Below are 71,348 nucleotides of genomic sequence, written 5' to 3'. Positions count from 1 at the left end.
GTCAGGGCAGGGGGCTGGGGGCATGTGAGGGGGCTGCAGGAGTCAGGGCATGGGGTGTGGGGGGCTGGGTATGGGTGGGGGTACTGGAGTCAGGGCTGGGGTAGTGGGGGGGTGCAGGGCTCAGGGCAGGGGGCTGGGGCATCAGGGGGGTGCAGGGCTCAGGGCAGGGGTGTGTGTGGGGGTGTGTGTAGGGGGGGTGCAGGGCTCAGGGCAGAGGGCTGGGGGTGTGGTCTAGGCTCCTGGGGGTGCTCCCAGCCCCCTGCCCAGAGCAGCCAGGCAGGGGGCTGGAGGGGATATGCCCTGATTCCACCCCCCTTCCCCAAAGCCCTGTCCCCACCTCTTCTCCGCCTCCTCCCCGGAGGAGCAAGCGCTCTGTGGCTCTGCTTCTCCCCCTCCCTCGCAAGGGCCATCAGCTGATCGGTGGCAGGGAGGGAGAGGAGGCGGGGCAGGAACGCAGCACTGCTGGGGGAAGAGGCTGGGGAGGGGGAAGCTTGCCTGCCCTGCAGCAGCAGCTGGCGCAGGGTGATGTGGGGGGGGGGGGCGCAGAGAAGAGCGGGCCGGGGGGGGGCCAGGATTTTTAATGGCACGCTGCTGCCTGCGGGGTCCCGGCCTGGGTTCGGCAGTGGGCTGAGCAGGGCCGGTGGCTGGGACCTGGCAGGCAGCAGCGTGCCATTAGAAATCGGCTCGCGTGCCGTCTTTGGCACCCATGGGAGAGCTCTGGCAAGCTCAGGATCAGTCCTTAGTTTATTGCAGGTTGGAATGAGGTGAGCGGGCAGACGGGGGGAAGGAGTGGGTCTATCCCCACTCCCTTGAAGTTCCTGTAGCTTAATTTGGTGCAGTGCATGTGTATGATTGCCATGGGACATTCCTGATCATTCTCCCTACCCCCACCACTCCCTATTTAGGATAAAGAGCGAGCCTATTAACCAGGAGGAATCACTCTATTGACAGCAGATTAGGTCAATGACTGCCTATGTGTAACCCTTCTGCCTGTCAGAGTTGGCAGCAACAAGGGCCGGGTTCAATATCTAGGGGATTCATTCCAATAACACAATGCAAACCGGCTCGAGCCCCCACCCAGTGACCTGGGACAAATATATACACCACCCCCGCTGGGCGCCTCCAAGAGGCAATACTTCCCCTCTCGCAAGCACCTAGTCTGAGTGTAGCAAAAAGCCTTTTAATAACAGAGAGAAACAATGTGGCATTATGTTGGGGAAACACCACCAACAGGATTCATAACACAACCCATGAGCAAAAAAAATACCACCCCAAGCAAACTGGGGCATGTCCTTTCCCTTTGGTTCTTGAGTCCAGCAACCCCAAATCACCCAACGTCCCAAAAGTCCAATGACCCAAAAGTCTCTGTCCCTGGTCAGGGCAGCCCCAGAGTTCGAAAGTTTATCTGCAGAGCTTTACCTTCCAACCTGGGTGGAGATGGGGTGGGGGGGGGGGGAAAGGTAAGGGGCACCTTACATGATCTGAAGCTGACCGCCCCACAGCTCCATAGGCCTTCGCTCCGCCAGCCGCCCCATGAACTGCTTCGCTCCGCTGCTCCACCAGCCGGTCCACAAGAAGCTCCCACCGTCCTATGAACTGCTCTACCAGCCTGTCCACAAGGCACTCCAGCTGTCCCACAAACTGCTCCACAATATAGCTTCAGGCTCCCCCACTACTTAACACAACGCTCAGTGATTTCAGCTTTTAGTCAGTTCAGCTCTTTGGAGAGTTCAGCTTGTAGCAGGGGAGCCTCAGTGCTGGTGCACCATTAGCCCAAAGTGAGCTCAGCAGCCTGTAACTAGACTTCTAATGGAATCAAAATTAGCTCTGATATTCCACAGTGGAGAGAGGAGGATGAAGTGCCATTAGCATATAAGGCCCTCACCCAGGAGCCCATGCCACCAAGTATTAATACTTGTCCCCAGCCTCTCTCCATTCACAGAGTTTTGGAACCCATGACCCTTGCCTAGCGAGTGCTACTTAGTTGATGGTGAGTCCCTCCATCATAACAAAAGGCCAAGTACAGTTCCAAGCACAGTTCCCATAATCAGGGTAATAACAATTTATTCTTCCTGCCCCAATAACAGAGACACTGGGGATCCCACAGCAGCCAAAGTGACCATTTGGGCAGCTATGGCCTCATTCTAGGCGGGGTGGGTATGCCTATGCAAATGAGATCAGCCCTTGAAGTTCTTTTCCACAACTTGCCACACCTCACCACCAGATGTCAGGGTGGAGCTCATCCTGACACTGCTGACATCTGTAACCACATAGAGCAGTGGTTCTCAACCAGGGGTCCGGGGCAGGTTTCAGGGGGGCTGCCAAGCATGGCTGGCATTAGACTCACTCGGGCCCAGGGCAGAAATCCGAAGTCCAGCCATGCAGGACTGCAACCCAGGGCCCCAAGCCCCACCACAGAGGGCTGAAGCCAAAGCCTGAGCAACTTAGCTTCGCAGTGCCCCTATGGCGTGGGGCCCCAGACAACTGTCCTCCTTGCTGCCCCCTAACACCGGCCTGGCTTTCATATGCAGAAGAACTGTTGTTGTGGCACAGGTGGACCGTGGAGTTTTTATAGCATGTTGGGGGGGCTTCAGAAACAGAAAGGTTGAGAACCCCTGACACGGAGGGTACGTCTACACTGGAGCTGGGAGTGTGCTTCCCAGCGTGGGTAGACAGCCAGGCACTAGCTTTGCTTACGCTAGCTTGTTAACAATAGCAGGGTAGCCAGGGTAGCAAAGGCAGCAGCTCAGGCTACTTGCTTGAGGCTCTGAGCAGAAACCCATCTAGGGCCCCTTTAGGTACAACCTTGGGCAGCTAGCCCAAGCCCCTGTCCGGGCTACCCCTGGCTACACTGCTGTCTTTAGCAAGCTGGCTTGAGCAGAGCTCACGCACGTCTGCGTACCCATGCTGCGAAGCATGCTCCCAGTTGCAGTGTAGACGTACCCTGAGATGCAACGGGATCACTTCTGTTGATATAAATAGAAGATTACTCAGGAGGTGGGTGGGTCAGGAGAACTCAAACAGATTCCAATAGTGAATCTATTTCCCTAAGTTAAGTATCCTCACACCTTCTTGTCAACTGTCCAAATGGGCCATCTTGATTATCACTACAAAAGTTTTTTTCTCCTGCTCATAATCGCTCATCTTAGTTAATTAGCCTCTTACAGTTTGTATGGCAACTTCCACCTTCTCTGTGTGTATATATATCTTCTTACGATATGTTCCATTCTAGGCATCCGATGAAGTGGGTTGTAGCTCTCAAAAGCTTATGTGCTAATAAATTGGTTAGTCTCTAAGGTGCCACAAGTCCTCCTGTTCTTTTTGCAGATACAGACTAACACGGCTGTTACTCTGAACCCTTATTAACTGGCAGCCTTTTCCTTTTCTGTGCGTAATTGGCTGCCCTGCGTTCTCAGGGTAACTTGCAGCTGGTGCTGAGTGCTTGGGAGAAGAGGAGATCCCAGAGTCAGATATCTTTAGTGAGGCTGATAAATGATGCCTGTCTGGTCCCAGTCTGTGCCTGGCTTTAAAGCATTATCATTAACCCACTGAGAGCTGGGAGCTCAGCCCATTAGTGTGTGACTGGAACCCAGGGGCAGGTCCAAGGGTAGGTAACATGCTCAATGTCTCATTTGTGTGTGGGGGGGTGGGGAATGTGGTGCTGGGGAAAGGGACTCAGCCCTGAAGACCAAGGGCTCCTGCGTCTCCACAGATGAGATGGACAGCAGCAGTACAAGATTCTCCGCTCACCCCACACACAATGCCTCAACCCTGGCCAGCTCTAGGGGTAAGTGGGGCCCATTCAGTCCTTGCCTCTCCAAAGAGACCACTAACGAGGGGCCGGTTCTGGGAGTGGGGAGATTGGTGGCCACTTGCAGGGCAAAGCGCCATTAAATGGTAGCCATTTTCAGTCCACCCTCAGCAGGGCTGGATTTGAGTTTCTTGGTCCTCCATCTTCTCCCAAGCCCCAGCATTTCACAGTGCAATGGCTTGTTGGAGGGTTTGTACCCTGTTCCAGGGGGTCACTCCGCACAACACCCATAGCATCCTTGAGGAGCTGTGCCTTTGCCCACAACACAGTCACTGACACTGCAGAAGAAACGGGTAGACACCTGACAACAGGGTGCTAAGGGAAGGCCTGGGAGGGACAACCTCTCTGGGCCTCAGTTTCTTGCCGGTCACTGTTCCCACAGGAAGTGAGACACTGCGTGCTCTGGTTTCCTGCTGCGTGCTCATCGGTCACCTCCAGCAATGCCTGACCTGGCACCTGGACATCAGCCCCTCCAGCTCCCCGTGACAGCAGGTGCCAACACCCCCTGAGGTCACACATCCAGGCCTGGCTCTCCTCTGCCTTGCACCACATCAGAACGGTAGCAGTTAAGACCATGTTCCACAAATGTAAATGATGGCACAAGGGGCAAAGCCAAGGGGACTCAGGCCCTCAGACTCCAGAAATGCAGGCTTCTCCTGGCATACATTGTGTGAGTCCTGCTGCTGGGAGCTCTTTTCTATGCCGCAGCTGCAAATCACCCCCCCCCGCCCCCGGACATGGATCCACCCCAGCTTGATCAGCTGATGAACCGAACACCTGTGCACTAAATGCAAACAGCTGTGTGGTTGCATTTATTGAGCCAGTTCCAGCCACAATGGAAACAGATTCCCTTATAGAGAGATAGGCCCAGCTTCTCAAAGGTATTTAGGCACCTAACTTCCATCACAGTGAGTGGAAGTTAGGAGCCTAAATACCTTTGAGGATTTGGGCCACAGTAACCCAGAAAGAGACCTTGGCAAACCTGAGACCCAGCCTCTGCCGTTTCCTGTCTCGTGGCTCTCCTTGATCTTGCTTCAGTTTTTCTTTTCCCTGTAGCTCCATCTGCTCTGCCTCCTCTGACATGGTTAATTTGATGCTGCCTTCGTGTGTGAGCTTGGGCAAGGCACAGCCCCTCTTTGTGCCTCAGTTTCCCCATTGTTAAAATGGGAACGCTGGCCCTATGAAGCTCCTTGCCTCATTCAGAGGAAAGCACTGTAAGTGCAAAGTATTAGGGGGAACCGAGGCACAATGTGGAGTCAGATCACGACGGCCATGCCCTTCAGCACCGTCAGATCTGGAACCTGAATCTTAGTTACACCCAGGATGCCCTATGCTGCTCCAGCCGTGCAAAGGGGACGGAGAGGCCCCCCCTGAGAATATTCCTGCATGTGGGACCTCTCGCCCTAGCATGTCAGGACAGGAGAGGAACAAGGCAGGCTACACATTGACTGCGGGGCGTGGCTGGATCACATTATGCTAGGCCTATTCTCAGTGTCCCCAAGCCCAAAGAGAGTCGTGGGAGGCAGTAGCCCTGAGTTTGCTGTAACTTGCACCAGTGACCCAGCTGGCCCCCATATGCCCCCGCTGTGAGAAGTGCAATGGTGGATTATAGCATCCTTTTCCCCACGCCCTCAATTTTTGCCCCAAGTGTTGGGAGGAAGTAACTGAGAATTAGGCTCCTGGTGTTTTGATTTGGCCCACTACAGAGAAAGGGACCAAGGAGTGGATCCTCAAAGGTGCCTAACTCCTATAGAAATCAATGGGAGCTAAGTCACCTAAATCACTTTGAAGATCTGATTGCAAATGGGGAAATTCTGCTCCTATTCTGGATTCCCAAGCTCCTCTCCAGAGCCTGGGTGCCTCTGGGCTTGGCATTGGGCCTGTCTCTGATTGAGTTTAGTATTATTTTGTCACTAACTAGCACAGAGCTCCTCCAGCCAGGGATGCGGACTTGGCTGCTTGCAGTGAAGGAAGAGGAATAAAAACAAAGAGGGAAATGAATTCACAGTCCCTGACAGCGCACCCATGAGCCAGCGCCGTGTGCAGCTTGCATCTCTGCAGCTGTGCGCACAGCCTCGCTTATTAAAGACTAAGCAGAAAGCACCACCGTGGTTTAGCAGAGCTGAGTTCAAGCCACAACACCGGGAGCCGGCTCTCAAACATCTTTTACATCTGCAGGGAAGTGTTGGGTCAGTTGAAAGAAGAGGGGAATCAGGTGCAAAACTCATCATCTCCAGATTCTACATTTCCTCCCCTAGGCTCAGGCTTCAGATTTCAGGTGTCCCCCAACATTTGTGGGCATTTGGATCCTGGGGGGTTGGGCTGGGTTCATCTTGAGCTCAGGGGCTTCATCTCAATTTTAGGCTGCAGTGGCCAACCACTGTACCCTTAATATAGTCAGGGTAAGTGGCCATAAGTCATGATTTGCCCCCATGAACCTTACTGCGGTTTCAAGCACGGTTAAGCTGCACCACTGCAAATGGCTTTGCCTGTCTACTCTAGTGGTTGGACTGGGTGCAGTTACACTAGTACCAGGCCACTGCTGGCTGAACCAGGGTAAGTCCTCCGTGCAGAGAAGGCCTAACTGGTGAGATAGTTGCCATTGCATCTGTCCAGGAGCTGGAGAGCCAGAGCATAATTAGATCATTGAGGGGAAGAGTGTCTCCGCCCCAGAAAATGAAAGAGAAGCCAGCCCAGCCCACACGTCTCCTTCCAAGAGTGGCACACACCCCTCTGTGTCACGGGATGTTTACAGAGCTCCAAGGGGGAAGAGGTTTGCAGAAAATGACTGTCCTTTTCTGTGCGTGTTAATGCAGAAGCGGTGTGTGGGCGACGGACAATTATGCTGACTGAGGAAAATGTTCTACTCGTGAAGTCTAATCAGGCTGTGAGATAGTCTCCTAAGCGAGGGGGCCTTCACCACTTGATGTAAGACAGTTAAATAGGATGGGACACTCCTGAAGCTGAGAGGTCTGAACTAGATGGACTATCCAGTGGCTTCCTGTGTGACCCGAGACACATTGCCCATTTCCAATGGCACTTGGGTGTAAAAATACCCTTGGGTAGCATTGCAAATCTCAGTCCTAATCTCTCTGTGCCTCAGTCCCCTATCTGCAAAACAGGGCTACTGCAACTTCCTTTCTCCCCCACTCTGCCTGTCCGTGCAGATGGCCAGCTCCTTGGGGCAGGGATTGTCTCTGACTGTATGCACGCACAGCACCCAGCGCAAGGAGGCCATGAGCTCAGCCAAGGCTTTTAAGCACGGCCATGCTCCAAGCTAAAGAATGATAAGAGGCACAAAGAAAGGTGCCCCCGGTGCCTGTCTTGCTGTTATCTTCTCTGTGAATGTTGGTTTATGCTTTTCTGAGGGTTCTTCTCAAGGGGGATACCGGGCGTATGAAGAGTGAGCACTGAGCAGGCAGATGCAATAGAGGGCTGTTCTGTGCAGCCGGGTGGCACGGAGGGGAAAGCAGCAAAATACGAAGGTAGCCAGGACGCGGTGGGCAAGCTTAACATTCATCATTTTGGCCATCACCAGGAACGGCAGAGCTAACACACGAGTCATTCCACTTTGAGCTAAAGGACTAACCCCCAGAGCCAGCAAGCAACCGAGAGGCCTAACTTGCACTGAAATCAATGGCAGTGAGGCGCCTAGATTAGGGTGACCAGACAGCAAATGTGAAAAACTGGAACAGGGGGTGAGAGGGGAGTGTGTGCGTGTGTGTGGGGGGGGTGGGGGGGTAAGAGGAGCCTATATAAGAAAAAGACCCCAAAATTGGGACTGTCCCTATAAAATCGGGACATCTGGTCACCTTAGCCTAGATGCCTTTGTGGTTCCAAGCCAAGTCCATTAGCTGGGGGGTGTAGCAAACTCCCATCTGCTGCAGCTCTGACTCAGCACACACTGAACAGTAATGAAACTTGTGATGCAGGACTGGAGAGGATAAGTCCACCACACGTGTCCCAACAGCATGGAAGCAAGTACAAAGCAATAGCTCAGCCAGCCTGCCCCCAGCTGGCCCCCTTGCCTGCCCGACTCCAGCCAACCTCCTCCCCTTCACCTGGCCCCTCCTCCCCACTCCAGCCAGCCTGCCCCCAGCCAGGCCCCTTGCACCCAGCTCTGGCCAGACCCCCAGCTAGGCCTCCATGTGCACCCACAGCTTGGCCTACATGAGTAAACTCACAGATTGTCGGGACCTGTGCTATGCCCCGGCCTTTAAACAGTCCCTTGGGAGGATCCTTTCAGTGTGCCAGACACCCCAGAGGTCACAGCCTGCTCCAGGAGGTAGCCACCCTGCCTTAGCACCTCCGAGACTGAGCCATGGGACCAGCACTCCTGTTTCTCACTGGGAGCTCTGCCCAGTGAGTCCAACTTCTATTTGGACACCTTTGCTCCCTTCAGGGATCAATGCACATCAGTAAGTATCTGCAGCGACCCCCTGCAGCCCTTTCAGACCACAGCAGGGTTTATGAGTCAGCTGGAACCCAGCAACAGGGAGCCCTTCGGTTCAGCCTGCCCAAGGCCAGCAAGGGCTTCCTTGAGCCACGCTCTTGGAGGAACCCTCTTTGCTTCCTTTCTCTGTCTCAGTCCCTTTTTTCTTCTCCCGGGCAAGAGACCATGTCTGAGCTCAGTTCTTATCACCGCCTCCTGTCACCTCTTCCCATTGTCCTCCTGTTGCATGCTGGTTTCACAGGTCCAGCCTGCTTGGGTCCCCCCATCCCCACATTTAAAGGGTTTCTATTGTCTCTGTGGGGTCTTTCACTAAGATAGGCTGGCTCCAGCCAATCCTTACTGGCCCATTCATAGCACCCCAGACAGCTAGGTGACAAAACACCTCCTGTCTCCTGCTTTGCCCCAGGAGCCGCATTTTAACCCTTCCACACCCATTGGGTAGCAATACCAACGGGATAGGTACAGAGTCATAAAGAGAGTTCATAAAAATAGCACAGCCATTTCCCACTAACAAGATGTGCAACCCTCTAGTCCCCCACCCCGTGTACTGTTGGAGGGAGCCAGATTCTGAATCCCCAGGGCAGCGTCTGATCTGGCCAAAAGACCTTGGCTCTCCCTTGTGCTTGGAGAAGGCCTATTGGTATTCAGAAACCAACGAGTCTTCTCTCCCCAGGTATCCCATAAGCCAGCTGGGAACTGAACAATGAGACGGCTGCATTAAAAGAAAACGAGCAGCCTCACCCATAAAGACATTCTGCGTTGCTGTTACATCCAGCAGCTCCCAGGTGAGCAACCTGCGTGCTAATCTACAGTCTTACCTTCCTGCTGCGCTGTATGCAAATCTCGTGGTGACTGTAACGCTCCAGAAAAGTTCCGGATTCACAGCCCTGCACACAAGCTCTTGGTTTAATCTACAGCACACCTACAGTCTGTGCCAGCTTCCCTGCTCTGCCAAGGTGCCTCATCTCCGGCCTGGAAGGAGCACTCAAAGGGAGACAGCACGACCCAGCTGTTGGGTTCCAAGGCATGCAGTCAACTCCAGCTCTGGTTTTGAGTCACACACACTCTGGGCAAGTGACTTTGCCTCTCTTTGACTCGGTTTCCCTGATCTGTAAAATGGGATTAATGAGGCTTGCCCATCTTTGGCAAGTGCCTGGGAAATACAGCTGAAAAACAGCAGCCATTATTAAGAGAGAGTGTATTCCAGGTCTCCAGCCCAGCCCAGCCATGGCCTCCTGCTTTGACAACAAAGACATCACTTGGGGTGGTGATGGCTCTTGTGATATAGACGTTTGTCCACTGGGAACTATCTATCAAAAGTAACAGCTCCTTGTGTCCGTAATGCCTGAACCCCTCACAATCGTCAACCTCCTCACAACACCCCTGTAGGCAGGGCCGTGATAGTATCCCCATTCACCAGCTAGCGCACAGGGAGGCTAAGGGACTTAACCAAGGCCACACAGGAAGTCTGGAATAGGGAACTGGACCCAAGGTTCTCAGGTTCTAGGTCAGTGCCCCAACAACTAGACCAGTGGTTCTCAAAAGGAGGGGCCATGGAGGAATGTTTCGGGGGACATAGTGGTGCCCATGCCAGCCCCCACAGAGGGAGGAGAGAAGAAGTGACACCCAGCACTGCACCAGCCTGAGTCCTGGCCCCAGCTCTGCGCTCCCCCCCATACACAGCTGCGGCCCCAGCTCCTGGCTCCCAGCCCAGCTGTGGCTCTGGCCTCAGCCCTCCCTGTCTATGCCCCTCCTCCTTCCAGAGACATGGCCCTGCTTCTGGCCAGGCACCTGGGGGCGGGAGCACAGACAGGGGTAAGGGGGTGATGTGACAAGTTTGGGGACCACTGCACAAGACCATCCTTGACCTCTTAATGGGCCCAAACCCAGCTCTTTCAGGTTCTAGGCCAGTACCCCAAACACTGGGCCATTCTTGACCTCTTAATGGGGTCCATGCCCCAACCACTGGCTTATCTTTGCACGCTCAGTGGCCCAAGACCACCAACTCGTATTTCCCTGGGCAATGTACAGTGAGCAGCTAGTAAATACCACCAATCATGGCCACATCCAAACCAGTGACCTACGCCTGATGTGTGTCTCATTGCCAATTCCCTGAGCCTGTCTGGGCTACTCCTTGATTTACAGTCTTGTCCAAAGCTGACTGAAATCAATACGTGTCTTTCCATTGATTTCAATGGCCTTTGGATCAGACCCTTGGCAAGTGAAATGCTTCTTCCCAAGCCAGGTGGCAAGAAGAGGACATCATTCATGAAGCAGGCAGCATTTCTGTGTCATCTTTGTTACCCTGTACAGAGCCATCATCAGAAAGGGCTTTGGGAGGAAAAAGCAGCCACTCCACTCGTTTACTTTAACCTCCAATGAAGTGACACAGTTCAAAGCCAGGAGGAAAATGAGGTTAATGATCTCTTAGAAATGTAGGTTAGAATTCCCAGCACAGCCCAACTCAATTACCAGAAAGTGCCTCGTCACACATCTACTGCTAACGAGGAAGCCACAGGGGGCCAGAGCTGGTGCTTTAGCAGGCCGAGGTAGCGGTCTGGGGCATTTAAGATCACAGTGGCGGGATGATTTCTGTAAGGAAATTTGTAATTCCGTCCCTTTGTTTGCTAAAGGCCAAATTAAGCTCCCAGAGCCCTAGAGCAAGGAAAGTTTGCAGGCAGTCCCTGGTGTGCAAATGCATGGGGCAGACATTGTCTGAACAGAGCACAAGGGATGGGAGGAGGCTGGCCAGTACCATCAGCAGCACTCTGAGCCCCAGAGGAGGCCTGTCTGAACAGGGAAGCAGCACAATCTAGTCCATAGAGCACTAGACTGGGACTCAGGAGACCTGGAAACTATTAGCTCTGCCACTGACCAAGTGTTTGATCTTGGGCAAATCAATTTGCCTCAACTTCCCTGCCCATCTTTTGTAATTTAGATTGAAAAGCAGGGACTCTATGTACGTACAGCATCTAGCACCGCAGGTTCCAGATTGCAGTTGAGGCCTCTAGGTGCTACTATAATGCAAATAAGTCATATTCTTGCTTGGAGTAGATGAGATATCAGCCTGTGGGAGGCTCAAAGTTATTTTGACTCATGCAAGACATGTGTGCAAGATGTACTGGGGTTTCAGAGGCAGAGGCGGTGCTTACGGGATGACTTCCATAGATTCTATGGCCAGAAGGGACCACTGTGATCAGCTAGTCTGACCTCCTGTGTGACACTCGCCACAGAACTTCCCCAGCATAATTCCTAGAGATTATTTAGAAAAAAAATCTAATTTTGATTTAAATATGGTCAGTGTTCAGCATGTACCACAACCCCAGGTAAATTTTTCCAATGGTTCATTACTCTAACCGTAAAAAAGTAGAATGTGTCTCGCTTCAATTTCCAGCTATTGGACCATGTTAGACCTTTCTCTGCTAGATTGAAGAGACCATTACTAAATATTTGTTCCCTCTGGAGGTACCTATAGACTGTAATCAAGTCACCCCTTAACCTGCTCTTTGCTAAGCTAAATAGACTCAAGGGGCTCAATTGCTATAAGGCAGGCTTTCTAATCTTTTAATCATTCTTGTGGCTCTTCTCTGAACTTTCTCCAATTTATCAACATCCTTCCTGAACCATGGACACCAGAACTGACACTGGAGTCCAGCAGCTGTTAAACCAGGGCCAAATACAGGGGTAAAATAACCTCTCTGCTCCGACTCGAGATTCCCCTGTTTAGGCATCCCAGGGTTGCTTAACCTCTTTTGGCCACAGCGTCCCAGGGGGAGCTCACGTTCAACTGATTATCCACCCTGACCCCCATATCTTTTCAGAGTCACTGCTTTCAAACAGAGGCCCCCAGGCCTGTGTGTTCCAGTTTATCATGTATATGCTGGTCCAACAGAAAGGTAGAATGGGATCAAATATTCTACCTTGGCTGCATTTAATGGCATTTCTAATTATTTATCCACTCTCCAATTGTACAGCACAGGCTGGGATGATTTCTGCCGCTCAAGTTTAGTAGATGATTGGTTCATAAGCAGAGAGTACTGCAGTGTAATATTTAGAAAGCGGCTCCTATGAATAGAAAAAATTAAAGCGGATGGGTATTTTGAGAAACCCATGGTCACCCAGGAACTTTAGCATAATCTTTCTGCCATATCCCATGGCCACTCGCACCCCGCAATAGAACTCCGATCTTTATGCTCGAAAAAGCGCAGACCCCTATTGAGAACGTGTGTACTGTTCCTTTAAACTTGCGGAAGGAAGAGTTTGGGGGAAGGTTCGAGGAAGAATCTGCACAGTGAAGCACAGAAAGTGAAACAGAGTGGCATTAGGGATGGTAGTTTTCACCTCTCTGCAATAGGGTTCCTTGTTCAGTGGCAGAAGAAAGCATCTCTCTCCACCTTTTCTCCACCATTGGCACAGGCCCCCTAGCCACTTGAATTGTTATAGCAGAGCAGAGGCTAAGATACAAACTTGAACTGTTCTGATTCAGTCCTGTAGAGGGCAGTGGTACACACACCTTCTGCAGAATTCAATAGATTTCATTCAAGCGAAGGGGAATACCATTTCTTCATTGAAGTTCTACTCTGTGTAATAGAATCCCCTTCACAAAATGTGGCTCCAAGAAAGCTGCTCCTTCTCCGAAAGACGACACAGCTGCTAAGTAGGAAAAGGCTTGAAAAAGCTTTCAGGAAAGGAACAGAAACCTTAAGTAAAGCCCACAGGGAGTGCCAGAAGGAACAGATCTGCCATGTGTCATTTGCAAAGGTAGAACGAATGGCCCGCTCCAAGGGGTTGCAGTGCTTTCTCAGCTCCCACTGGTTTCAACAAGACTCAGTCCCTGGGTCCAACAAACATCAGTGATCAACAACACAGCACAACTTTCTGCCCTGGACAGAGTGAGTCAGAGCTTTCCACTATGAGTGAACGACTGACTGTGAACAACTCAGCTGGAAACAAAATGCACAATGGAATGGAAATTACAGAGCAAAGCTTATTTTTTTAAAAGTCTAAATCATAATCTGATGTTTGCAGCAGAGCGTATGTGCCTGAGCATGCTTAGAGCTGACAACTGGGGAAAATGATCTCTGTTAACTGGTTACAGCAGCGGTGTCCAATACGTTCGCCACTAGCCACATGTGGCTAATAGGCTACTGAATTGTGGCTAATGCATGTGGCTTTTTTATAATGTGGCTAATAAGAAACATTCAAAACCACAAGTATGGCTATCAGTGTGGCTAGCATCAAATTTCTATTGGACACTGCTGGGTTAGAGGATGTAAGGGCTTTGGGGCACCGAAAGGGACATCCCTTAAAATAAGAGATGAATGGCTACGCTTTCAAGAAAGGTGATTGGGCCCCTTCTCATGGAGAATGTAAAAACTAGCTGAGCCCTGGGACCCAGGAGAACTGACACACTCACTATCTGCAGTGTGCTGTAGAGGGACAGGATGGCATGAGGAGATTGCCTACAATGCCTACATCTGTGACTGCTAGAAGCAAATATCTCCAACAGCCAGCGAGGAGGACCGAGTTACTACAGAGAATTATTTCCCAGGTGTCTGCCTGGGGAGGCGTTGCCCATATGCTCAGGGTCTAACTAATCACCATATTTGGAGTCAGGAACATTGCCCCCAGGTCAGATTGATAGAGACCCTGGGTTTTTTGCCTTCCTCTGCAACATTGGTCATTTGCTGGTATGAACTAGCAACTTGCTGGTGAATGGTGGATTTTCTGTAAAAAGAAATCTTTAAATCATGTCAGAAGTTCTGGGTCTATTGCAACAGTGGATGAGGGAGGTTCTGGGGCCTGAGATGTGCAGGAGGTCAGAGTAGATGATCACAGTAGTTCCTGCTGGCCTTAAATTCTAGGAGGATCCACTTGCTGCTGCAAGCTAGAAAAATGGCACTAAACTGAAAGCAGAGATTCCAAGCGGGCGTAACGAACGGTCAAGACAGTAGCAATGCTGCCACTTTTGCTAACCTCCCGCTAACCTAAATATCCTTGTGTCCCGGTTCCTCCCGCACGCTGAACTCTAGGGTACAGATGTGGGGACCTGCATGAAAAACCCCCCTAAGCTTATTTTTACCAGCTTAGGTTAAAACTTCCCCAAGGTACAAACTATTTTACCTTTTGCCCCTGGACTTTATTGCTGCCACCACCAAGCCTCTAACAAAATATAACCGGGAAAGAGCCCGCTTGGAAACGTGTTTCCCTCCCCAAATCCTCCCAAACCCTACACCCCCTTTCCTGGGGAAGGCTTGATAAAAATCCTCACCAATTTGCATAGGTGAACACAGACCCAAACCCTTGGATCTTAAGAACAAGGAAAAAGCAATCAGGTTCTTAAAAGAAGAATTTTAATTGAAGAAAAAGTAAAAGAATCACCTCTGTAAAATCAGGATGGTAAATACCTGACAGGGTAATCAGATTCAAAACATAGAGAATCCCTCTAGGCAAAACTTTAAGTTACAAAAAGACACAAAAACCAGAATATCCATTCCATTCAGCACAACATATTTTATCAGCCATTTAAACAAAACAGAATCTAACTCATATCTAACTAGATTGCTTATTAACCCTTTACAGGAGTTCTGACCTGCATTCCTGCTCTGGTCCCGGCAAAAGCATCGCACACAGACAGAGAGAACCTTTTGTTTCCTCCCCCTCCAGCTTTGAAAGTATCTTGTTTCCTCATTGGTCATTTTGGTCAGGTGCCAGCGAGGTTATCTTAGCTTCTTAACCCTTTACAGGTGAAAGGGTTTTTCCTCTGGCCAGGAGGGATTTAAAAGGTGTTTACCCTTCCCTTTATATTTATGACACCTTGCGTTGGAGTCAAAGTCGGAGGTTTTCCTGTTTCTAAAAATGCTTCCCTTCCTCTACGTAAAGCAGCCATCTTGTTGCCTCATGCAAGTCTACAGTTTAACTGGTCGTGATATATTGTTCAGATACCGGGGCACCCAACACACAGTCTTTATTAGAATAACTGCATCAGCTCCTATACTTTGTATCGTGTAGTTAGGTTGTAAGCTCTTCACGGCCGGATCTTTTCCCCACTATCTGCCTGTAATACACAGTATTAAAGTGGCAGCAGTTTCACGCACTGAATATTACTGCCTCTTAGTATTGTAAAAGATCTAAGTCAGCATAAGCTAGTTCCTTAAGCAGGAGTATTTGTAGCACAGTGAAGGTGTCAAGTTACAGTAGAGACAATCTATATTGGAGCGGGCAAACTCTTTGGCCAGAGGGCCACATCAGGTTTCCAAAATTGTAGGGAGGGGCGGGTAGGGGAGGCTGTGCCTCCCCAAACAGCCAGGTGTGGCCCAGCCCCTGACCTACTGCTTCTTGCCCGCTGATGGCCCTCCCAGGACTCCTGCCCCATCCAACCCCCCCCCTTCCCTGTCCCCTGATGGCCCCCCCCAGGACTCCTGCCCCATCCACCACCCCCTGACCGCCCCCGGACCCACCTGTGGCCACATCCAACCCTTCTTCTCATTCCTGACTGGCCCCCAGGACCCCTTCCCCCATTCAATCCCCCCATTCCCTGCCCTCTGACCGCTCTGACCCCTATCCACACCCCCGCCCCCTGACCACCCCCTCAAACTCCCCTGCCCTCTATCCAACCCCACCCCCCACTCCCTGCCCCCTTACTGCGCTGCCTGGAGCGCCGGTGGCTGGTGACGTTACAGCTCCACCGCCCGGCTGGAGCCGGCCATGCACCGTGCAGCGCAGAGCACCGGGTCAGGCCAGGCTCTGCAGCTGCGCTGCCCCAGGAGCTCGCAGCCCCCTGCCCAAAGAGCTGAAGCTGCAGGGGGAGGGGGAACAGCGGGGGAGAGGCCAGGGGACTAGCTTCCCGGGCCAGGAGCTCAGGGGCCGGGCAGGAGGGTCACGTGGGCCAGATGTGGCCCACGGGCCGTAGTTTGCCCACCTCTGGTCTCTATGATGTTCTTCAGGACACATCCATTCGTAACTGTGTGGGACACTGATATTTAAAGTGACACAGTGGCTCTCATTCAGATAGCCTTGCCCACACAGTGTTTACATAAAATAGCTCCACTGGCCCCATTCACAGGTGAAAACTAAGTTGGGTGCTGCTGCAAACACCAGAGAGGGCAGAAAAATGCAAAGGGAGAGAGGCCAGCCTGACGGGGAGGAAATAAAGCAATTTCAGTACGAGAAAATTGCAAGCTAATGCATCTAAGGTGGAAGTGGGATTAGGGAAGGGCCAAAATACCCCCAACCACCAGCAGTCAGCAAGAAGGAGAAACCCGTAACCATGAGACAAACACTAGGGGGCAAGACTGGATGGCAAGCAGGACTGAGTTTGTACTGTGATGTGGCCACTAAAAATATACAGCCAGTGTAATTCCGAGCTGCAGATACGACCCATCACAGAGAGGGGCATATTAGTCCCTCTTTTTAAGGCTCCCGTGTGACTGCTTTTGGAATGCTAAGTTCCTTTTCATGCAACTCATTAGCTGTTGACAAAGCTGGAGGTTGTTCAAAGAAAAGCTGCAAAAGTGGGGGGAGGGCAACAGAAACAACCAACAATGCCTAGAGGGTGCAAACACCACAAATGGCGAAGAGTTTAGGGTGATGCCAGTCAATAAATGGGACAAGATTAAGAAATGGAAACTTTAGGCTCAAAGTCAGGAAAGATTTCCCAATTTCCAGATCTGTTGAACTGTGGAATAACTTTCCCAAGAGACGTGGTAGAATCCCTGGCATGTGAACAGCATAAAAAAAACTGGACCGGGCACTGTGCATGTAACTGTTGATTTCAGTTGTTTCTGGGGGATGAGGGGGAGAGGGATCTTTGTAGATTCTCAGAGGCTAGTGTACTCATTGGATTTGTTTGCACTGCTTTAGATAGAATCTTCATTTTACTACCATACCACTGTATAGGGCTCAAAGTAAACAATAGGAAACTTTCTCTGCAGGACTCAGCAAAGCACTAAGGAAAAAATCAACCGAGCTAGGTTCCTAATTTTTTTACTTATAGTGCAGAAAAGCCTATAGTGTCAGAGGACCACACACAGTTGCATTTACCTCCCAGGGCGATGCTGATAAGGTAACAATCACCTGTATTTTACAGCTGGGGACCTGGGCTGTGGAGAATAAGATCTTGCTTCTACTAGAACCATTTGATCCCCCTTGCGCTCTTGTAGAGCAGCTCATGGGCACGCCCAACATTGCTCCGTGTGGTTTGCACACATGCCAGATAGTGTTTAGATTTGCTGAAAACAGGTCTAATCCAAAGTGTAGCCGAGTCTCCACCGTTGCTGGGCTACAGGGGACTGAGGTCCTTGGCATAAGAGTACTAACGGTTCAAGGATCTGGCCGGTCATTAAACACTGCTCTTTCTCACCCCACCTCCACATTTCCAATTTGCTCATCGTCTTAATAGAGTCCTGATCCAAAGCCCATTGAAGTCAAGGAGAGTCTGTTCCAGGAGTTTTGGAGCAGGAAAGTCACTCTGCAAGAATCCCCCGTTGCTGCATGTCCAAAGCCTCTTTCAAGTATTCCTTGCAGTGAGCTGCTCTGGTGCAGCCCTGCCATACCAGAGGGAACTCGTGGTCACTAACCCCTTTCCAGCAAGACAGCCAAGTCAAATACAGCGGGCTGGGTTCTGCACCTACAAGCCCACTGCAATACCACGGACGTGGGCATGGTTATATAGAGCATGAGAATAATGCAGCTACAGCTGGGGTGGAGGTAGGCGGAAGCTTGTGCTTTGTAACCAGTGACCGGTTTTCACTCTCCAAGCAGTTTGCCGCATCTGAGAAATAAACCCAGGAGCTGTTTTTGTCTCCACAAAATTACTTTATTATATTGTGAATAGTCACAAAGCATTACAATGTCTTAAAGAAAAAAAAAAAGACACAGAAGGTATTTACCAGCCCTTCATAAGACTCATTTAGCTAGCGGCTACCATGAGATTACAAGAGTAAATCTTGCAGTCTTCAATTGGATTGTCACATTGGGTATTAAATTTCCCACAGTGGTGCAAAGGCAGTAACTTCTACAGCCTGTATATTATCCCCCTAACATTTCATCTAAGTACAGAACTATAAAATTAAACAAATATATAATTTTAAAAATTAAGTTTTCTGCCAGCAGAAAAATTCTCTTAAAAAGGCAGGATCCGTTAGGAAAGAAAAAACCCCAAACCAACCCAAGCCCATGGTGTTATTACTATTCGTTCATCATTTCCCTCCTGATTTTATAGAATCACATCCCGTCTAAGACAATATTGTTGCCTTTTAAGAAAAAATCTTGCAAAACCAAATGGCGAGCCGAGCATTTAAAAGGCTCAGTGAAGGGGAAAAGAGATTTTTAAAGTATTTAATTTCAATGATAAGAGAAAAAAAAAAAAAAAAGAGGACGACGACTTGTGGCACCTTACAGACTAACAAATTTATTTGGGCATAAGCTTGTGGGCTAAAACCCACTTCATCAGATGCATGCAGTGGAAAATACAACAGGAAGAGACACACACAGAGAATATGAAAATATGGGTGTTGTCATACCAACTGTAATGAGACCAATCCGTTAAGGTTAACCTTAACGGATTGGTCTCGTTACAGTTGGTATGACAACACCCATATTTTCATATTCTCTGTGTGTGTGTATATATATATATATATATATAGAGAGAGAGAGAGAGAGAGAGAGATCTTCCTATTGTATTTTCCACTGCATGCATCTGATGAAGTGGGTTTTAGCCCACAAAAGCTTATGCCCAAATAAATTTGTTAGTCTGTAAGGTGCCACAAGTATTCCTCGGTTTTTTTGCTGATACAGACTAACAAGGCTACCACAATGATAAGAGACAGGAAAAAGACATTGGAGAAGCTACTTGGAAATCCAAGGCCAGGTCCTAGCTGGTGTAGGTCAGTGTATTGCACCAGCTGGGAATCTGTCCCTTCCAAGACAGTAACAGGCTTTGATTTGCTCAAAAGTTTTCTACCATCACCACAGATAGCTGGTGTGGGGCAGTGTAATTTCAGTTTGCAAAATATTCTCGAAGATGTAGCTGGGAAGATATAGCTCTTTCTGGATTCCATGGATGATGCTGCAGTGTCTTTGATTCAGAATGCAAGCTGTTCCACCATGAAGTGTACTCGATTTCCCCCCCTCCTCCTCTGACAGATTGGAATCTACTCAACAATTACATATGTGATCAGATGTACCTTAACCTACTTCTTATGGTCTTCTTCCCACACCCACTTCTTGAGGATAGTGCATTTATGCCCGATCCCCTGCAGAATCTGCTAGTGTACTCCCTGCCTTTCACATTTTCCTTCTTGTCTACAGCCACCATCGGTGCCTGGCTACAGAATGGGCCAGATTCTAATAACTGTTACACTGATTCAAGTCAGACTTCATTTAACTCAGGGGTCGTGTGCACAACTATTTGCACTGGTTTAAGTTAATCCGGTGCAAACTCCTATGTGGACACACAGATTCTGGTTTAAGAGTGGCTTATTGCTGTTTAGTTTAAACTTGTTCCTGATGGACTTAAACTAAGCTGAAAAAAACCTGGTTTAAACCAGAAAAAAAAAGAGCATCCACACAGCTTTTTGCATGGGCTCAACTAAACTGGTTTAAAAAGAAAAATAATTCCTTTAGTGAAACTGGGGCAGCTCTGTGCATAGACAAGCTCTTCAACTCGTGCAGCTGAGAGCAGATTCTGCCCATGATGTCTCCCTTTGGCCCCCCCATACCAAGGAAGAGTGCGCCAGATTCAGGCCTGGGGTAAGCAAACGACTCCACCCAGGCTGAGTTTCTCTGGGGACATGGCTCAAAGTTCCCCATTGAATTCACAGAGCAGGAGCTTGGTTCCCTTGTAGCATCTTCCTCCCCCTGCCCCCCCCATTTCTTCGAGCTGTGCGTCTCACTCCCTTACCGCCAGTTCTCATGTGTTGTTTCCCCCTCGCTGCCTGCGGCGTCTGCCGCTCCCACTCCCTTTGCTCGTGCTTGGTTTTCCCTCTGCCAAATTCAGCATGCAGGCAATTGAGTAACGCCGACACAAACTGCTCTGTGCTCCCAAGACTTCAGTTAGCTGCCAAGAAGCCAAGCATGAGAGTGGAAAGAATGACACAGAGCAGCAGGCCCCGGAAAGGATCCTTTCCCACACAGGCAAGCATGCTACTACCTTGTTCTATTAAACAGCGGGTGTCAATAGCCCCAGGCTTTGGGGCGGGAGTGTTCTCCCTCCTCCCCCCCACATTGTCTGGCCTGAAATTGCATTAAACAGCACAGCTGCGTCACACACGTTCTTATTAGGCCAGGGAAGTCAGAGAGGAAACAGCTTCTTCTCAGTCCCATAGGCTTACTCTTGGTTTGATAAGGTTATCAAGATAAGGAGCTTCATCAAGCATTCTTTAAATGCCCAAGAAAGGGAGGGAGTTTTTAATTTAGTTTACATGTGCTTTCCCTTTCACCGCTCACTCCAATTTACCCTGCTGGAGCCTGAGTCCCAGACAACCTGCCCTTATCGCAAGCGGACTCTGTTCAGCCACAGCAACCGGGTCCACGGAAACAGCCTTCAGTCCTTCGAATGGCACAGTGCTGAGTCTGAACACTTGCTAAGGTTCAACACATCTGCCTCAGAAGGCCCCTGGGATTTCCAGCGGAGGATCTAATGCAATCCTGTGCGGAAAGGATCGGTGAGGTGAGGAGGGGAAAAATGGTCCCCAAGTACCAAGAGTTCATTGCACTTTTATGCACACAGCAGCCAAGCATTAGAAACACCCTGTACTCAGGTTTGCTTAGTATGGTTTCTTCAGTTTGAAAGAGCATGACAATGAGCAGGGCACTGCTAATGAAGGCAACATCTGGAAGGCACTTCTTGGAAGAAAAAAAAGAATAGATAAAGCATGGATTTGTAAGCAAATGACTGTGGCGTTAACACATTTTGGTGCATGCTGTAGACAGGGCTACCTTTGCTCCTGCAAATAAGCCTGGGCCAAATGCATTTGCTCCCCAGATATTCTGCCCTTCCTTAGAAATTCAAAACAGCAACCCCACTTGGTCCCCATTCACAGCGAACTCTGTTTGGGGCTGCCATGCTGCACTTATCACTTGCAAATGCTTGCAGGAATCAAGAGGCAACAGCTGACGTGTGGCAGAAAACGGTGGGCAGTAATACGGAATTTAAAGACACACACCGTCAAGTATTGGCATAGACAAACGTATAAATTATTAACAAAATGATTTACGAAAGGCACGCGGCAGGTCATTTCAGTCCAGGTAGCTGTACAATCTCCCTCAGTGCTTTCCCCTCCACCTACATCACGAGACATAGGGCGCTGCTGCTACCGACCCATGGCTGTCATGACAACGGAGGACCTCTTTTTTGGTCAGCCCGATTTGTTGGTGATACTGTCCTTCCTTGGTCACCTTAAGACACTGTACATTCTTCCCCAAGGTAATGCTTTTGATGGTAGGTAAGTATTTCAGCACAGTCTTTGGCAAGAAGGAAACACTTGTACTGGACAGGTTGAGCTCTTGCAAGGAGCTTAGACCGAAGACTACTTCGGCACTGAACAACTTAAGGTTGGGGTTGCCGGATAAATCGAGTACCTGGAGGTTGGGTAGTTCTTTGAAGCTGTACGGAGAGATCTCTCTAAAGCCACGTAAGCTGCTGAGAGATAAATGAATTAAATCCTTCAGTTCCACGAAAGCTCCTTTCTCAATCTTGGCCAGAGGGTTCCCATCGAGATTTAAGTATCGCAGGGGAATCCCTTGGAGGTTTGGTACAGTCTTCAGTCTGTTTCCAGACAGATTTAAGCTCTGGATGTTGGGGATGTTTTTGTCATGGTGTCTCGTGACTGCGCTTATCATGTTGTTGGACAGATCCACGTTAATGGGTTTCCCTTGACCTTTGGAAGCAAAGACATCTAACGTTATATCCAGGAGGTTGTTGTTGCTCAAATCTATGTCCCCCAGGGGTGAACTGGGGAAGCATTCATCTGGAAGGACTGCCAAAGAGTTATGACTCAGATCCAAGGATTCCAGATACCTGAGCCTGGAGAAGGTTGTGGAAGAGATCTTAGCAATTTTATTATAGCTCAAATCAAGGCTCACCAAGGTGGTATAACCAGGGCCAGTCAGCATTGACTCATTGATGGTTTCCAGTTTGTTTGAGGACAGATCCAAATAGGAAGTATCCAGAGGGATAGGGACAGGAACAATGTGTGAGCCTATTCCACTGCAATCCACCTTGGTCAAGCTAAAGCTGTCAAAGAGACCAAAACTCTCCACTTCACAGTGGCATCCTGGGGAGCAGGTTTTGGTAGTACCAATACAAAGAAAGAGAAGCAGCAGGCTGAACCAGGCTGACAGAGGCATTGCTGAACCTGAAAGACAAGAGGAGGAGAGAATTAGAGTGAATCTGAAGCACCGTAGACAAACTAACACAAACTTTAAACCGTGCCGAAGATAGTTTAACAATTTGAACTGCATAATCACATCACCAGTATGCCTCCAAAGACCGGGACAGATGTTCTTGTCAGTGCACGGAACAATCCCATGATACCGGACACTACTCAATAGTGGAAGTATCTGACTGCATTAGAGATCAGGTATTTGCCACTGAAGGTATCTGGACGGAAGCAGCAATGTGAAGTATGTGCTCCTAATGTACTGGATTGTCACACATTCAAATAAATGCAGAAAGGTAGCCCGGGGCATGTCCTACACTAGACTTTTCCCCTCTAAATGTCCCCATTGTAACCGCTCTAGTGCGTAGCCAGTGACTGCTGGCATTTGGACCACTTATCTAGGCTGGCTCTGAACGGGGTTAGACAACATGACAATTAAGATGCCACCAGTGCCTTGTCTACTGTATTCCTACCACTGCTACCACCAGTGGGAGATTAAGGGGAAAAATCTCACTTAGACTTGGCCTATGCAAGTACCCCACAGTCAGTACTCAGTTTGGAAATTCGGGATTGCCTGGAACAGCTATAGGTGCTCTGATGCAAGATCTGTCCTTGCTGCATCTCCAGCAGTTTAAGCTGAACCAAACAAGAGGCTCCTCTCCTATTACGGTTCAAACACTATGGGCTGGTCAACACTGTCAACGTACATCAGTATAGGAATGTCTCTCAGGGGTGTGAAACCTAACCCCCAGTGTAGACAGCGCCAGGTCGATGGAAGAGTTCTTCCGTCAGCCTAGCTACTGGGAGGTGAATTCCTACAGCGACAGGAAAACTCCTCCTGTCTCCGTAGTAAGTGTCTGCACTGAAGCATTGCAGTGGTGCTGCTGTAGCATTTTTGGCGTAGCCATGGCCTGGTTCTTTATGGGGGTTTAATAAGCTGCAGCTCAGATGCACACATTAAGGCATGGTCCGATGGTTGGGGCACTAGTCGGGAACTTGAGAGACCTGGGTTCAATTCCCCACTCTGCCACAGCCTTCCTAGGTCACCTTGATAAGTCACTTAATTTTGCCACGCTTTAGTTCCCCATCTGTCACATGGGGACAATAGCGCTTCCCTGTTTCACAGGGGTACTGAGAGGATAAATGCAATACTGACTGGGAGGTGCTCAGATAGATAATTACCGTAGCACCGAGGCAAGTGAAGAGGCATAATGAGCACTGGATCTTCACAGGCAAACGTAATGGGTCCAACTCGCTACACTGTGCCTCTCAGAGCCAGCAAGGCCCAATGCATCCAAGGGGCTCAGGGAAGGAGTGGACCTAGAGGGTGGGCATGTCAAGTTTCTGCTGCCAGCCCTCCCTTGGGTATTCTGACGGGTGGGAGAGAAGCTTTAAATAGGAGGAGTTCTGTGTGCAGGGGCCATTGAGAGGAAATGCTGAATCCTTGCTCTTTTCCGGCCAGCGCTATGCCCCGTGGCCCACTGCATGAGGGGTGGTGGTCAATGCACCGCCTGGCTTCCTGGCCAGCTGTCCCTTGGCCTGGGTTCATGCTGTGGTTGAATCTGGACTGTGAGAAGACTGGAGCATTCAGAAAGCGACTCATGCAGATGCCCAGGAATGCTTTCAAGGTGCAACAATCCTAGCTCGCCTAGCTACACAGAGCCCTCAGTTACAGCACTTTGTGCTTCGGCAGCTGTCTGCTTCGCCACCAACCACTGAATTTTCCAGCTTGGGAAATAAATCTGCATCAATCCAAAAGCCTGGGAAAACAAAGTCCTCTTGGCCAAGAGCCAGACTTGCACAAGTCTGAGTTCTCACCCATCAGTCCCCCCCAGACAGCTTTGACAATTGGGCCTCAAATCTGGTTTTGAAGGGCCCCTTCAAGGAACCAGAGGATGGGTCACTCTTCTTAACCTGACTGCCAACAAGGGCACCCCGTGCGATGGGTAGACACTCACTTCAAAATGCCTATGGGGACAAGCCACTCATTTCACATAGGCCACTGGACAGCCATCAGGTAACTACGTGCAACAGCTGTTGGTCTGGATTAGGATTCTAACCAGGGACCTAGCAGTGAAGCCCTCTGCAGCTCTTCCCCTGCTTCTCCATCGCACCAAGCTTGCCATCTTCACAGCTGAAGGATGAAGGGAGCCAGGAGGCTCGTCCCTGTTTCACAGGACTTGCCAGGCCTTTCCGTTACTGTATCTGTTAACCAGAACGGTAGTAGCTACAGCGACGTGGTTTCCAGAAAGAGCTGATTAAAAGCTTTAGCTACACACCTCTGGGGATTATAAAACAGAGCATGCGGCAGTCATGTCCCAGCAGTTAGAAGGGCTGATTATTCCTATTGTTTCCCCGCGTCATTGCCTGGAATCACAAGTCCCATGTCTGCTCTCTCCTTACACCCTTCTGAGAAGGATTTCAGAAGATCTGCAACGGCAACGTGTCCCCCAAAACAACGCTCTACCTACATTGTAGCGATTCTGTTCCTCACTCCTTTATACCCTCCCCCCACAGATTAAAGTGTCAGATACTATTTTTCAAGACTGCTTTTATCTCAGCTACCCATGGTTTCGGCCTTTACTGTCTCTGGTGCATGCCCCTATCACCTCTTCTTTCGCTCGCTAATAAAAGGCAACACTCTTGTGTAGTGTCATCTTTGCCACTTGACCTTTGATCCTTCCTCTGTGCCGTCTCTCCAGGCTAGGAACCTTTTGCCAGCCATTTCCTAGAAGTTCACACCTACTTGCATCTTCTCCCAGGTCAGTTCCTCTCCCTTGTCAGGTTTCAGAGGAACAGCCGTGTTAGTCTGTATTCGCAAAAAGAAAAGGAGTACTTGTGGCACCTTAGAGACTAACCAATTTATTTGAGCATGAGCTTTCGTGAGCTACAGCTCACTTCATCAGATGTTTACCGTGGAAACTGCAGCAGACTTTATATACACACAGAAATCATGAAACAATACCTCCTCCCACCCCATGATCTATGCCATCATGTGCCAGCAATGCCCCTCTGCCATGTACATTGGTCAAACTGGACAGTCTCTACGTAAAAGAATAAATGGACACAAATCAGATGTCAAGAATTATAACATTCATAAACCAGTCGGAGAACACTTCAATCTCTCTGGTCACGCAATCACAGACATGAAGGTCGCTATCTTAAAACAAAAAAACTTCAAATCCAGACTCCAGCGAGAAACTGCTGAATTGGAATTCATTTGCAAATTGGATACTATTAATTTAGGCTTAAATAGAGACTGGGAGTGGCTAAGTCATTATGCAAGGTAGCCTGTTTCCTCTTGTTTTTTCCTACCCCCCCCCCCCCCAGATGTTCTGGTTTAACTTGGATTTAAACCTGGAGAATGGTCAGTTTAGATGAGCTATTACCAGCAGGAGAGTGAGTTTGTGTGTGTATGGGGGTGGGGGGGATGTGAGAAAACCTTGATCTATGCAGGAAATAGCCCGACTTGATTATGTAAAGAGTTGTCACTTTGGATGGGCTAGCACCAGCAGGAGAGTGAATTTGTGTGGGGGGGTGGAGGGTGAGAAAACCTGGATTTGTGCTGGAAATGGCCCACCTGTTGATCACTTTAGATAAGCTATTACCAGCAGGACAGTGGGGTGGGAGGAGGTATTGTTTCATGATTTCTGTGTGTATATAAAGTCTGCTGCAGTTTCCACGGTAAACATCTGATGAAGTGAGCTGTAGCTCACGAAAGCTCATGCTCAAATAAATTGGTTAGTCTCTAAGGTGCCACAAGTACTCCTTTTCTTTCTCCCTTGTCAATGGCTCTTTGCTAATTCACATCAGAGCCTGGGAGACCCATTGTGAATTACTTGCCAATTTGCAAAACGCATTCAGAGAAGAAAGGAAGATGCCTCACAAAACGTGATCTGGCCAGACATCTACTATTATCTCTCTGGCAGTAGCACATAGGAGCCCCCAATCATGGCTGTGGACCCCGACCTCCTTCTGTGATAGATGCTGTTCAAACAGAACAAGAAGACAGTCCCTGCCCTATAGAGTTTACAATCTAAGTAAATAAGCATTTCTGATTGTATGATAGAGAAATGGGGTGTAACCCATTTCTGTAGAAATCATGGCATCCTACGAAGATGAGCCCTGGTTACAGCATTGTGCTATTTAACGTTTCCTGAGAGGGGAGACCACTATTTTCGGGTAAAATGAATGAACTGCACTTTCTACCTTCCCTATGGTCTTGGCAAAATTAGAAACGTTGTATCAACAGAGATACACCCATCAGTTATATTCATTTGGTGTATTCGAGTCCTCTATCCCACCCCCCAAACCCATCAGCTATTCCTGCTTGATTCTTCAATGGGAAAGAGCCTACCAAGTGGTCTCTTCTTCTAAAGCCTGATCCAACTCCTGGAGAAAAAAAAAAAAAAAGAGTCCCATTAACTTCAATGGGGGCTGAATCAGACAGACCCCAGGTCAAAATGCCCAATACGACTTTTAAGACACATGATGAAATCCTAGCCCCATGGAAGGCAGCGGTAAACCTTCCATTAACTTCAGTGAGTCCAGGATTTCACCCCACGAATCTAAGTCTCCTCTCACACTAGCAAGAATCAGGAGCAGCTCCGTTGAAATCACTGGAGTTACAGAGCTTTAAAGGAGTGGAGGATCAGACCCAGTGCTAGACTTCAATAACCAGAAGATCAATATCTTCTGCAGTGTGTGTGTGGAAATTCCCTTCCTGCCCAACTTCAGAAACAACTGAGGGAAGGGAACAGACAAGATGACCAAACAGGTGTTTCGGTGCCAATAGCCATGACTCACGAATTCTTTTACCCCTCAGTAGGAAGTTGGAGCTAACCAGGTGCCGATGCCTCCATGTACAAGGCACAGCTGAGCAGAGCCATTTACACTACAATTACAGTTTCTGACTAGCCAAGGGAGCAATAACCTATGTCAGTGCTGCTCTGGATCTTCTCTCTCTCTCTCTCATTGGGTCTCTTAATTGCCTTGCAAACAGGATGTACTTTTTCTCTCTCTCTCATTACAACAAGGCAAGGACTCCATTAGAGAACAGCATGAAACGTTCAAGAGTGGCAACAAGCGAGGTTGCTTAAGTCTTATTTGTTCTGTCTCCTATTGAAGCTAACAGGTTGTCCGTCATCTGACCCAAGAAAAACCCTCTTCATTGTTAGGCAGTTATAAATTATCCAGGTACATTCAGTTTTTATTCTAGGCTAGAGAAGTCCATAGTGCATTTTTAAGGGGGGGAGGGAGAGAGGGAATGCGTTCAGCATGTATTAAACCCACATCAAAATGCCTTTGGCCTCCTGCCTACAAGCCGTTCTGCTAAATTACAGATATGTTCACACCAGGCCAAATCCTACTTGCCCCTATGCCTGCAGCAGCTTCTAATGCAGCGGGAAAGTCACTGGGCAAAGCTCTGCAGCCTTCAGTTTGCCCCAAGAGTATTGCTCAACTCTTGCCTTTGGTGTGGAATTTTCCTCAATGTAAACAGACCCCCTGGGACAAATCCTGACCTCCTTGACACCTGCCTAATCTGGAGCAAGTCCAATGACTTCAGTGGGAGCTGCTGGATGCTCAGCACTTAAGAAAACATCAGGTCTAAGTCAGAGCGTAGGCGCCTAAAGCTAAACTCCAGTTTTCTTGAAGTCTTGGCCTCCGTTTCTAGAAAGAAAAACAAAGAAATCTAGTAGCAAACGCCCCAGTGATTCTCCATGTTAGTCACATAACTCTTGTTGAGCCTCGTCAGAAGGCAGCGTGGCCAACTATTTAGGGCACTGAACTGAACTCAGGAGATCTGGCTTTTAATCCTGGCTCTGCCTCTGACCTGCTGGGTGACCTTGGGCAAGTCACTTTCCCCTCTGTGCTTCAGTTTCTCCTCCCACCGTTTGTCTAGCGCATCTATTTATACTGCAAGCTCTTTGGGGTAAGGACTCTCCCTTACTATATATTTGCAAAGTGCAGAACACAGCTGGATTCTGGTCTACTGTAATACAAAACAGCGATTGTCTGGAAGGCTTCTGGAGGCACTTTATTTAAAAAGCCTCAGAAGGCAGAGCAGTGGACAGATATGCAAATAGGCCCAGCCCAGACAGACCACAGGCTCTGTTCCTACTCAGTCACACCCCTCTGCCCCACTGACTTCAACAGGATCCTACATGAGCTCGCCTGGATCATGTGGCAGGATCGGGGCCTGTACTTGCACTGGGGTTTCCTGTGAAAAATGTAAAACCAATCAGCCAACCCACCCTGTGATAGATAAAAAAATTAAAAAGTTGAGGGCAGAAAAGGGTGGAGAGTAAGCACTGAATAGAGCGATGTTGCAAAGCCACACTTTGGGGGGGAGGAAGGGAGGCAAACAAAATGACTATTTTCTGTGAACGCACAGTCTTAACCTATAATCAAGGCTTCTCTCATTACCTTCCAAGCTGGCAGGTAGACATGTTGGCACCACTATGCCCTGGATTCGGAGCTACTCCTTCTTGGACAGCCCTACCCCTTGGCATGCATCTACCACAGCCGCATGAGAAACACAGACCTCTCAGGCCTGTGTGGTCCCTGCTATGTGAAAAGCAGGCTGGCCGGACACAATGAGGCTCTCTCTAGAAGCAGTGACTACCACCAACCTGGAAATGTCATCTGGATGGATTTTCCAGCTCTCTCCATGAGGGCAGTGTTCAAGCACACTGAAAACCAGAAAAATATATACACAGCTATAGGGTGGGACTTTTGAAAGCTCTACCCATAGTGCTCTGCCGTAGGTCAGGATCACTCCATTCTGCAGACTGGAAAACTGAGGCTCATAGAGGTTCAATTCTCCATTAGCAAAGCACGTGCTTAAGCACTTTGCTGATTTGGGGCTTACGTGACTGGCAGATTTAGGCTTTCCCAATTCTCTGGGTAAACCGCAGGATTATGGACTTTTTAAACACTGACAAAAAAGGACTTACTCAGGATGTCTGTCCCTGTAATTCAGACATAGCCACTTACTTTCCTGGCAGGAACATGGGTTTGGGAGGAGGGTTTTTTTTTTTAGCATGATATTTCCACAGAAAGGGGGACCAGGATGTTATTCTGGCCTGTGCATTACCCAAAAAACAACTAACTGCAAAGCCTTTATAACCAACAGAAAGAGCACAGCCTGAACGATCAGACACCAGGCTGGGTTTGCAGAGGTGTGGCAAGTTAGAAAAAAAAAACAAAAAATTCTACTTGACAACTAAGCAAGCTGCACACAGATGTCAGTGGGAATAAATCCCACAGGCTGGGAAGAAAAGCGATCGCTAGTTATTTCTGAGGCACTGAGTTAAAGCGGAGAGGGGAGCCCCATCAGATAAATCAAGAACTCCTCCGAGGGGATTTTAATTGAGTCACTTTTCAGGCAATAACCGCTTTGTAAAGCTCTTTTTATTTTCTAAAAACGCTCCCATCGCTTGCCAAGTTTTAATGGACTCCTGGGTTTCCTGTCCTGATTAATACAGCTGCCTGCCTTTAGTCAGGCTACACAACTACGTGCAAGATCGCCACAGCTATTGCTTTCCAATCGGGGCCATTAAGAAACACTCTCTTGAAGCATCATTTGGGCTCGAAGATTTGACTGCCAAAGCCAGTGCTGCAAGTTTCACACACAAGTGTGAACAGACAGCAAAAAAGGAACTGGCTGAACTAGCTTAAAAGCAGAGACTGTTAAGCCCTAAAAGAAAAAAAGAAAAAAAAACCAAAAACCAAAAAAAAAAATCTTTGAAGATAAAAAACTTTGCATCTGTCTCCTGAAAGGGCTTCCTCTCTAGAAATGTGAGAGGATACAACTCAGGAGAGGCATGGTATTTATTCTTGTATCAGTTCAAGTTAAAGCTTTTTTCTTACTATTTCATGACAACTAGGATAGCCCATCCCTAAAATAATAGGCCCAGGTGGCTCAATACAGAATGGTAGCTGGATCTAGGGAGGAGCATGTGTGAAAGACTTACCAGGGAAGCAACAGAAAGTGGTTACCTTGGGAAGATGATGAAAAGGCCACTGATGTTTCCAAGTCACAGATACTTAGAGGTAAGGAGCAGGACGAGGATACAATGATTTAAAATGTGATCCCGACCTTGTAATTGGATCCACGCAGAGCTTTACTGAAGGCAATGGACCCTTTGCAGCACTCTGGCAGTGCCTAGGAGCCTTAAAGTGCGGGCCATTTATACCCAGGGTAATGCCCTTTTATCCTGCCAATGTGCTGTAGAGGGGCCTGGGCATAAAATGAGAACCAGGTTCATGGGGTCTGCCTGCATTGTTCAGAACAGAAGATCAGGGGGAGTCCGTATTTATAAATGTGTCTCTATTACATGGCTCTGGGTATGGAGGAAGCTACAGACAATTCAAAAAATAAAATATAAGCGCCACACCCTTTAAACCTGACTCTTCATTAGCGCCGTGGGACTGGAAAAATAATGCAATCCCATTGAACCCTAAGGGGTTCCTCCAGATTTACACCACTGACAGTAAGAGGAGAATCAGTCCCTTAACTCTAGCAATCTGTGCTGGCTTTAAGAGCCTTCTATCCAGATTCTTTGCATCAGTCACCCCATCTGTGATAAGCTATCAGAGATGGGTTTATCTGCGTGAAGTGCAACGCAGCTTAGATAGCGGATACATCCCAAATTACAAAGCAGGGGGATGTGTGAAATTCTCTTCTGTCTAGCATTGCCGGGTTTCCTCTAGTGCCGTAACAGAGCGATAGGGTGGGAGAGAGGAACAGCACTTGGAACCCATGTGGTGCCCCTCTACTGCTAAAGCGTCCTTGGAGACATGAATAGGAACTGAAATCATTCCTAAAACCCCTTCTGCTTCGTCTCCCTGCTCACTCGGTGAACGAGAACTGAATGCTGAGGCTGAAACATTTTTCTATGAATTATGTTCTGCTTTAATGAGATCTAATAACGGATGTAAAAAAACACCCACTTTGCTTTCAGCCACCAACATCACCACCATAGAGGGAGTCATTAACAAGTAATTAACCCAACGGCACATGGAAGCCACATTGCCAGGGGCATCCAAGGATAATCAACTTAAAATAGAAACCATATATATATATATATATATATATATCACACACACCACTTCCTTACCTTCCTTACATGCATTTATTTTGCTATACTAGAGGGAGGGGGGAGTATTTAGAAAAAGATGTCCCAGGCCAGCTCTTCAGCTGGTTTAAGTGGCATAGCCCTACTGACGTCACTGAGAAAGCACAGATGATCTAGGAATTGGAGCTCAGGACTTGGAGTCTGCTTGGCCACGGACTCCCTGTGTGACCTTGGGCTACTTACTTAGTCAGTCTGAGCCTCTGTTCCCCATCTGTATAATGGGGACAGCAGCATTTCCACCGTAGAGAAGATAAGTGCATTAGAGATTGGGAGGTGCTCAGATACTGGGGTAAGTGGAGCCACCGAAAGGTACCGAAGATGGACAGATGCTGATTTACACCAGTTGAGACTCTATGTGCAATGCAACCCTCTTTGCCAGTTACCTGCCTCTGTGCCGGACCAGTGTGAATCACTGCCACTGGCTGCTACACTTGAAGTTCTAACAAACAGAAGCTTGGAAAGGAGGACGCCAGGGGAATTATATTACTCAGAATATGAAGCCTCTGGGAGCTGTCAGGCTGAATTTAGCTCAGAGTTTAACCCCAACTTAGCGGTATGTAGCCAGCAAACGGTATCGCTGCAAGAGTGCAACCTGCAAGTTTAGACCAGGAGAGCCACCATGTGCGCTGGTCAAGTTAACTGGTGCAAATCCCAGCTTTTCTTGTCTACACTGTAAGTCTGTACAGATGCACCTACACAGGTTGCTGGCTGCCAGTGGCAACATCCCAAGTATAGGCTTGGATGCCCACCAGAAGATGAGTTTGATGGTCTCAATCCAATTCCCACAGGCCGTCCATTAGCCGTCTCAGCAAAGGTACCAAGGAGTGAATGGGCCATGCCCAAGAGGCAGTTCCTCCAAACAAGCACGCCCCAGCAGAGCAGTGGGGGAAGGGAACCTTGTACCTGTCACTACACACAGCTCAAGACTTCAATCTCCACAGCTGTCCCCCTCACAAGCACACCACCGCTTACATACGAGGAATACCTACACTCGGGGCACGCGTCACCCTGCCTCAGTGCAGGGGGACAGACTAGATGACCACTTGAGGTCCCTTCCTGTTCTATATCTCCATGACTCTATACACACAGACGTCTATGCTAGACAATAACACTCCACAAAGCTTTACCTAAGGACGCAGGGAATTGAGAACGGGAGGGGAAGGCAAGGCTGACACACTCAGTCCTGACTTTTCTGAGAGATCAGAGTTACTCCCTTTTGTCAGTTACAGATGCAGAGTTATATCCGTGCCGAACAGCTATTAACCAACACAGTGCTCCCAGGATAGTTAATGAATAGATCTATTATAGGTGGAGGGACAGATGACAATAGCAAGAGCAAAGCCAGGCAAGGAGGGAGGTAAAATATCACCATTTCAAGCTAAAAAGCCTGAATGCAGAGTGGACACGTGGGGTTAATTAAGTCAGAGGCCCGTGCCTCCATCCCATTCTCCAGCCTGACCATTATTTGCTTTTGCAGGCATATTTGGTTTCCTGGGCTCTGAAGAAACATCCTCCTTTTAAGAAAGAAGAAATTCAAACTGCTTTTCCTGCCCTCCCAGCAAAAAGTTTACTTTAAACAGGGATTTTATTTTGATTGTTCTCAACCCTGGTCTGCCTTGCGACGCCTTTAATAATTTATGAGGCAAACATTTAAACAAGTGGGAGTTTATTCAAGTTGCGCAATTTGCCTCTCCCGGGAGCTTTTATAAGGAAGTGGAGGTGCAGTTTGGATCTAACAAGAGGAAAACCTGCGTGGACATGTACTGGCACAGGCATTCCAACCAATTCACACTTGGAACTGAAACAGGATGGATTTGGTGTCTGCTACGCTGAGAATTACATTTCTCACAGGGCCAAACCCTGCACCAAGACCGTAGTCAGTGGCCAAAAGTCCACGGACTCCAACGCCTGCAAGATTTGACTAGACAGGCAGCAGACGACAAGCTCCTGGAAGAACACAGGCACAGTAGGAAAGAAATCATGACATCTGTCTGGCATGCCACAAAGCCAGCCCCCTGTCCACTCAGTGAAGCCTCCATGTTATATAGTTTTACTGAGGACTAAAGTTGCCGGCAACCGTTCAGAAAATGTTTAAAAGTATCATCTTGGTCCCTGGCCTTAGGTGGAGTGCTCAGAACAGGCATTTACCGAAAGGAAATGAGGCGTTCAAAGTCATCCTCCCACAGCTGTTAAGGGGAGGGAAAGACAAGCGGCATGAGAGGTCTCCGGGCGCTCTGGCAGCCCTGCCGCACAATTAAGGAGATACATTATAGGGCTTGCCAACAAGTGGTGGGTGCAATTACAGGTCACCAAGGACAGGTTAGGATTTGGCTGCCGTTCTCAATGGATTTAGTGTTCCTGTCTTCACCCACTGATCCTGATCAGCAAGCAGAGCAGCACAGCCTCCTCCCTACCTCACTTCCTGCCTCCAGGGATCTGGAGAGCGGGAGAGGCCATCCCTGCAGAGTTAACTGCCGTGGGTGGGGTGGGAATTGTGTGACGGCATCAGAGGACTAGTGGCCCTCAAGTGGAACTACCCAGTGTCCTCACTCCTGTTAGCAGCTGGCAAATTGTGCTAACGTGAGCTGTAGCTTATACCCCCCTATTCCCATCCCCGATGGGCCAGCCAACTGGAATTTAAAGCACCATGCACAAAGTCTTAACTCGAGTGTGATGGACAACACTGGAGTAAACCCTTGAGTTAACTCTGCTGTGACGACAACCTCTAAGGCAGCATGGTCTGGTAGACAGGGCACTGCACCAACACTCGGGAAACCTGGGTTCTATTCTCAGCTCTACTCCTGGCTGACCGTAGGTAATTTACTTCACCTGTCTGTTCCTTTCTTTCGCCCTTTGTCCACCTTGTCTATTTCCCCTGTAAGCACTTCAGGGAAGGTTCTACTTTTTCCTACATGTAAACAGTGCTGCCTAGCACAATGGAGGCCTCATCTCAGTTGGGGATACTTAAAACCAGTAAAAGAACACACAAACAAACCCCAGACAGACTAAAAATCAATGTACTTCTTCAGAAGCGAGAAGGCCTGCACGCAGATCTGCCCGAAAATAAAAGGTGCAAATTACCACCCAGTTGTTCTGATGCAAGTTGGTGTGTAGAGAAGCCCTTCAGAGTTGCAGGGAATCATAAAATGTAAGCGGATCCATCTAGGGAGAGGGTGTTCAGGCCCCTTTTACAATCACGTCCTCCTTAGGGAGACAAAAGCCATTCAGCTTTACGGCTTTCTCATTGTGAGAAAGCTTGTCAAGGAAACCCTCTTGATCACAGCAGTGTGAGCACTTAAGGCCAGTGGTAAACTGTTCCCTTGCATCATGTGGGGGGGAGTGGATGGGGCCAGTTAACCACCAACAGCCTTTCATTGCCACACACTATCCCTGAGGCCCAGAGCCAGCAGGATTTCAAAAGGGACTGCGGGTTTGTACGGGCAAGAAGGATATCCCCAACAGTAAATGTTAAAAATATGTAAGCGTTTTGGAAGGGCTATAAGCCATCCTGCATCAGGACTTAAGCCAGTCTCTAGTTTTTCAGGGTTCAGAGGTAACGCTAAGGACAGGCTAGCCAAGAATGACTACTACAGGGCTTCTTGCACCTTCCTTTGAAACACCTGTTACTGGCTGCTGTTGGTGAGAGGACTAACGACTTCACTGCTCTGAGCTAGTCTGGTTGCTCCTATGTAACAAAACAATCTCAAGATATGAAGCAAAGAAAGCGCAAGCAGCGTGCTTGGTCTACGTTGGGAAATTATCCCGGTTCCAGCTATCGAAAGCTAGAACAGTCTGGCGAGGTCAGTAATCTGCCCCACGTCATATAGTGAGTCTGTCTGTGGCAGAGGCTGGAATTAAACCCAAGTCTCCTGAGTCCCAGTCAAGTGCCTTAGCCGCAGGGTATGGAAAGGAGAGGTAAGTAGGTCTGTTTGGTTTTTAAACAGCCTGTTTTCCTCTGCTCCTTCTCCCACTGCTTTATATGGTTCTATTTAAACCCTACATGAGGCTTCCCGCACCTAGCTACCCAAATGCACTTGGTGCCAGTCTAATCACTCATTACGACTGCACCTCTCTGTAGCACTCCAGTTTCCAGAGACATGATATAATCTGGGTGGAATGCACTTGGTTTTATAATATGCTGCTTGTGTCTCAGAGCTGCAAGGCGAGTGCTGAGCGTTAAGAGGTGGGGAAAACCCAACCAATGCTGCTACTGCACCATCCGCCTTTGCAGAGATCTACTACTCAGACGTAGAACACTGGTTCAATCTCTGGGTTGACCTCTACCGGGAGCTGCTCGACTGTGTCGCCTCATGCAATGAAGTAGCAAAGGAAAACCCAAGCCACAGCTGGATTCCACCGTGCCTTCGGTCACTCACACAGCCCACAGGGCAGGGCCCAGAGTTCAAAACCTGAAAGCAAAGCCAATGAAGGAATAAATAGGATAGAGAGCACCTCAGTGTCTAAGAATTCACAGATAGTGTCATGGCTTCAACAGCACCCCCTCTGAAACCCGCTGCTCTAAGGAAAGCTCCCGCCGCTTAAGAGACCTAGCAATTAACAGGGCTGACGACGCCCCACAAGTCATAGTACAGACACAGCCCCCTGAGGTGCACATCAGGATTATCTCCCTCCCCGCCCCGCCCTCTGACTACAGAGGGAGGCATTTTCTATACTATAGCAAGAGAACTCATGTGAACGGCCACTGGGCGGCTCCCAGGCATTTCCTATGGCTCCCCACCCAGAATGTGTTGCAAACCAAGCAGCAATGGTGGGGTCAGGGACACTTGAAATATTCCCCCCCTTAAGAAGTGGCCCACTGGACTAAAACATTGAAAGTTGCTGCCTCCTGGTGGTATGAAGCATAACAGCAACATGTGCCTAAATGAGATGCAGTCAATAGCATCCAGCCTGTTGGATGCTACTAATGAACGATGGCTTATATCTATATAGGGCCTTTTCACGTGCCCCCCCAAAAAAGGGGTGAACTGACTGTTGACGTGTAGCACCAGGAGACCCCTTCTTGCATAGCCTCCCACCCGAATGCAGACGCATCTGTAACGCAGCATGGCCAGTGTTTAATAGCACACCATAACGCTGTGTATGTTTTAGGAGAGGAAGAGAAGAACGTTGTATCCAGCTGAAACTGCATGAAGACCTGTGGGAGGCAAAAAGGAATTAACCCTGGAATCCTGCAAATGAATTCCAGCATGGATAACACCTCTGATCTTGCAGAAAGTGACATGAGATCTTAGAGGGACACAGCATTATGTCTCATTCAAAAGGCACCCTCCCCTGCTATCTCCCACAGCATCATGCTGGGGGTACTGATCCAATGAGGACTTGGGGGAGGGGGATACAGTGCTCTGCATTCCCCCTTCCCCATACCAGGAGCTGCCTGCTTCTCACATCTTTAGTGCTACACAACAAAGAGATTGCAACCCTACTCTCTTGAGCTGAAATTTCTGGTGCCCTTCAGGACTGCCACAACCAGACTAGGTTTTTGCTGTTATTGGTGAATAATCTCTTTGTGGCATGGAGAAAAGGAGTACTTGTGGCACCTTAGAGACTAACCAATTTATCTGAGCATGAGCTTTCGTGAGCTACAGCTCACTTCATCGGATGCATCCGATGAAGTGAGCTGTAGCTCACAAAAGCTTATGCTCAAATAAATTGGTTAGTCTCTAAGGTGCCACAAGTACTCCTTTTCTTTTTGCGAATACAGACTAACACGGCTGTTACTCTGAAACCTGTCTTTGTGGCATGGGGCACTCAAAGTGCAGCTGCAGATCCTCCATAGGAGGAGGGCATAAATACACTCCCGGCTATCATTGCTGCTAACAGCACAGCTGTAAATGAAAGGCTCCCAAAAATTCTCACAAACACTACTATCCTGAGTAACGAACACTAACAAAATGCCAGTTTTACGGCATGGCTGGTGGAATACCAACGATGCCATGCAGCTGGCTTGTCTGGAGCAAGCTGCCTATGCCCCATGAGCTGCAGTGAGCAGGTTTTATAAAACATTCATTCTGGAAAGTTTAGCTGGCCTTTTTTTTTTTTTAGCCAGTGATGACCAAGGCTTAATCTGCAGGTTACTGGCTTTTTGCTCACGCTGCATATCTTGTCTATTCCAGCCAACTTGAAACAGTGAGAGGAAAGATGGTCCAGATGTCAGGGCACTTGGGAGACCTGGGTTCAAGTCCCCAGTCTACCACAGACTTCCAGTGTGACCTTGGGCAAGTCACTTCATCTCTTTGTGTCTCCATTCCCTAGCTGTAAAACAGGAATAACAGCACTGCCCTACCTCACAGGGATGTTAGGATGATAAACCAATTTAAAGACAAACCCAAGAGTCTGAGGTTTTCAGAAACTACAGCAATTTGGGCCATGTAAATACCAAAGGTTACGTCCACACAGCCAGTGGCAGCAAGTCACTGGAGCTCAGACTTTGAACCTCAACCCCCTCCCAAGGTTTCACAGGCTAAGACGCAACTTCTTTAAAGCACAAGCCTACCTCTGTCAACCCGGGCTGGGAGGCGAGCAGCCGGGGGCTGTGTAGTCATCCCCGAAGATGCTTTGAAAGCTAAAAACCTGGTACAAGCCAAGCAAGAAAACGTAGTTAAATAAAAATAAATAAATAAGAGAACCATGTCAGTTTCAAGGGCGTTAAACCTCTCGCGTTGGTCATTGTGGATAGGAGTCTTATACAGCCTTTCCCATCCACAGATCCCAAAGCACTTTGCAAAGGAAGCAGCATTATTCCCATGGCAAACCCAGGGAGCCGACCTGTGCTCTCAGACACGCACGGGAGTGAATGATTGATACTAGTGTAACCAGAGGAAGAGTCCTGATTTTCTGAAGTACCAATGCCCTGCTCCTACTGGCATCACCCCACCCCTGCCAGCGTGGCCCTGCACATACAGTGCCAGAAGAGCGCTTCCCACGTTCTGGCCCCACTACACCATTGAGTGCACCAGGGCACCGTTTGCCTCATTCCTTGTATTGGGCCCCAGTTCAGACCAGCACATAAGCATACATTTAAGAGAGTTAAGCACATGCTTAAGTCCCACTGACTTAAGTGGGATCCACGCACATTCTTAAGCGCCCTTCTGAAACAGGGATGCTTCCCTGAATCAGGGCCCAGGAGCCTGCATTAAGGGTATGCTTCCATGACCAAGGGAGAGCGGTTTCCTTATGGTGACCCCTATGAGAACGCAGGGTTTTTGGAGACCCTCCCCGCACCGCTCCAGCACTGGGGCCTATCAGTGATGGGAGCCCTCCGCCTAGCCTAGCTGCTGGCACCTTCGACTACGAAGCGGCTAACTCTGCTCAGAGCAGCTCCAGATGTCACGGCGGTATGAATGGCGTTGGCTGGTCTGCCCTAGTGCTCTGCCATGGGCCTGGCCCCAGCACAGCAGTCACCACAAGGGCTGACGGCAGTTCTCCCACCAGTCTCGACGCCGCACAGAAAGACTCCCCTAAAAGAAGTGGTGAAAGCCTCGCTACCTGGGACGCTCCAGCAATATATACACTGTTGGGGGCAAATCCTGCACTGCCGGAGGCTAGCCATAGACTGTGGCCCACAAGAAATTTTCCCATCTCAGCAGCTATGGCTTTGTGCATGTTGGGAACAAGCTCCCGTGGTTACCACGGCCCCTGTCCTCCCCCACCCCACATAGTTTGTCACACTCACTTGGTGCCTCTCGTCTTGACTGTCAGCTCTTTGGATCAGGGACCACGTCTTTGAATGTACCTGAGCAGTGGCTAACCCAACAGGGTCCCAATCGGAGCCTTCTGGCCCTGCCACACTACAGAAGATAAGAAATGGTCTTTAAATGGAAACTCTGCATTAAGCTGGTTCCAGCAAGATCAGTTTCTGACCCACTTGAGATCAGACCACACTGGCTGGCCACCGGGTAGAGAGTCACATTTTACAATACATGTGAGAACCCCTGAAGGCCAGAGCGAGTCAGCAATCGTTTTAGCTGGAGCCCTGCTTAACAATGGCCATAGATAGCGGTCGGAAGGCCAGTGGAGTGCAGAGGCCTGACACAAAGACCACTCTGGGTGGTAACCCAACGGTTGAGAAGCACGGACCCAGAGGATCGAGGCCTGCAGGTCCTCGCCCAAAAAAAGCAGACCACTGTACTGAACTAGCCAGCGTTTCCACAACAGGGACAAATCGGAATCATTCATCTGCGGGTCATAGGCCCTATTCTGCCAACAACTCTTGAGATGCTCCTGGAGCTCAGGTGGCTGTGATTCTGTCAGCAGGCATCCCATATTCTCTGTTGCAAAGTCTGGGAGGGCTACGCTGTGCGGAATAATGACCGTCATGAAGTTCCTAGACGGACCCCATCTAATAATAACAGTAACAAACCCATGGCTAATGGTGGCGACTGCAGCATGCTTTGAAGAGGACTGTTTCTCGGTTAGCTATGCACGCCCCCCCCCCACAGCCTAGAAACAGGAGGCTGCTCTGTCTGAAGGGTAGCGACTAAGAGAGAGGGAAAGGAGAAGAGTCAGTTAGAGATGTCAACACAGATAGAGGATACAAAAAGGAGAACCAACAAGAACCCGCAAGCACCATCACCAAGTATTACATACAGCCACATTCCTGGCCCAACGGTCAGCTAGGTTTCATCAACTAACCACGGCCCCAACAGTCAGATTTCAGCCTGGCTTGAGTGGCACTGGGAGCAAGTTCCAGAACAATAAATGTCATTCAGTTCCGAGTTTGCAAAGGATGCCTGGTTTTGTTTTTCCTGCCTCTTTCGCGTTCAAGCTGCAGAGGGAAAAACCTTTAGAGCAGAAGTAGTAAGTGGAGGCAGCTCCCATTCAAAAAAAGAGAATCATCACCAGGCTAACGCATGTATGGCATTCAGCTGCCTTTGTTTTTTTACTCTGTTTAATTCATTAATCTTGGTGCCAAGGTTTAAAATAAAAATGGGTTGGTTTGGCCAAGGTTTATCTTCTCCCCCACAATCTCAACCTTTGGAAGTTTCTTTTGATTGCCTGCCAAAACGCTAGCTCTGGGAAGCACCACACAGAACACCCCTGTTCCTCTCTGATCCTGGACTCGTCTCCAGCCTTCAGAAACTCACGCAGTCAGTAGGGCTGGTGTAAAAGGAATTATTGTCTCATAAAGCAAGAGACCCATCCCCACACTCACAGGCTCTTCATCCCCCCCACCCCCAACCAGCTGACTAGCAAGGAGGAGGGAGAAGAGCCTGAAAGAGGAAAGGGAACAGTTAGGGATAGAGTGAAAACTCTAAACCTCCTGAAAACTCAAATCTCACTCTTAGCTTTTCACGCTGAGTGGAGATGCACTTCACATCCACATTGCAGGCACTGGTTCAAAATTTTAAGGCCCCTTCCTGGGCTGCCTAATTCACAGGCCTCCTTTCTCTCACCTCTCTTCCCAATCATTCAGCACTCGCTTTTTCTCTGCATCCCCTCCTGCTCTCTGTTGATGCAAGAGCTTTCTCCTCCGCAGCTCCTGCAGTCTGGAGCCCTTCCTGTATTTCCTCATCACACCAAGGCCTTATCAGGATTTCTCAAGTGACCAGCACCACCTTAGGCACACTCCATATGATCTTCTCCCTCCTCAGCATCTGGTCATCTCTCTCCAGTCTCCTATAGCGTTCCACTATATTCATTCACCATCCCAGGCATTCAGAACAATTTTGCGTACTTGACACCATTACTGCCTGCTGCCCTGTGTGCTTGGTAATTCTGCGAGGCGTACGGAGTACAGTTTGCAAGGATGCCATGGATATAGAATTGCATTGTACAGTCTTGAGAACATAATTGGTATTTAATATAACCATTGATGCCTCCCTCTCACACATACTCTTCCTGCTCCTCACCACGTATCAAACCCCTCCCAGGAGCGCACATGTACACACACACAGCTACCACATTCAAGACACTATAAAACAAGATTTGGGAATTCTCAGGGGGTCTTTAGGAGGCTTGGACTCCGAGAGGTGACCTGGGTTCAATACCTGGTTCTGCCACCGACTCCCTGTATGACTTTGGGCAAGACATTTAATCTGTACCTTGGTTCCCCACATCACCATCTCTAAAATGGGGATAATAATGCTTCCTTTGTCTGACACGTCTGTTTGGACTGTGAGCTCTTCAGGGCAGGGATTGTTTCTCCCTGTGTAGCTTTACAGGGCTTAGTAGCATAGAGTCCCTAGCAGAGATCAGAGGTCCAGGTGATAGTGTAATACAAATAAAGAACAGGGATATTGGAGATTAAAGCTAAACCAACCCTTACAGAGCTAGGGTCCTCTCCACACCCTCAGGTACTGGGGTGCAGGAGGACAGGCTTACGTTACAAACTCTTAGAAAGAGGTTTTGACAATCATGCCCTCTCCAATCATATTAGCATCTAGTGGGACAAGAAGGCGTTGCTGGCAGAGTCAGAGCGGCATCTTTAGAAGGTTGCACAGCTACGGTGCAGTTTGTTCATATCTTCTACCCAGGCATTTTCAACGCTCACCATCACTGTGAGATCTGTAGCGTCTTGAAATACTAGTGCTGGTTCTATGGCAGTAACTCCTAGATTGTGATTTGAATGTCATCACAGTGCTCAGCTTTGTACAGTGCAGAGAGCAGTGTCCAGAAAGAGGAGCTTTCTAATGTAACTCGGGCGAATGCTGTATACAGGGTAGCACGATGTGATTATAGCTGATGTCTGGGAAAATCTTCCAGCTCAAGAACTCCAGCTCCCCAGCCCATGCTGACAAACCAGGAGTTAGTCTGACTGTACTTGTCTTAACCACTGCAGAAGTTACATGGCTCATTTCTTCTTGCAACAGTGGTTCTCAGTTTCATTCGCTACCATTCAATTACATTAGGATTTTGCCCCCAAGCTAAGAGCAATATGAATCCTCGATTATTGAGGGCAGGGGAGGAGGGGTACCCTGAACCCCTCCCATACCAGGAACAATCTTACCTATTTAGCATCTTCCCTTACAGAGGCCATCGTCTTTAGTTTTGCACAGTGCTTGCAATCAAGTTCGCAGTTCAAGATTTTCCAATCCAAGCCAGTAGGAGAAAGAGTGTTTTGTTCACAAGCAACCGACACGTGCTGCGGTCTAGCACATAAATACATTTACCATGAGCTACTGATTAAGGCATCACTAATAAAAGCTGCCCGATCCTCATGACTGGTTAAAAGTTAACAGGGCGTGTGTGCATTATCTAAGCTATTCCCTCTTCTTCTTGGGCGGGCTGCCTGCTTTTTTCGAGGCGACAAATCCTCTCCTACTCCCCCCCCCCCCTTCATCTTAATCCAGTTAGAGAGGCTGGGAACTCCGGGACTAGGAAGGCGGCATGCCCCGGATTCGAAACCAGACCATGAGATCAACTTTATCCTCCGCTGTGAGGCTTCAATCCTTCCAGCAGTTTGCAAGTCTGGGCTGATCCAGGCAGATGTTAACGAGGCAGTCACCTCTTAACCCTTGTGAGCCCTGCCTTCGCAGCGGCTTTTCCCTGCTGCCCCTTTCCTCCCCTCCCCCGTCTGCTCTCGTCTCCTTAATCAGATCGCTGCTCTCCAAAAGTTCCTTTAAAAATGTGTCTTTGGAGCACCACCGACCGCAGCCAGACAAGACAGCCTCCTTCCTCTCCCCCCCTTTCCCTGAAGCCTACGCCTATGGGGAGAGAGGGCTGGAAGCGGGGAATCAGGGTGTGAAATCAAAGCCCAGAATCTGGGCACTGGAGGCGGGCACTGATTGCAGCTGCTGATCAGATTACTTGCAACCGTGGCAATTTCAACTGCTCATCAGACGGCCCCCATTCCGAGCGGGGAGACAAGAGCTTGGGAAGGGGAATACGAAGCAAAGCGAGAAGGGAAATCGCCACAAGAGACACATGCACGCCACACCATCTGCTCGGGGAAACGAGACAGACGCAAAGCTTTGCAAATCTTGGTCGGAAGTCAGGAAGCATGCAGATTTCCCAGGGAGCGAAATTGCCTCCAACTCACTTCAGGGCAGATTTCAGTCTTTGGAAACCAAACACTTCTACCCCCAGAACCTTATTTTATATCGAGACATCTTCCGTGTATAGACACGGCCAACTCTCGGCAAAGACTAAAAAAAAAATCCCCAACCCCCAACCCCACTCCAGCCCAAGCTCTCGCTCCGGGCTGAGAAGCGGCAGGGGGTGCTTATGTGCCAAACGCAATCCCAGCCCGGCGGCGGAGCGGACAGCAAACCGCCCGGCCCGAAGTTGAAGGCGATCACTGAACGATGGAGCAGGGAAGGGTTTGGCGACTCCGGTTTCCCCAGGAAATGGAGGGCGAGCCGGCTGCGTCCTCCCACCCCCCCGGGCCGGCGGGAGCTGGGGAGAGCCCGCTGGAGGGCCAGCCCGCCTTGCTCTGCAAGCGACCCCCGAGAGCGGCCGGAGTGGGGACCGCGCAGGGCAACCCCCGCCCGAGGCTGCCCGGCTCCCGGCTCAGCACAGCCCGAGGCAGGCGGGCGATCTCCCCAGCCTCCAGGCGCGGCAGACACACGGGCTGGAGCGGGGCGGCGGGGAGCGGGGCAGCGCCGCCGGCTGCGGGGAGACGCGGAGAGCCACTCACCTTCCCCGCAGGGAGCGGCCCCCCTGGACCAGCACCTGGGCAGAGGCGGGGGCGGTGTGTGGGTCTGGCTGCTGGCGGGAGCGAGCGCTGCTTGCCCCGAGTCTCCCCGGCGCGCACGCCCCTTCCTATGCCTGGCTGTTCCGCCCGATCCCTGCACGCCCCATCCCGGCGCCCCCGCCCGCGCCGCTGCATGCTCACCCTCGCCTCCGCCTCCGGGCGGCAGCCCCACTTCCCGCTCCGGGGAGCGTCTCCAAAGTGCCCGGCTTCGCTCGGCGCGTCCCGCTCCCGGCCGCGCCAGCGAGGCGAGGCGAAGGTCCGGCACCCGGGACCGTCTGCAGCGCGCGGCTTCGCTGCGCCCGGGCCGGGGGCGCTGCGCCTTTCGCCTCCGGGCTGTTCTTCTGTTGGCAGGGGCGGGGTCTCAACAGATGGCTGCACGCTAGGGAACATCTGGGAGCGAAGGAGGCGGAGGCAGCTTGGTCTGACTTGTGCAACTTTAGCCCTTGCAGCCGCAGCACCAAAGTGGAGGTGCAGAAAATCCCTTCGCCTGTGACAGCGTCTCCCTTGGTGTTGGAAAATCCGAGGGGGCCAGACCCTGGTCATGTCCTTCCCGTCACACCCACTGCTACAGCCCCGGGGGGGCACGGTCTGATTTCAGTGGCGTCACCACCCCAGTTTGCCCGGAGAGCAGGACTGGGCCCTCTCGCAGTGAGTGCCCGATCCTGCCACCACCCGGGGTTTGCTGCCATTGGCTTCAATAGGCTCGCTCACAACACAGGCACCAGGCGTGCGCCAGCAGCATTTGCAGCGGCGCTCCCTCAAGTATCTACCTAGTTGTAGCCCCTGTAGTCTCCAGGGCCCTGATCCTGCTCAGGCCCAGGGGTATGCCCAGATGAAGTTCATTGCACGTAGCTAGCAATCCCTGTCCCTCACTGATGTGCCATAACATTGAGGTTTGATCCAGCATGAGGGTTGCATTCAGTACTGTCACTGACTGCAGTGGGAGTTTTGGGTGCACAAAGACACTGAGGCTGAGTCCTTAAAATATTATAAACCAGCATAAAACAGGAAATAAATAAAATACTAAGAAATAAACATAGGGCCTGATTCTATCCATTCTAAGGTTTGCAGGATCAAACTATTAATTTTCGCATAGCCAGGGAAGTAAAGGATCACATCGATGCATTAGGATCCTTCTCTAGGCTGTACTAGGTATTACAGCAGCAGCCAGAGATCCCCACCAAGATCAAGGCCCCAGCGTGCAAGACAGAGAGATGGATCTACCCACATTAACACAAAAAGAAAAGGAGGACTTGTGGCACCTTGGCGACTAACCAATTTATTTGAGCATAAGCTTTCGTGAGCTACAGCTCACTTCATCGGATGCATACTAGCTCACAAAAGCTTATGCTCAAATAAATTGGTTAGTCTCTAAGGTGCCACAAGTCCTCCTTTTCTTTTTGCGAATACAGACTAACACGGCTGCCTCTCTGAAACCTCACATTAACACAAGTGATCTACCCACCTTAACACAACAAGTTAAGTGGCAGAGCTGGGGCCAGAACCCAAAGGCCCCCCGGGGCATGGTTCACTAGATCACAGTGCCAAGTAGTATTTGGGGGTAGCCAGCTTCCAGGTGGCAAGGGCAACTGCTTCTCCACTGATATGAAACACCACATGTTGGCACGCTGTCACTGCAGCTCCAGGGTTAGTTCAGCACATATCTAAAAAAACCCGTTGCTTTCCCTGTTTTGAAATGCTCTCACCACTGCTGGTCATCCCTGGCCCATAGAATGATCCCTTCCACCTACCTACGCTGATTTCCTGAGCCACAAAACAGTGCATCACGGTGTGAACAAAGCTGCTCCAGCAACTGCTCCTCTAATCTCAGGTGCTAGGTGTCTCCCTCAGCTTCCTTCACCTCGTCTTGCTTGCTCCACCTCTGAAGCACCTCCTGTGGCTGGAGAAGCTGCTGCCTTGGCACATCATCTGCTTGGTGGTGCAGCAGGAGAAGTCCCCAGCTTAATTCATCCAGCTTTGAGTGTTGAAATGTGGCCTCTGCCGGTTTGAGCTTTCCAGCCTAATGGCATGAAGTACGGTTGGGTCCACACTGGCTGACAGCAATTCAAAATTGGTGCTAGCCCCCCCAGAAAGGAAGTTGGGGTGGAGTCAGATGAATCATGGTGTTTTTTAAAACTTGAATCCGCCTTGCTTCTGCTATGCATTCGACAATGCACAGCAAGAAAACCCCCAGGATGCACACTGCTCAGCAGCGAAGTCAAGCACCATGGGATACCCTCCGCGAATGCCATGTGCTTAGCATGCAGCAAGCCACTGCCAGAGTGGAAGGGTGCACAGCTGTCCCGTGTGCATGCTGTCAGTGGGGCTGCGTATTGCACATAACTGGATGCATATCAAAAAGCTGCAGATTAAGCCCTTCATGTAGACAAACCCTTAGATACTGTATCCCTGAGGGGGAAAAGACCTGCTTCTGCATTTCTTGCACACCCGACACTCCTTTTCCTTTTTTGTAGGAGTGTTGGTGCACAAAGAATAAGAATCAGGCCCCTGCAACAGGGAAACAAATAGCAATAATGATTCCCATTCTGTTATCTCAAATCATTTTGTTTAAACAATCAGGCTTCTGAATACATAAATTCCCCTAAAGAGTCCCAATCCCACAACCCTTACTCCAAATAGCAGTCCCTACTCACACAAATAGTCACATGGATTTTAATAGTAGCGAATGAATGTGGCAGGATCGGGCCCAGAATGGGATATTGCCCCAGTAGGGATCCATATTTTTCTAATCCTTTTGCGTGCAAGGAATTGACTGTGTCAGAGCTGGGGGGTTAGGAACAGCAGTTATGGATCTTTTGTACAGTTAGGGTTTATTTTAAACATATGAAGAGAGGTGGCATGAAGGTTGAATTAGCACGTCTGGGATGGTTGCATCACTCACAAGTAAAGGGAGGGAGCCAGAAATAGTTAGGCAGATCACCACACAGAACAGGAGAAAGGGGGCCACCAGGAAGCTAGTTATGGCTCCCTGGTTCTCTAGGCCAACCTTCACCAGCACCCCTGGCCTAAGGACTGTGCTAACCTCTGCCAGCTGGGTGCATTCCTCAGGGGACTGTACAGCAGCCAAGGACAGGTGGAACGTTTCAAAGCCTACTTTTCACACCCTGTGCTAAGACTGAATGGCTGGTTGTATATCAACCGAGACTTCTCCCATACTGGAGGGACTATCGACTGACCAAATCCAGCTGCTTTCTGGTGCTGTTAGGCCAGAGCAGCACATCTGGCCACAAACCTTTATACCACCCTGTCATAAATATAAAGGGAAGAGGAAACCCCTTTGAAATCCCTCCTGGCCAGGGGAAAGCTCCTCTCACCTGTAAAGGGTTAAGAAGCTAAAGGTAACCTCGCTGGCACCTGACCAAAATGACCAATGAGGAGACAAGATACTTTCAAAAGCTGGGAGGAGGGAGAGAAACAAAGGGTCTAGGTCTGTCTATATGCTGGTCTTTACCGGGGATAGACCAGGAATGGAGTCTTAGAACTTTTAGTAAGTAATCTAGCTAGGTATGTGTTAGATTATGATTTCTTTAAATGGCTGAGAAAAGAATTGTGCTGAATAGAATAACTATTTCTGTCTGTGTGTCTTTTTTGTAACTTAAGGTTTTGCCTAGAGGGGTTCTCTCTGTTTTTGAATCTAATTACCCTGTAAGATATCTACCATCCTGATTTTACAGGGGGGATTTCTTTATTTCTATTTACTTCTATTTTTTATTAAAAGTCTTCTTGTAAAAAACTGAATGCTTTTTCATTGTTCTCAGATCCAAGGGTTTGGGTCTGTGGTCACCTAGGCAAATTGGTGAGGCTTTTTACCAAACCTTGTCCAGGAAGTGGGGTGCAAGGTTTTGGGAAGTATTTTGGCGGGAAGGACGCGTCCAAACAGCTCTTCCCCAGTAACCAGTATTAGTTTGGTGGTGGTAGCGGCCAGTCCAAGGACAACGGGTGTAATATTTTGTACCTTGGGGAAGTTTTGACCTACGCTGGTAAAGATAAGCTTAGGAGGTTTTTCATGCAGGTCCCCACATGTGTACCCTAGAGTTCAGAGTGGGGGAGGAACCTTGACACACCCCATCATGCATTCCATGTCTAGTACTGAAAAACTGATTTAAAAGTCACGAGGACTGTTTTTTGTCTCCTCCCTGGAAAGCCAGGTGTCTTACCTACCACCTATTTATCACCAATACATTAAAAATGACCTTGAACTGTCCTATACATAAAAATGCCATGGACCAGATTCTCTGTTGCATGAAGAAAAGGAGTACTTGTGGCACCTTAGAGACTAACCAATTTATTAGAGCATAAGCTTTCGTGAGCTACAGCTCACTTCATCGGATGCATATCGTGGAAACTGCAGCAGGCTTTATATATACACAGAGAATATGAAACAATACCTACTCCCACCCCACTGTCCTGCTGGTAATAGCTTATCTAAAGTGATCATCAGGTGGGCCATTTCCAGCACAAATCCAGGTTTTCTCACCCTCCACCCCCCCACACAAATTTGTGCGTGTATGGGGGTGGGGGGGATGTGAGAAAACCTGGATTTGTGCAGGAAATAGCCCAACTTGCCCCACACAAATTTGTGCGTGTATGGGGGTGGGGGGGATGTGAGAAAACCTGGATTTGTGCAGGAAATAGCCCAACTTGCCAAGTTGGGCTATTTCCTGCACAAATCCAGGTTTTCTCACATCCCCCCCACCCCCATACACGCACAAATTTGTGTGGGGGGGTGGAGGGTGAGAAAACCTGGATTTGTGCTGGAAATGGCCCACCTGATGATCACTTTAGATAAGCTATTACCAGCAGGACAGTGGGGTGGGAGTAGGTATTGTTTCATATTCTCTGTGTATATATAAAGCCTGCTGCAGTTTCCACGATATGCATCTGAGGAAGTGAGCTGTAGCTCACGAAAGCTTATGCTCTAATAAATTGGTTAGTCTCTAAGGTGCCACAAGTACTCCTTTTCTTTTTGCGAATACAGACTAACACAGCTGTTACTCTGAAATCTGTTGCATGACTCCATTTTTTATGCTGGTGTGACTCTACTAATTTCAAAGGAGTGACTCCAGTTTCACACTGGAGTGACAGTGAAGACTCTGATCTCATCCTATATCTTGGGACCTTCCAGGACTAGAGTAAGTAGTGCGGTCCTCACTGGAGGCAAACTGTTGAGATTCAGGAGCAGATTTGTGAGATATCAAACTTTGATCTGTCGTTGGCCCAAATACAGGATATTGTCTGTGCTGGGCTTCCTGCAGGTAAGTTTGAGGAGAAATTCCATATTTTGCAGAAAGGAGACATTTGTTTAGCAGGTTGATTAAAAATAAAACAGTGGCTCTCTGACGCTATGTACACATTTGCAATGTTAGAAGTATTCCCATGGGAGAGTACACGTGAGGTTATCAAAGGTGGAATTTATTCCTAGGGCTTTGCAATTTATCACATAGAAACCAGCACATGTGTCATGTTAAGGTTACATTTTTAACTATTCTTAAGTCAGGACGTAGAAGAGTTAAGTGCTCAAAAGCAACCTTACCTTCCTACACTTGGTACAGAACAATTTTGGCCACAGATACATATGTATAATTCCAATTGTGCATGCATATTTGAGGGGATAATTGGGTACTGTACTGAATTTACTGTACTGAATATACATTGAGTAGCACTAGTAATTTGAAATATTCCACATGTGCATTGTTAATGAGTGAAGTTTAATCTGATACTCTTACCTTTTTAATTTCTTGATTTATATCTACGTCATTAAAGTAGATTTGTGTTTAACTCCCCTTTTTATGAAAAACGAATACAAAGGACAATTTAAACTCTCCTCTCTTGATTGATTTCTCCATGTACGTTCACAGTTAGAGAGCCAGAAACCCATGCCACAATGGAATTCCACAGTGAAACTGCGGCACAGCCCACACCTACATAACTTTAACCACACCTTACTGGGCTTGCTGGGGGTGAAATTCTCTGGCCTATGTTATGCAGCTGGTCAGAATCTATCACAATGGTCCATTCTAGCCTTAAAATGTTTGACTAACATCAGTATTATGTGGTTCTGCCGTAGTCCTGTAACCAGTATCATGCACTAGATTCTGAGCTCTTTGAAGAACCCACTGTAAAACTAGAGGTTTCAGAGTAACAGCCGTGTTAGTCTGTATTCGCAAAAAGAAAAGGAGGACTTGTGGCACCTTAGAGACTAACCACTTTATTTGAGCATGAGCTTTCGTGAGCTAGTATGCATCCGATGAAGTGAGCTGTAGCTCACGAAAGCTTATGCTCAAATAAATTGGTTAGTCTCTAAGGTGCCACAAGTCCTCCTTTTCTTTTTACAAAACTAGAGTCACTCCACCGAGATCACGGGGGGAAGGATAGTAGTGTGATTAAGACAGTGAAATGGAATTTAAAGGTCTGGGCCAGATCCTCAGAGGTATTTAGGTAACTAAAGCCATGTCTACATTACTGCGTATGTCAGCATAATTTATATAGCTCAAGCGTGAGAATAAACCTCCCCCCAGAGCGACATAAATTACACCTACCTAAGTGCTCATGTGCACAGCACTATGGGGGCGGGAGAGCTCACGCAGGTAGGCTTTTTATGCTGACGGAAAGAGTCTTCACCAGACGCGCTGCAGCGGCACAGCGCCATTGCGCCCCCTGCAGCGTGGCATGTGTAGACATGGCCTAAGTCCCATTCATTTCAATGGAGTTTTGAGGATCTGGGCCTCTGTGCTCAACACTATGCTGTGTCACAGGCTTCCTGCGCAACCAGGGGCACGTCCCTTAATCTGGCTGTGTGTCCCTTCTCCATTTAAAGTGGGTGACAATAAAACTTCCTTACCTGAAAGGGGTGTTGCGAATGTAAATTCACCAAGATCCTTGCACTTCTAGTTGTTATGATTCCATGTGAGCAGGTGCGAGGTAGAAGCTCTTGTTGTATCCTCCCTTTTGCTTGTTTCCCCCTGAAGTCTGAGGGACTTCAACCATAGTGGTTAGGACATGCCACCGAAAGGAAGATCTAGCTAATGTTGTTAAGCTGCAGCTAACCCCAGCTAGCCTAGTGATGAGGTATCAGTCAAAGCCTCTGGTATAGCAGCGGGAGCAGTAGATGGGCGTTGTGCTGCCCAGCTGGAATTAAGTTCAGTCACCAATACTGTGAACCCCAAGCATTCAAAAAAAACAGGAGTGGCTTAAAAATCAACAACATAATCAGCCATCCTCTTTCCCCCTTACTTCTCACCAGCTTTCTTAACACACAGGGAGATTTTTCAATAGCTAACTTCCCCTGCAGTAAAAACAACGAGGAGTCCTTTGGCACCTTAGACACTAACACATTTATTTGGGCATAAGCTTTCGGGGGCTAGAACACACTTCATCAGATGCATGAAGTGGAAAATACAGGAGCAGGTATAAATACATGAAAAGAGGGGAGTTGTCTTACCAAATGTGAGGTCAGTCTAACGAGACAATTCAATTAATAGTAGGATATCAAGGGAGGAAAAATAACTTTCGTAGTGGTAATGAGAGTGGCCCATTTCAAACAGTTGACAAGAAGGTGTGAGTAACAGTAGGGGGAAATTAGGTTTAGGCTTTGTAATGACCTAACCACTCCCAGTCTTTATTCAAGACTCGTGGCTGGACTTTACAAAAACTAGACTAGTCTCTAAGGTGCCACAAGGACTCCTCATTGTTTTAGCTGATACAGACTAACACGGCTACCACTCTGAAACCTGTTCCCCTGCAGTGTCAGTGACCAGGGTATGTGTAAGGGTTTGTCTGCCTTTGTCACACTCCCAGATGCTTGCACAAAGATCGTGCATTCATGGTAAAAAGAGGTGTGTTCTTAACTCAGGTTAGCAAACAGTGAAGATACAGAAACTCAGATTAGGAGTTTGAGGAACTCCTTTAGTGGAGTTGAACTCAAGCTGCTAAACCCAGTTAAAGCCAAGTCACTATGTCTTCAGTCCTATTTTAAGCCGAGTTAAGACCACACCTTTTTTCCCATCAAAGACATATCTAATCTAATCTAATCTAATCTAATCAAAGCACCCACCACCACATTACCTTGACACTTGCATGAGTCAGCCTGAAGCTTTGGGGAATGCCTAAATGTTACACCACAGTTTCACTTTCTGCCCTGGCTGATCTAACTCAGGCTTGTCTGCCTAGCTAATGAGATCAGAACCCAGAATTTGTCCGCGCTCACCCATTTGCCTCGTTCATTATTATTTACATTACAGTATCAGGGTGGCCCATCCCAAACATTCAAAAAATCACGAGCCAGGTCTAAAAAAAAAAAATGTCAGGAGACTAGCTTAAAAATCTTGAGCTTTTAAAAACTAACAATTTTTGAATTCCTTTTTTATATCCCTTCAGGTTTTTGAATCTCCAGGAGCCCCCTGGGTTTTGCTTTCCAGTTTTTCTCTGCAACCATGAGAGCTAGAAACTTCTTTTTCGTTTAATGAAAGCTGCGGTTTTCATGATTTCCCGAGCAGGGCCACCAAGAAAAATACCAAAAGTCATGAGAGTTGGCAATACTGCATTAGTCTGGAAGCCCTAAAAGGGATCATAGCCCTGTTATACCTACATATTGTAAGAGACAATCCGTGCCCCAAAGAGTGACAGTCTAAATACAGAATGGGTGGGAGGGGAAACTAATGCACAGATAGATGATGTGACTTGCCTAAGGTCATGCAGTAGGTCAGTGAGGAGTTGAACCCAGGTCTCTAGCTGAGTGCCCTGCTCACTGACCTCCCTGCCTCTAGCCTTACTGTTTTGGGACAAGCCGATTGTGAAAGTGAGAGTAAGGCTACCCTGGTCTCAGCCGGTGGCCTCTGATTTCCCTGTGAAAATCAGGCATGGCTATGGTGCTCTAAGATCCAAGCCCCTAGCCCCTCCTCTCTCATTCTACTTTTGCTATCTACAGATCATGAGCTTTTGATTTGTATTCATAGCACCAGGGTTGCCAGCCCTCCAGGATTGTCATGGAGTCTCCAGGAATTACACATTAATCTTTAATTAAAGATTATCATGTGATGAAGCCTCCAGGAATAGGTCCAACCAAAATTGGCAGCCCAAGATCTGCTCAGCTCAGTGCAGAAGGAGCAAAGATTTTCAATGGACAATCAGGTTACAGTGGCACCCCCTACTGTTACTATCACCAGCGGAGCTGCAACAGTGGGAGAGTTAAGAAAAAAGCTCAGTGCAAACAAGGCCTATATGCGTGAGGCTTGATCACTGAATCTGCAGCCCCCCAAATAACCTCACTCCAAACAATGCCTTCGTGGGCCACCTCTGGAGACCACTGCAGAACTATATATCGCAGGGGCCGCTGAGTCCCCTGCCCTGCATTTCAGACCTCACTTTGACCTCCCACTCTGGAGGAACTGGCTCAATATGTGTTCAGACAACGAGCAGGTAGAGACCTGTATTTAGGAGAGTGGTTTGGTCTGATAAAATCATGGCAATTCAAAAGCCAACAGCAAACGGGAAAGAAATCTGGTGTGAAATTCCCAGCATGAGTCATTTTGATTTTCCCTCACCTAATTCCCACTGGATACACACTGGCAAAAGAAGTCAGGGAGAGAATTCAGATGACATAAGCACTGCCTCTTCATAAAAGGAACCCGGTTAGCCAGGATTACAAATATATTTATTACACCCTTTAGTTGCCAAGTACAATCCAGCTGAGTGTGGATAAAAATCACTGCCTTGAAGAGGTGGGAAAAATTAGTGTGATTTTTTTCACTTATGGATTTCATGCAGTTCTGCATTCTCTGAAATATCAATTTTCCTCTTCTCATGACATTGCAGGAACAGAACTTTCCCATGCAATGAACAACCTGAAAACTCACAAAGTCCCTTCAAGGTTAATACGAGACTTTAAAGCCTGAAGGGACAATTGTGATCATCCAGTCTGATCGCCTCAGTAACACAGGTCACAGAATTCCTGCTGAGGAAGGAATTATTTTTTTCCTGCAGTGTAAGTGAACTCTATCAAGCCCAGTAACTTCTTGCTGGCCTAGAGTAGATGTTTTAGGAAAATGTCCAACCTCGATGAAAGATCTTTTCCTGGAGGATTCATGTTTATAACAAAAAAATATAAACAAGTTCCCAGCAGCAGAAAAGGAAACAGAAAGCTGATAGAGCTCGATCCCATAGCTCTGGGAATTCAGAAAGCTATTCTATTCCCCAGCCCCTTTCTTCCCTCAGCATCTGTGGAAAGGCTAGAAGAAGCTAGGCTGATGTTAACCTCTTGGTTCCCCAGGGACCAGGTAGTGCCCTTCCCCATGTCACAGCACCTTGTACATGAAAATAACACCCCCCATGAATCTTGTAAACAGGAACCCCTCATTCAACATTCACAAGTGGCGATTTTTGAGCTAACGTGGCTTTTGTGCAAAATTTCATTGGGTGGTTTCAAGCTTCCCACCATTGTTCCAGGGGTGTTGGAAATGTTTTGCAAACTCAGGCACGGAAAAGTCTCACTGAAAAGAAAAAATACACATGATGAGAATCCTTCACCCCACTTTCCTGCCTTGGCAGCCAGTCAAATGTTTATTGAACTCTGTACTTATTAGGGATGGCCTGAAACTGGGTCACTTACCTCAGTCTTGACTGATGGGCTTATATATAGTCCTTTTCCACCTACCCTCCTCCTTCCTACCTGTTTTCTCCTCTGGCTGCCACTGTAGTTGAGTAGTCTGAGCATAGGACTGGGAGCCAAGAGCTCCGACTTGAGACACTGACTTCCCCTCTGTGGCCTTGGGCAAATCACTTAAGGCCTGAACTTGCACCATGGAAATCAGTGGGCGTTTTGCCATTGACTTCAACAAGCTCAGGATGAAGGCCCTAGTGCCAGCTCTTCAGAGGTGCTGAGCACCTGCAGCTCCCATTGACTTTGGCTGGAGCTGTGAATGCTCAGCACCTCTGCAGATCATGCTGTTAATCTCTCTGCCTCAGTTTCTCCTGATACACAATGGGGAGAATAATACTTTTAAGCCGGGGTTCTAAAGCATATGTGTAGTGGGGTGGCTACCCTGCTCCTAAAATAGAAGGGGTTAAAAGCAGCCCTGGGGAGGGCTGTGGCTGGGGATGGCTGATTGGGAAAGCAGCCGCAGCTGGGCCACGCCCCAATCAGGCCCCAGCTGGCCTGTCTAAAAAGGCTGTGAGCCAGAGGCCCAGGGAGTCTCTCTCCAGGCTGGGAGAGAGCAGGGCCTGGCTGCTTGCCTGGCAGAGCACTGAGGGTGGTGCTGAGCTGGGGAGCTCCAGGCTGTAGGGCCTGGTCCAAGGCCAATAGAGGTACTGGAAGGCAGCAGGTCTGAACCCCCTTGCCTATGATGAGTGGCCTTTACACCGCAGTCTGCCCCAGCGAGTGGGGGCTTGGTGATGACTGGCATTAGCCCAGACTGAAGCAATGTGGGGATAGTGGGTTGGGGGTTCCCCAGGAAGGGGAGACCCAGAGGTAGAGTGTGGGGATGCTGCCAGGGAGCAGAACCCAGAGAAAGGGACATGGTGGGGGGCAGAGCTGTGCATATCACTGGCCTGCAGAGGGTGCTCTGTGCTGGAAAGAGCTAAGTCCCCCAATGACCAGCAGGAGGCGCCGCAGGGGTGAGTCTGCTCCTTTACAATGTGCTTCTCTGAAAGTGTTTTAGTGCTTCATTGAATCCTGGCCCAAGTACCATTCTTTTCTTTTCACCAGGTTTCCTATCAGTTCCCTCTCCACTTGTTAGCTCTTTGTGGGAAGTGGGTTAGATATTTCCTAGCCAGTCATGCAGCTCCTGCCCTGGGAGTGCAGATATGCCCTGGGTGCCTCTCACAGCTGCTGCATTGCTTTGTTGTCCTTCCTGGTAAATATTGACCTTCCTTTCACCTCAGTCAATATTTACCTCTTAGGTTAATAAATATGGAGATTTATTTCAGTAAAGTCAGTATGTTCTAAGCTATTGCTGAACTTGGCAATTGTTCATTACTTAGCCCTAGGTACTGATGTGTAGGAAAGCAGTGGCCCAAAATATGGGCCTAAACCTGCAAACCCTGATGTATTTGAGTGCATTTACTCCTGTGAGTAGTTTCTAGGGTTTAAATGCTTGCAGGATCAAGGCCTAATGTTGCATTGCACCTCATCAGGAGTCGTCATGGCTCAGAAAAATATACGCATGCAATTTTAAAAACACATTATTTGCTTGAAAGGTCACATTCCTGTCTCTTGTACCAACGTACACAACTCACAGCTTTACAAGGGATCCAAAGGAGACCTATGTGTGGACGGATTGTGCCACATCCCCACACTGTGGGGTTTTCGAAGCATCCAGTTAGAGACACTGTCTGAGACAGGAAACTGGACTAAATGGACCCTGGGTCTGAACTTTTGTGGCGGTTGCTATGTTCCTTTACTAGAGGGGCCTCTGAACTTTATTGGGGAAAAGCCTGTGAGGGGCAATCTAGCTTTAGAGACCACAATTCCCATGGTGCCTTGGGGAAAGAGGCAGAGACGTCCTGGTGCAGGGAGAGCCGGCGGCGGACTGCATTTTGGGGAAAGGAGTGGGATTGGTGCTGTGGAGCTCTGTCCAGACCAGGCGGTGCTGCTAGGAAGCCAGAAGCTGCTGCTGAGAGCCTGTGGGGGCTTTGATCGAGCAGGGAGCCTCAGAGGCTGTTGGTGGCTTCACTGGAGTCAGAGCAGAGACTGTTGCTGTGCCTGGAGCTGACTGAGCTGGGCCTGCAGTGAAGGATGGTGAGTAACCCCCACTGTTGTTTGGAAAAGTACTTGCAAGGGAAGGGGCACAGCAGAGAGACTGAGTCTGAGGAGAGGCAGAGTGATCTTCCCACTGAACCAGGGCCCAGAGCTGCGGGCATTTGGTGGAGCCGGCTCCAGTCGTCACAGAGGTTGTGCAGCTTGTTGCCTTGGCTGGACTGATACACAGACCCAACAGAGCGCTGTCTCCAGCTGCAGGTCGTCCAGCGCGCCCACGCAGGCAAGCGTCTCGGACTCTGAAATCCAGAGGAGTGTGCACTGCGGGGTGGGGTAAATGGTGGCAGTGTAAATGCCAGTTACATAGGTTTCATTTATTACTGTATCCTATATTTGTTAATTGATTTTATTCAACTACCCCGTGGATTTAAATTAGTAGTGACCCTTCATCTTAGTCTGTTATATCCTGTCTCTTTAACTTGTTAAGTAAAGGAGTGTTAGCTCTAATTTAAGCATATTGGATGTATATTTGGTATTTGAGTTACACCCATGCCACAGATCATTTTTAGTAGTATTACTATTTGAAGGGGTTTATTGTTGGAGGTTCCCAAGGCACACCACGGAGCGTGTACAGGGGCCAGCCAGGTGGAGGCACTGCCAATTTGAACTTCCTTTAGGAGCAGAAGGGTGGATAGAGGATTCTCAACCTGTCCAACAGCACCACTGGGATACGCAGGATCTCCTTTAATGTCAACAACATCAGGCGTCCAGGCACACAGGTGAGTGTTGCCTGCTCCCGAGTAACCCAGGGAAGAAAAGGGGGGGTTACACTATGTTCCGCACTTGGGGCCCGAGGCTCTGATTCATTAAAGTCAATGGAAAAACTCCTATTGATTTCAGTGGGCACTGGATCAGCCCCTGATTCAGCAATGCGCTTAAGCACATGCTTAAATTTAAGCATGTGCTTAAGTCCCATTAACTTCACTTGTGCATGTCCTTAATAGGACAAATAGGAATGACCTGGATCACATGCACACGTGCTTTGCTGGATCATGGCTCATAAACACCATGGCATTAATATCCTCAGGGGGAGAAAAAAAGAGGAAAAATAAAGGGCACGGCTATTTTTTGAGCTGCCAGCACTGAAAACCCAGACCACATCCAAACACATTATGTCCATACTGTGACGAGGGGCTAAAGCACTAACGATGCTGCACTTAGCTGCTGACAGATCCAGCATTAAGCTGAAGAAGTCGAAGTGATGGTCGGATGGGCCATACTGCGGGGTAGCAGTCAGATAGCACGTGACCAAGATTCATCACTGAATTCGGTTCACTGGTTGGATCATTAGCTTCTCCTGCCTGGGCCCTGACAGGGAGTGCGACGTCGCATATCCTTGGAAAGTGCCCGCTGACTGACTTCGCTGGCAAGCTACCGGCTCTTCACCTGGCTGATAACCAGGTTATCAAATGTCTGGGCATATTGTGCATACACTGAGAGAGGCCACATCCAAACCTAAGTAAAGACAGAGCTATAGATAGATATCTTTACTCTTTTTTTGCTGTCCTAACTCTGAGCCAAAGTGGCCCAAAGACATCTCTACCCCCTCCTTCTAATTTGGGAAAAATCAAATGCGGTAATGGGCTGAGACCTTGGAAGCAAGTTCCCTGCCTGCAGCGGGGAACACCATTTTTGTTGGTTAGGTTATTAATTCCCCAAAGGCTGAATTTCTAAGAAAAAAGCTGACACAGGCACCATGTTAGGGGCACTTGTGCATGTCACATATGAAGATTTAACACCAAATAATGCCGGGGGGGGGGGGGAGGGAGGCAAGTGGATCTGGCTATCAGGAAAAGCTTGCTCCAGGTGAGCTCTGTTAGATGATGGATTAGCCTCCATCCACTAACCGGGGAAGTAGTGGATGTTTCATGGCTTACGCATTTAAAGATTAGACAAAATTGAAAATATACTCTCTATCTGCTTCATCCTGCTCCCTTTGACAAAAATATTAATTGACTATTAGAGTGAGAGTGAGCTGTAGCTCTTTAAATCGATTTATCTATCTAATCAGCGGCGTATCTAGAATGTCCATCTAAGCACTACAGGCAACATGGACAAGATGTCATATAAGTCTTTTCCATCTCCTCTTTAAGAGACCAATTTTGATTAGACTGTGTTTCATTCACTTCTGAGCCCCCACAGCATACTACATAGACTTGCATTACTTGTGGACAGCAGTGATGAGTCAGTCTATTGCTCAGTGTACAACTGAATCCCATGGACTGTCATCATAACAACATTGTATGGGCCAGCAATTGAGCTGTGTTCCTCTGAGGTTTAAATAAACAGATTTTTCACCTGGGGTAAGAACAATATTTTCAGAGAAGCCATTTTTTTTTTTTTTTTTAAAAAGTAAACTGGAAGCATAATGACCCAATAAAGTGCTTGGGGAAATAGGGTTCCTGAATTCTTGGCTTTGTTAGGCAAGCTAGTTATTAAAGTTTAACAAATGACACCAATATTCTATTTCAGCAAGTGTGCATCAGCTTCCAGAGCTGTCCACTCCCACAGCTCTTTGAGAGCGCATGTCGTGCCGAGATCAATGGGAATTTTTCCCGCCATGGGACTATAAAAGTGAGCCCTGGTGAAATAATCAGGGTGGAGCTAACACTATGAAAACCCATTTATACATATGCACAAAATATGGGGAAGCCAAAATGCAGAACTGACCCAATGGTGCCCTGTGGAGTACAATACACCATGCTACCACCCCCTGCCCCCTTTAATGAGGTGGTGGTGGCCTGCTCAGCTCAAGATGAAGCAATGCATGCTGGGAGTCATAAAGCCTCCATTGGCCACACCCCCATGTTAAAAGTGATGGTGGCAGCAATGTGATCATTTTATATCTGTTACAAATAGGTCTTCAGGCTCCTGATAAGTTGCTACTGTGACCCTTGGTTGTGCAAAGTGTGAGGATCATAATATCAGGGATGAAACATGAACTAGAGCCACCCTAGGTTACTCTGGCATCACCTGGGATCAGCACCTTGATTTGGGCTATCTTTATATTACAGTAGCACCTGCTTGTCTAACAGCAGCACCCAGGAGCTGCAACCGAGATCTTGGCCCCATTGTGCTAGGTGCTGTACAAACACATAGTAAGAGACAGTAGGGTAACCAGATATCCCGCTTCAATAGGGACTGTCCTGATAGTCGGGGCTTTGTCTTAAATAGGTACCTATTGCCCCCCAACCCCATCCCGATTTTTCACACTTGCTACACCTTAAAAGACAATCCCTGCCCCACAAAGCTTACAATTTCAATAGACCCAGACAGAGGGCAAGAGAGGCATTAGAGGCACAGAGAGGGAAGTGACTTGCCCAAGGGCACCCAGAAATTGAACTCCGGTCTTCTGCTGTATTTATACAGTACCTAACATGAGGGGGGCCTACAATCTTGGTTAGGGCCCTAAAGGTGCTACAAACAAACAAGAACAATCATAATGACTCTGAACAGATGGGTCACACAAGGCCAATGCATGACTTACACCCAATTTAAGCCCGCGGCAGGTATAAGAGGCCAGGGAAGGCTAAGCCTCCCCAAACAGGATGCGGCGCATCTCCCTTTGGACGCGTGCCGGCCTGCCGCCTTCGGAGCGCTTCTCCTCGGAGGGGGCGGAGAGGAGCGAGAGGTGGGCCTGGGGGGCCTCAAGGCAGGGGGCAAAGAGGCGCGGGTGGGGAGGTCTCAGGGGAGGGGGTGAAGAGGTGTGGGCAGAGGGCCTCAGGGGAAGGGGCGGAGCAGGAGCAAGGCCTGGGGTGGAGCTAGGGTTGCCAACTTTCTAATCACACAAAACCGAACACCCCTGCCCTGCCCCTTCTCTGAGGCCCTGCCCGTACTCATTCCATCCCCCCTCCCTCTATCGCTCGCTCTCCCCCTCCCTCACCGACTTTCACTGGGCTGGGGCAGGAGGTTGGAGTGTGGGAGGGGGTGAGGGCTCTGGCTGGGAGTGTGGGCTCGTGGGTGGGGCTGGGGATAAGGGGTTTGGAGTGCAGCAGGGGGCTCAGGGCTTGGGCAGGGGGTTGGGGTGCAGGAGGGGGTGCGGGCTCTGGGAGGGAGCTCAGGGCTGGGGCAGGGCGTTGGGGTGCAGGCTCTGGGAGGGAGTTAGGTGCAGGAGGGGGTTCTGACCTAGGGCAGAGTGTTGGGGTGTGGGTGCGGATGGGGGTGCAGACTCCGGGAGGGATCTCAGGGCTGGGGCAGGGGGTTGGGGTGTGAGTGGGGGCGCTTACCTCAGGTGGCTCCCAGTCAGTGGCACAGCAGGGCTAAGGCAGTCTCCCTACCTTCCCTGGCTCCGCATGGCTCCCAGAAGCAGCCAACATGTCTGGCCCCTAGGCGGAGGCGTGGCCAGACGGCTCCATGCAGTGCACACTGCCCACGCCTGCAGGTGCTGCCCACGCCTGCAGGTGCTGCCCACGCCTGCAGGTGCTGCCCACGCCTGCAGGTGCTGCCCCTGCAGCTCCCATTGGCTGTGGTTCCTGGCCAATGGGAGCTGTAGAGCTGGGGCTCGGGGTGGGAGCAACGCATGGAGCTTCCCTTTTTACCCCTGCGCCTAGGAGCCGGACATGCTGGCCGCTTCCGGGAGCCGTGCGGAGCCAGGGCAGGTAAGGAGCCTGCCTCATCCCTGCTGCACCGCCGTTCGGACTTTTAATGGCCCGGTCAGCAGTGCTAACCGGAGCCGCCAGGGTCTCTTTTCGACTGGGTCAAAAACCAGACGCCTGGCAACGCTAGGCGGAGCGGGGGTGGGGCTTTGGGGGAGGAGGCCAAGCGGGGAAGAGCCTTGAGGCGGAGCAGGGGGGTGCGGGGCACAATCCAGGTGCCAGTGGCACCCCCCAACTTCTAGTGAGCTTCTGGTGCTTGCACCTAGCCTCCCCAAATGTAGGAGTCACCTGCCTCCCGTTACCAAATATACAAGATTTTGTTGCCCTTAACTCCCACTGACTGCAGTCTCACCTGATCAGGCCTGGCAAGGCTTTGCAGTTGCCTAAGGATTTCCCCATTTTTAGCCCCTTGACCTCTGTGTATGGGTGTTACCTTGCTTTGTCATCCTTTTGCCTGCCCTCTAGCTCCAGATGCTTGCAAGACAAATCTTGACCGTTGGACAGGTTTCCATGCCTGGACACAGCCTTTAGTATTCATTCACTCCTTCTCTTCAGCCTGCAGCAATGCCAGCAAGAACACACTTCCTCCTACACCGCCAGAATCCCATTGTTCCCCTGAAGGCACTAAAACGTGTCACAGCACCCCCGCAAGGTGCAATTTAGCTAGAATATGGTATTACCCTTTTGTCAAAAGGAAGGTAAAAACATCCCCTGACAGTCCTTGATTTGTTTGTTCTGTCCTTTGATCAATGGGATAAGAAGAAAAGCCTTTGGATGGATTGCAGCTTCCCTGGGGCCTCTTTTGTGGTCACTCACTGATTGTAAATGCAGATTATCTGGGCTATCATTACGATTGTTGTCTGAGCTGGGAGGAGAAAGAAAGAGATTTATCCCATTTTTTTATTCTTTTTGTGGCTACATTACTGTTAGAATTTATGTTACGGTTTTAAGGTCCTCCCCGCCCCCAATATCAGTATTGAGAAAAGTTTAAAAGAATCAATTCTGAATGGCCTTGCTACGCAACAGCTAATGGGGTGCGGGGAGGTGTAATACAGTGAGTGCCCCCTTGTGGCCAAAGGTCGCTCTCTAGCACTCTGCCTCTATTTTCCCCCTCCTCATTGGGCACCATCTCATTCTGCCCTTGTATCAGGGAACAGCTAAAGCAACCGTGTTCTCTCCCATGTATGACACGACAGGGCTTCTCCCCAGCTTAACCAGCACTCACTGCCATGCCTTGTCTCCTTGAAGTAGGTTTATTTGTCCAAACATAAGCACATGACAGACAAAAAACGCTCCTCAGCTGACCCCTTGTCCTAGGGTTTCACGACCTCCCCTCCCAGGGGTCTCTGGTAATCCAGCTTCTTGCAGCTTTCCGCTCCCGGCCAGCTCCCTTCTCACAGCTAGCTCTCTGGAACAGACGCCCTAGGGCTCCCTCCCTGTGCACCTGGCCCCTTCTTCCAGGGACCCGCCACCAGACTTTGCTCCGCACCTCTGTAGTTCATACTCTCCCCAGGCACAGCCTGTCCCAGTCGTGCCTCTCCATCCTGCCCTCTAACAGGCCTTCATAGCCCACGTGTAAGCATGCCCCCTTTAATTGGCTCAGTTGGGCCCACCTGCTCCGGCAGCGGGGTGCTGGGCCTGATCTTTTCACAGGGACCAGTTACCCTGTGACAGGGGGCGAGAGGGGGCAGGCCTCCCTGACTTGGCTCTAATTTATTTTTATATATATTGTGATAGCTGTCTAAAAAGGCTGCAAATCTGAAAGCACCAAGGATGGAGGGGAATTACGTAGGGTGGCACAGAATGAGTCAGATGCCCAGGTGATGGGTACATTAGGATTAGAATAAATGCAAAGATTCCCAGGCCAGAAGGAACCTCTGTGATCATCTAATCTGTGGTCTGATCAGCCCCGCTCCATCACTGCCACAAAAACTATAAACTCACGTAATCATTTATATCAGTGCAACGGAATGTAAAATGCTACCAGGTCAGTATGGAAGCATTGTACATCATTTTGCTCTGATGTAAGTGACTGCACAAAGTACAGGGCAAGTGTGAATGGGGTTGCCTAGTAGTTAGTAGTTACCGCCCGCTGCAGCTGGTAGTCCTCAGATATGCCATGTGATCGTGGTCAGTAACAATAACCCCATGCCGTAAACTATAAAAGCAATGATCTCTATTCTGATGGTATTTCTTAACACCTGGAACATACTGGGAAATGGGAAGTGAGCTCAGAGACAACAACTGAAATGTAATGAACTGCGCTGGGCGATCATCTCGCTCTCACACATTACTTCACATATAAACAAATGAGCATGTAACGAGCATTACCTCCAGAAGTGTATCCAAGCCAGTCCTGCTTCCATTGAAATTCATGACTATGCTCTCACTGGCTTCAAACAGGAGCAGCATTGGGACAATGGAATGCATTCCTCAGGTATTAAATATAGACACAATGAAGGATGGGCCCAAGCTGCAATATCTCAATCCAGGCCTGGAAGAGCTCAAAGGTCAGGTGTTCTTAGCTGTAGGGGTTTGATCAAGCCTGTTTTAAATACATCTGCCATCTGGTAATGATATCATGGAATTCACTCTTTTTTATAAATGCATAACAAAAATTTGTGTACTGATTTGCATGCCAATTTGCATACACTCTCTCTTTGCAAACTCTTATCTCTGCTGCTGAAACTGTCCGACCTGATAAAATTAGTCACCTCCCCAGAGGAACCCAGAGGCCACAGGAAGTGCAGTTAGTTATTCCTCTTCTTTGTGAATCAGTCTTGAATCAATACCCCAACACAGATTCAGAGATTTCATGGCCAAAAGGAACCGCCATGATCATCTAATCTGACCTTCTGCATAACACAGGCCACAGAATTTCCTGCATGAAGCGCAATAACTTGTGGCTTGTGCTACAGCACATCTCCTAGAAGGATATCTAATCTTGTTACCACCTAGGAGAGCTCTCTCTGTATATACGTATATATTTAGCTAATAGACCAGGTGCCTGTGGATGGCGCTCAGAAATATGTTGCACACTTCCTGGGTTTTGTAGGACCAGTTCAAGGTGTTACGCACTCTAACTGACTTCCTCCGGCAGCTGTGTACATCAACTCTTCATCAAGATGTCAAGCCATGGAGGATCCACCCACTTCCCTTGCTAAGCTGTTCCAATAGTTAACAACGTCCAGTATTACAAAATGGCTAATGGCCACTCTGCTGCGAGGAGTGATCAGTCAAACAAACTTCTGCCTCAGGGAGCAGCTGTTGACAACTTGACTCTCTCTCCCTAGAGTGGCAGTGATCCTCACCGGTGTTCTGTTCCACTCCCACTGAGAGTGATGCCCTAACCTTTGGAGTACATGTGCATGCTAAAATGCTGCATACCCGGTGTAGGAACACATTCGCCTAGGGAGAAAGGATGATACAAACCAGACTCTGTTTCATTCAGACTCACTGTTATCGAGGCCGACACTTTTCAAAGGAATTTAAGCTTCGAAACCGGGCAGATTCACATTTTGTGGCACAACTCAGTCACCACAGTGACTTTTATTTTTAAAATGGCAGTTAACTAGCCCTGGCATTGAGCAGTACTGAAAGATACAGGAGTGCACTCAAATACAGCAATAACTTTTGTACAGTTGGCTTCATGCACTCGGCTCTGCACAGGGGAATGTCAAACATCATCATAGGGTGCGTTGTTTGAAAACAAGACAGAGCGCCCAGCTGCTCAAGAGCACACAGAGATCCAAGGGTGATCATGAAGCGGGGGAGATTTATGACTCCCAGTAGAAATGAGGTAGGCCAAATTTCCAGCTTCCACTTCCGCCAAAACATTATAATAGTGATAAAACTTCGCACTTATGGCTGCGGCTTCAGAGCTGCCTGTGGGGTTTGGATGCCTGATTCCTATTAAAATGAACAGGAACGGGGCACCCAAACACCAAGGCAGCTTTGAAACGCTCAGCCTTTCTGTCCTTCCAAACATTTTATACATATAGGCCTAATCCTGCTGCCTGTACTCTCAGGAGCAAGTGCACTGAGGTGAATGGGGCCAGTTCAGGGTGAAATGTGTCCCAGCAAAAGGAGCATGCACCATTCCTGTCCCTCTCAAGACCTGACATTGCGCCCCAAGGCCTGAGCCTCCAGTCCCTGTGCACCCAGAACCCGCAGTGAGTCAAGGCAGGGCCGGATTACGGTTCTAAGGGGCCTAAGGCTAATGGGAGGGGAGGGCCTAAGTATGAATGACATATTGCAAAAAAAATTATGAAGTCATCCAACGTTTCTCTACATACATATTTACATATTATTTATGTATGTAAAATTAACAAGGTTATTCTACTCTCACGACACTGAATTCTTCAAACAGATACTTCTGAGTAAGAGGTAGCATGAGGGATGCTACAAGGTCCTTCTCTTAGGCCTCCTTTCTCCTAGGTCATGGAGTGGTCATCTGTACGAGGATGAACGCTGCAACATTCCCCATCCTGCTCACCTCTTTCACCTGGTGCTTCTACTCTCAGCTCTCCACATGGCACAGTGCAAAGCCAAGCCCTGCAGGTGTTCCCCCAAGCTATGGACTCTACACCACATACCCTGTCTCCCTCTGATTGCAGGCTATGTCTACACTACTGCGGTAAGTCAACCTATGCTACACAGCTCCAGCTATGTGAATAACGTAGCTGGAGTCAACGTGCCTTAGGTCGAGTTACAGCGGGGTCTACACCATGGGGGGGTTGACGGGAGAAACTCTCCCATTGACTTACCTTACTCTTCTCATCAGGGGTAGAGTACAGGGATCGGCTGGAGAGCGATCTGCTGTCAATTTGGCGGGTCTTCACTAGACCCGCTAAATTGACCGCTGGTGGATCGATCTCAGATGGTCGATCCCAGCTGTAGTGTAGACATAGCCTGGGAGGTAGCCAGCTTTTATTATGTAAAATAAAACCACTCAGTGTAAAATCCACTGAAGTAGAAGAAGTAATAGTGGGAAAGTTACATTGGGTGGCATTGTATTTCAGGCTGACTTGCTCTGAAAGCTGCCTCCCAGTGTTACACTGGCTGAGGACAATGAATTACTGTTTTTACATTGAACCCAAATATTATTTGTGGGATGATACCCAGTTTGTATAGTTAATCTCCAGTGAGTCACCACATCAGGCCATTCTGTCACCAAGCTCTTCCACAATTAGAATAATAGAATAGAATCATAGGACTGGAAGGGACCTCGAGAGGTCATCTAGTCTGGTCCCCTGCACTCATGGCAGGACTAAGTATTATCTATTCTAGAATGTGTGATCAGCAGCTCTGACATGAGGTTCTTTAAGCATGAGTTCTGTGTGCACCAGCCCCCTACAGTGTTTGCACTTGTTTGTTTTAAGTTTTCTGTAAGAAAAAGGTAACAGCTAGAAGTGACACAGATCTTTAGATGGTTCCCCAGTCGTAATATTTAGCACTTCTGTACTATGTTAGCTCTTCAGAATCACTGTACAAACATTAAACAAACTTAATCTAAAGCCTTTCAGCTTTTGAGTAACTAGGAGGTGACAAAACAGAGCTATTCCCTGTTGTGTTCTCTGCCCCCCTGAACAAAAAGACTTCACTGAAAATCAGCATCTTAAAAGAACCATTAAGGCTCTTTCAAAAGAACAGTCCAACTAAGGCTGCTGTAGTGACACCCTTGCTACATCAGGTCTGTTTATGGCTGGTGTAGAATGAAGGGGGAACTTCCTGTTTCATTTGCATGTGAAAATCAAGCAGACCTTGCTTATTTTTTTCCCTTAAGTGCTCAGAGTTTAGGGGAGGAAAGTGAACGAGATTTTGCTTATGCCACGTGTGAAAAAGCAGAAGGGACCAAAATCTATTCTTGTGCAAAAATCCGTTCTCCCTGAAGTCAATAAGGCTACACAGGTGTAACTGTCAGCAGGAATTGGCCTGTGTTCTCATTCCCTTCTCGAATCACACACATTCCATGAAAAGAAAAGGAGGACTTGTGGCACCTTAGAGACTAAGAAATTTATTGGAGCACAAGCTTTCGTGAGCTATAGCTCACTTCATCGGATGCATACTGTGGAAAATACAGTGGGGAGATTTCTATACACAGAGAACATGAAACAATGGGTGTTACCATACACACTGTAACAAGAGTGATCAGGTAAGGTGAGCTATTACCAGCAGGAGAGCGGGAGGGGGGAAGGGGGAACCTTTTGTAGTGGTAATCAAGGTGAGCCATTTCCAGCAGTTGACAAGAACATCTGAGGAAGGGGGCGGGGGGGAGGGGAATAAACATGGAGAAATAGTTTTACTTTGTGTAATGACCATCCACTCCCAGTCTTTATTCAAGCCTAAATTAATTGTATCCGGTTTGCAAATTAATTCCAATTCAGCAGTCTCTCGTTGGAGTCTGTTTTTGAAGTTTTTTGTTGAAGAATTGCCACTTTTATGTGTGTAATTGAGTGACCAAAGAGATTGAAGTGTTCTCCGACTGGTTTCTGAATGTTATAATTCTTGACGTCTGATTTGTGTCTATTTATTCTTTTACGTAGAGACTGTCCAGTTTGGCCAATGTACATGGCAGAGGGGCATTGCGGGCACATGATGGCATGCATCCGATGAAGTGAGCTGTAGCTCACGAAAGCTCATACTCAAATAAATTGGTTAGTCTCTAAGGTGCCACAAGTCCTCCTTTTCTTTTTGATATATCACATTGGTAGATGTGCAGGTGAACGAGCCTCTGATAGTGTGGCTGATGTGATTAGGCCCTATGATGGTGTCCCCTGAATAGATATGTGGATACAGTTGGCAACGGGCTTTGTTGCAAGGATAAGTTCCTGGGTTAGTGGTTCTGTTGTGTGGTATGTGGTTGCTGGTGAGTATTTGCTTCAGGTTGAGGGTTTGTCTGTAAGCAAGGACTGGCCTGTCTCCCAAGATTTGTGAGAGCGATGGGTCGTCCTTCAGGATAGGTTGTAGATCCTTGATGATGTGTTGGAGAGGTTGGGGGGAGCAATGCCTGCTCAGACTACCCCACACGGCTGGCCTGGGTTCCCGTGGTAACTGGATTGTAGTGTCCGGTTACCAGTGTTAACTGGTCCCTGGCAGTGTGTTCCTGTAGTGCGGGGTGACGCAGCAGGATGAGCCCCTTCCAAGCCATGGGGGGCTGCTTTGTCTTTCATGCTAGCAGGAGCGCTCCAGCAGGGCTGCTTGAGCAAGCTCGCTCCCCCTCACCTGGCCGCAGCCGCGCCCCCTGCCTGACCAGTAGCGCCTGAAAATAGAAGGGCCTAAGGCTATAGCCTAATAGCCTTATTAGCCTAATGCTTAATCCGGTCCTGAGTCAAGAGGTGGCAGTGGGGGCTTGGTGCTCCTGCAATCATAGAATCATAGAATCATAGAATATCAGGGTTGGAAGGGACTCCAGAAGGTCATATAGTCCAACCCCCTGCTCAAAGCAGGACCAATTCCCAGTTAAATCATCCCAGCCAGGGCTTTGTCAAGCCTGACCTTAAAAACCTCTAAGGAAGGAGATTCTACCACCTCCCTAGGTAACGCATTCCAGTGTTTCACCACCCTCTTAGTGAAAAAGTTTTTCCTAATATCCAATCTAAACCTCCCCCACTGCAACTTGAGACCATTACTCCTCGTTCTGTCATCTGCTACCATTGAGAACAGTCTAGAGCCATCCTCTTTGGAACCCCCTTTCAGGTAGTTGAAAGCAGCTATCAAATCCCCCCTCATTCTTCTCTTCTGCAGGCTAAACAATCCCAGCTCCCTCAGCCTCTCCTCATAACTCATGTGTTCCAGTCCCCTAATCATTTTTGTTGCCCTTCGCTGGACTCTCTCCAATTTATCCACATCCTTCTTGAAGTGTGGGGCCCAAAACTGGACACAGTACTCCAGATGAGGCCTCACCAATGTCGAATAGAGGGGAACGATCACGTCCCTCGATCTGCTCGCTATGCCCCTACTTATACATCCCTTATACATACTATTCTTTCGACTCATCGGGATGGTTTGTCCCTGTAACCTCAACAGGGATTCCTTGAAATACAGCCAGCTCTCCTGGACTCCTTTCCCCTTCAAGTTAGTCCCCCAGGGGATCCTGGCCATCCGTTCCCTGAGGGAGTCGAAGTCTGCTTTCCTGAAGTCCAGGAAATCATGGAGCAGGTCCTCAAAGAATCAATCCTGAAGCACTTGCATGAGAGGAAAGTGATCAGGAACAGCCAGCATGGATTCACCAAGGGAAGGTCATGCCTGACTAATCTAATCGCCTTTTATGATGAGATTACTGGTTCTGTGGATGAAGGGAAAGCAGTGGATGTATTGTTTCTTGACTTTAGCAAAGCTTTTGACACGGTCTCCCATAGTATTCTTGTCAGCAAGTTAAGGAAGTATGGGCTGGATGAATGCACTATAAGGTGGGTAGAAAGCTGGCTAAATTGTCGGGCTCAACGGGTAGTGATCAATGGCTCCATGTCTAGTTGGCAGCCGGTATCAAGTGGAGTGCCCCAAGGGTCGGTCCTGGGGCCGGTTTTATTCAATATCTTCATAAATGATCTGGAGGATGGTGTGGATTGCACTCTCAGCAAATTTGCGGATGATACTAAACTGGGAGGAGTGGTAGATACGCTGGAGGGGAGGGATAGGATACAGAAGGACCTAGACCAATTGGAAGATTGGGCCAAAAGGAATCTGATGAGGTTCAATAAGGATAAGTGCAGGGTCCTGCACTTAGGACGGAAGAACCCAATGCACAGCTACAGACTAGGGACCGAATGGCTAGGCAGCAGTTCTGCAGAAAAGGACCTAGGGGTGACAGTGGACGAGAAGCTGGATATGAGTCAGCAGTGTGCCCTTGTTGCCAAGAAGGCCAATGGCATTTTGGGATGTATAAGTAGGGGCATAGCGAGCAGATCGAGGGACGTGATCGTTCCCCTCTATTCGACATTGGTGAGGCCTCATCTGGAGTACTGTGTCCAGTTTTGGGCCCCACACTTCAAGAAGGATGTGGATAAATTGGAGAGAGTCCAGCGAAGGGCAACAAAAATGATTAGGGGACTGGAACACATGAGTTATGAGGAGAGGCTGAGGGAGCTGGGATTGTTTAGCCTGCAGAAGAGAAGAATGAGGGGGGATTTGATAGCTGCTTTCAACTACCTGAAAGGGGGTTCCAAAGAGGATGGCTCTAGACTGTTCTCAATGGTAGCAGATGACAGAACGAGGAGTAATGGTCTCAAGTTGCAGTGGGGGAGGTTTAGATTGGATATTAGGAAAAACTTTTTCACTAAGAGGGTGGTGAAACACTGGAATGCGTTACCTAGGGAGGTGGTAGAATCTCCTTCCTTAGAGGTTTTTAAGGTCAGGCTTGACAAAGCCCTGGCTGGGATGATTTAACTGGGAATTGGTCCTGCTTTGAGCAGGGGGTTGGACTAGATGACCTTCTGGGGTCCCTTCCAACCCTGATATTCTATGATTCTATGATTCTATGATTTTTCCAGGGACTGAGGTGAGGCTGACTGGCCTGTAGTTCCCAGGATCTTCCTTCTTCCCT

General features: G+C 48.8%; 1 protein-coding gene across 9 annotated transcripts; it reads right to left on the bottom strand.

The window, feature by feature from the left end:
* Positions 1 to 18,864: 18,864 nt before the first annotated feature.
* TSKU (tsukushi, small leucine rich proteoglycan) lies at positions 18,865 to 44,893 on the bottom strand. Of its 9 annotated transcripts, none has more exons than XM_073335152.2 (5): positions 44,579 to 44,893; positions 42,752 to 42,893; positions 39,479 to 39,593; positions 38,300 to 38,376; positions 18,865 to 22,621 (listed from the first exon to the last, which is right to left on the bottom strand). In XM_073335152.2, the coding sequence occupies exons 4-5, from the start codon at positions 38,346 to 38,348 to the stop codon at positions 21,555 to 21,557; spliced, it is 1,116 nt and encodes a 371-aa protein (XP_073191253.1). In that variant the 5' UTR covers positions 38,349 to 38,376; positions 39,479 to 39,593; positions 42,752 to 42,893; positions 44,579 to 44,893; the 3' UTR covers positions 18,865 to 21,554. The 9 variants fall into 9 exon arrangements, with proteins under 9 accessions (XP_073191253.1, XP_073191257.1, XP_073191273.1 ...); XM_073335156.2 differs by lacking the exon at positions 44,579 to 44,893 and adding an exon at positions 44,381 to 44,562; XM_073335172.2 differs by lacking the exon at positions 42,752 to 42,893.
* Positions 44,894 to 71,348: the final 26,455 nt, after the last annotated feature.

The sequence above is a fragment of the Lepidochelys kempii genome, chromosome 1, assembly GCF_965140285.1.
Source record: "Lepidochelys kempii isolate rLepKem1 chromosome 1, rLepKem1.hap1, whole genome shotgun sequence".
Lineage (NCBI taxonomy): Eukaryota > Metazoa > Chordata > Testudines > Cheloniidae > Lepidochelys > Lepidochelys kempii.
This window is presented reverse-complemented; position numbering and strand designations above follow the sequence as displayed.

What these genes read in the sequence shown, in the direction of transcription:
- TSKU (XM_073335152.2), bottom strand. Translation starts at nt 38,348, where the DNA reads ATGACTACACAGCCCCCGGCTGCTCGCCTCCCAGCCCGGGTTGACAGA. An exon ending in CCCAGCCCGGGTTGACAGAG is followed by an intron (nt 22,622 to 38,299) that starts GTAGGCTTGTGC and finishes CTTGTCTTTCAG; the next exon opens with GTTCAGCAATGCCTCTGTCA.